Raw genomic sequence first — 68,513 nt, forward strand, 5'->3', positions numbered from 1 at the left:
TTTTTTTTCGTTGTACTGTATGTGTCTCTCTCTCTCTCTCTCTGTGTGCGTGTTTCCCTCAGTTAAGCACCGCCTCTCACGCGAGTCGCTTTGCGCTCAGGTGTGTGTACTTTCCCATCTGCGTGATGACTGCTGCTCGTCTTTTCGGTACCGCGTAATTGTTGTCTATTAGTGATTACCGCCATAATTTACCAACCAGCTCGCGATAACCGCGGAACGGAAGTTTGGCCAGGAATCGTTGGCTGGTAATCTCGTCTCCAATTTGGGTTTTCTCTGTTTTCAATTGTTTTTGCTTGTTCTTCTCTTCCCCCCCCCCCCTGCAGTGGTTTACTTCACACCGCCATTTTCCCATCTAGCGCCACTTCACACCCTACATTTTTCCCTGTAGTCGTTCTGCTAGCAAAGCGGGTTTGCGGATCGAATTGGTCAATAACAGTCATGCACGAAAGCGAAGAAACTGAGAAGGGCAGGAAAGAGTCTAGAAAGTGCTCTCAGAAGCTCAACAACCGTCTCTACTTGAAACGTCAACGTAGATCAAAGAGTGGGCGTGACGGTGCGAGCTGTCTTGCAAGCGCCGCTGCTGACACATCCTGCTGCGTTTTCTCTGTCTATTGATGATTCCCCCGTTCGATGATAGTAGTCCTTTCGAGTTCATGAAGATGCCGAGGGGCTAGCTGCAGCAGTGGTACCTGACCATCCCCACCCTCTGCATCTCTCTGTCTAGTTGGGACTAACACAGGAGATAGCCGCAGGTCGTCGACTTGCCCAGAACTGGGAGCGACTTTCCTGCGGAGGGGTCGTCACTCTGAGGGGAGCCTGCAGGTGACCACTCCCCAGCTTCCTTCTCTCGCTCATCATGTAGCCCGCTTTATCACTCCAACTTCCTTCGCTCTTTCTTACACTGCCTTTTGCCTTATCTTTTGCTCTATCCCTCTTCTTCTTTTGCCTCCTAACCGCTGCTCCGTGTATACGCGTGACACTGCACACGATCATGCATACTGCGCTCTTTATTTTCTTCTCTCTTGGCCTGTGGCATTGCTGCGCCTCAACCCCCCCTCCTTCACTCCACCTCAACTCGCACTTCCCTATCGTGCTCGCCACTTCATCTGGCGAGCGTTAACCCACCCACACACTCTTCTTTCTCACGTGGTCGTCGGGGCAACGAAAACATAAACGCGCACACACTCCTGTGAAACTGAAAACAAGAAAAGTTATTCCGCTGTCACTTTGCTCTGTTACCATCACCGGCATCGTTATTCACGATCGCTTTCCCTCGTGCTTTTCCCGTGGTTTCTTTCTTGTGTGTTTTTCTTCTTCCCTCTTTCTCCTTTTTTGTTTCTTGAAGCATCTGTGGGCATACATCTGAGAACTCACGTACCTACCGTCCATACCCACACCTTGTCCAAGGAGACACGCATTACTCGCCTCCCACAGCTGACTACTGCTGTTGCCGCTTACTGACTGAGTTGCGCGTCGTTTTTTTTTGTTTGTGTGTGTGTGTGTGCTTCCCTTGTCGTACGTCGAGCGAAAAGGGACCCAGTAGATACCAAGAACAAAGGAGACTACGGAAAGCAGACCAAGGGGACAAGCACGGATTTTCTTTCGTCGGCCACACAAGCCTCCCGTAGTTTCCCTACAGACCCCCAGGCTTCCACACTTCATCGACAGCATCGGAGCGTCTTGTGTCTTCCTGCGAAGAAAAAAAACTAGCGTACACACCCGCGTCTACGTAAAGCTCACACGTACATTTCAACTGCATTTGTTTCTGTGCTCCTTTTTTACTCGTGCCTCGACCTTGGCACTCTCTCCCTCACTCTCCTTTTTTGTCTGAGGTTGCGCTGGAGAGTGGTGCCTGGCACTGCTTTGCACAGCCGCGCACGCAGGAAACAACAACCAAAAAAGAGCATCCGTGATTTTATCAGCGTTCGCCTTTGCCCTCTCGCTTCTCTTTTCGTTCTTGCAAACATTCACACATTTCACCACCACATACTCACACTCACCCGCTGCTGTTCTCTCGATTGCTGTACGCAACTCCCCGGAGAGTTCTCCCCACCTTCTTCCAACCATTAGTCCATCACGAGAGAAACAAAGAGAGGGCGAGAGTGGCGGTAGCGAACAACGAAAGCCAGCGAAGAGGCGTGCGCTTGCTTTGTTTATGTACTCACACTACTACCTTAGCTGTTCGTGTTGTATCCTGCTTGAGATCTCTTCGAAGAGGCGTGCAGAGAAAAGAGTCACCGTTTTTTCGGCACCTTAGGACGCGGAAAGGGACGTCGTTGATCCTGCGCACGATAAGGGTGCGCACTCGGGAGTTGGCGCTGGCGCATAACTCCATCTCTCACCCCCCCTCCCACTCTCTCTGCACCGCTATCAAGACCAAGGCAGCAACAGCAGCAGCAGCGACAAAAAAGAGAAAACGACGGTCTTTTATATACACAAATTGACCCTCTTCGTTTCTTTTCTCTCCTTCGTGTTGCAGCTCTGTTTCGTGCCGCCGTCTACTCGCTCCCTTCTTTCTTTCGCACCTCATCTGACAGCCTGCCTGCTTTGGTTTTCGGCTGTCGTGTCTTTTTGCGTTGTCGTTTGCCTCCTGGCGATTATGCGTTGAGCGTTTTTCTCGTCTTGCAGCGCAACACTTTTTTTTTTAATTGCTCACCCTCCTAGTGGTTTCGCCTGTTGCCATTTTTTCTTGTACTTGGTGCTGCTGTGCTTTGTATTTTACTTTTGAGTCTTGCCCTGGTTTTGCTTTTAGACTTGCCACGCTGTTCCGCTCCACACTACCCATCTTCTCTGTCTCTCACTGCATTTTGTTTCTCTCTTTCCCTCTCTTCCGGAGCGTGTTTTATAGCATTGTACAGCTTTGCCCCCCCCCCCCTCCCTCCCTCTCTCTTTCTTGCGTCTTTCGTTCAAGTAGCTTTTTTTTTCTTCTTTTCTTTCGTTTCCCCCTCTCTGTTTTAACAGTTTTTCTTTTTTTTTTGTTCCCCTTTTCGTGTCGTCTCTCTCGTTTGTGTTATCTGCTCCTGCCAAGTCTTAACTCTTCAAGCGCTCTATCGGTTCTCCAGCTTTCTTTTTTATTTATTTTCTGCTGTTGCCCTTCCCCCACACCCTGTCCTTCTCTCATTTTCTCTTACCACGGACATCTTCGTCTTGTCGCCTATTATTCTCCGATATCGACTCCTCCCCTGCATATAGAGATATACTCGCCGGGTGAGACGCAGATACAGAACGAGCGTTCAGTCATTTCTAGCCGTCGCCACTGTCACTGCATTGCTGCCCTATTGGAGGACCCTTTTGATATCTTTTTTGTCTTCGCTTCATTGTAGCGCCTCCTCCCTTGGTGGACTTCTGCAGGTGTGTCGAGGCACTGCAGGCCTTGAGGTTCCCCAAACGGAGAACCTCTGCTGGTGTCGTTCGCGTTTTCCTTTTCCTTGCGTCTCTGTTGTGGAGGAAGCTCGTTTACGTGTATTTGCGCGTATGCGTGCGTGCCTGATCCCTCGGGGCTTCTCTTCTGTCCTTGTCCTCTGTGCGCGCGTCTTTTTTCTGCTTCTCTTTTCAGCCAAGCTTTCCTCTTTCTTTCACTTTCATCACTTGCTTTCCTGTATTTTTCTTCTCTCTCACTCGTTTTCTCGATTTACACCATGCCCAGCGCGCATCCACAGAACCGCAACTGGAGCTCCTCCAACTCGGGCGAGGTCGGGTTGCGTCAGAGTCCCGCGTCTGCCTCTGAAGGCCGCCGCAGTCCCAATGGCCGTCGCTCCTATCAAGAGCGCATCACGACGGTGCGCTTTATCCAGCCATCGACGGGCGAGACGATGTGCACAAAGCTGAACCGCGTGCAGCGGACCAAAACGAAGCCTGACAATAATGCGGAACTGTGCGAAAGTTTTCTCAAAGGCCACTGCGATTCTGGCAACGGGTGTCAGTACGTTCACGTGCCAAAGCAGTACCTGTGGCGCCTGCTGAGCCCCTGCGTAGACCCCAAGACGCTCTTCTACTACCCTGGGTTCAACGTGCGCTGCTACACCCCTGACATGAACGTGTACTACGACATCCCTAGCGAGTTCATTTATCAAACAAAGGGAAGCGACCGCTACGTGGAGCTCTTCAACGACAATGGCGACAACTTCAAGGACAAGTGCCGTCTGTGCCCAAACCTGCAGTCGCACGGCATGTGTGACGACAACGAACACTGCGACGACATTCACTGTGCTGTGGCAGATCTCGATCAGTTTCCGCACATTGCTACCCACCGCGCCACCAGGGAGGCTGTCGTCCGCTATGAGCATATGCCACAAGAGCTCATTGTGCGCGTCTATCAGCCCAACACACCAGGTGACGGCATGGACTTCAACGGCGACGACGTTCTCCGTACAGCAGGTGCCACACAGTACGAAGATGCGTACAGGCAGACTGGCGGTGTTCCGGCACTGAAGATGCAGCACTGCGCCCATTTTCAAACGAAGAAGCTGTGCCGCATGGGCGACGGCTGCCGCTTCTTACACGTTGTCTCCGTCGCGTTGGCCAGCCCCGCGCCGGACGAGGAGAGGTCGATCAACTCGTCGCCAACCCCGGCAACGACCACGGCGTTTGCCACCAGTGCACCTAACGCGGTCATCACCACCTCTACTGTGGCAAAGTCGCCAACAAGAGCGGCGCCGGCAACAACTATAACTGCGGGACGCCAGCTGTACGAGGAGGATGTTGCGATGAACGCAGCGGCTGAGATGGCGGCGATTGCGATGGCTGCCGAAGAGCCACGATACACCGGCTCCCAAGCGGATAACACCACGTTAGGGGCGCCGAGGAACGGACGCCTCCATAAGTACGGCGCTCAGGCGGCGGTGCCGCAGCAGTCGAACTCTATCTGTCCGTACGGTGGAGTGTCAATGGGACCCGTGAAGGGGCGCGTGTCGCCTGTGCAGTACCGCTCCAGTGGACGTCTATCGCCGATTAGGGTAGTCGTGACGCCGGGTCAAATGGAGGGGGCGCCGGCTCAGCGTCTCTCGCCCATCTCTCTGCAGAGTGGTGGCGCTTCAGGTATGCCCACACAACAGCCCCTCAGTCGCACTTCGCCACTCCGCCGTAACAACCCTTACTCACTCTCGCCCCCCTCCACGAGTTTCAACTGAGCAGCATTGAGGACGCACCACTATCGTCTTTCTAAAGCAGCACCACCTCCCGCCCGTATACAATACATCCACCGCCACTGTACACGCTGGGGCCCCTCATCGCTTGGTAAGGTATGCGGTGTTCACAAACTCCTTGTAGCCCCTCATTTCCTCCCTGTAGTACTATCACACACACACACACGTCTGTGCAGACGCAGTTTCGCCGATACGCATAACCAGGCCCGCTTCCTCTCTTATCAGCTTTTTTTTTTCGGCGCACTCTCTTTTTCCCCCTTACCTTTTCCTTTCCCTTCCTTTCTGTCCCTCTTCCCCCCGTCTTGGCTCTATGCGCCACCCACAATTCTCTTCCGTCACCTCCACTCCGCTTCTGATAATCATTGGATCCTCTCTTGTACACGTTCTTTTCTTTGCTGTTTGTCCCCCCCTTTTCTTTTCTGTGCTGCTTCTCGTTTTCGTGGGTTTGTGTGTTGTTACCTCAGCGGCACAATGCCGCCTTGTTTCCCCCTCTTTTCGCTTCATTATGCTCTTCATGTCGTTCTCTTTTCGCTTATTTCTTTTCGTCCATGAGCCCGTACCGCCTTGATGAGAGTAGACGATGACACAATTGCGTTCTTCACCTGCATGCTGCTCTGACGTCTTGATGAGGAAGCCTACAAGCATGATTGGGTACCTGTAAGCGTGCTGGGTGATGCTCTTGTGCCACTGCTTGTTTTTTGCGTGAGGCTTGGTTTTTTCTTTTGCCTGTGCGTGTGGGTGTGTGTATGTCTCTGCCTGACAGTCGGAACACCTGACGTGCATCGCTTTTGTTGTTGTTACTCTCCCCTTTACGCTAGTACGGTGCCCCTCCTTCCACCTCTAAAATAAAAAGTCAACGAGAGGAACCACGAGAAGAATACACAGACAATCCACAGAAAGCGAAAAAGAAAAAAAGCAAACATGTGGGGTATCGGTGATGCCTCCGATTGTCTGGCTTCGTCTTCCCTTCCTCCGGGTGTTTTCATTTCCATTCTTGGGTGATGCGCTCTCGGTGCCACAGTTTGGATTCAAAATAACTTCGACACTTTTTTTTGCTTCTCACTGCTGGCGTCTTCCCTATTTACAGCTCTCCTCCTGTTTTGAGTCACTGTTACTGTTGTGCACGTGTGGTTTGACCACTGCTCATTACATTGCGCGTCCTTCCTGTTTATTCGTTTTCTGCTCGACTGAAGCGAATTCATGGAGCGAATAAAGAAAGACAAGGGTATGCAAACAAGAGCGGTGGTAAATACTCGAGTAGCTGCACATGTGCTCTCCTTCTTTCAGGTACACCTCTCTGCAGACAAGCTCAAGGTTGCACACACGCACACGCACCCTCGTGCACTGTGCTTGAAAAGGTGCTTTTCACCTTTCTTTTCTTCAGCACGCATTGCTTTCACTGTGACTGTAGAGTGAGTAGGTAATTTATTTCTCCGAGTTCTCTTTCTCTTCTTTCCCCCTTTTCGCTTACACTTATCGAGCTACACTGATGGCTGCATCGAATTCTCTGCGTGTCTATCCGTACGAGTGAGTGACTGTGTGTGTATGTGTGTTCTTCGAATTATGGAACCGCCCCTTCTTTCTTTTTTTTTTTACTTTCGGTTTCAGCCAGTTAATGTTTTACCTCTTTTCCTACTCACTTTCCCCCCTCTGTCTTCATTTTGTTTTTTTTTCTTCTTCGCTTTATTGTTTTCTGTTCACTTTCATTTCACCTCCCTTCTCATTATGTCGATTAAAGAAGTCAATCGATGTAAACTGGAATCACTTTGCGTTCCCCTCTTCGTCTTTCATTCATTCTTCTCTTTCGCTTCTCTTCCTTCACATTTCTCTTTTTTTTTTTGGATACTTCAACCTCCTGCAAACGCGGGGTTGTGCTATCGCGCAGCACCGCAGACTGCTTCTCGACTTCATTTTTTCTCTACCTTTCGGTCTCTCTTCTTCCCTCTATTGCTTTACATTCTCTCTTTTTCGGTTTTGCCTTTCTTTTCCTGCGTTTGTATGTTGTGTCAGTTTCTCTGGGTTCTGGTTGGTTCTCCTCATTTTTTTTTTATTTGTTTTGCTTCACCTTGATCGGAGTAAATCGGGTGGGTGCCTAACATGTTTTTATACCCTCGTGTTGGCAACATTTACCCATCCCTCTATTCACCATGAATACTATGTTTTTTTTTTTCTTGGGCTCTCTTCCCTGTTTTACCTTTCCACTCTCTTTAGCCCCGACGTCTCTTTTCATTTTCGTTTTTTTTTTTGTTCTTCCTCCTCAAGAGAGTTTGTACCACCCTTTTTGTTCCTTTCTTTACTCCTCTTTTTTTCCTTCTGTTCAGCATCTTTCTCTTGTTGTGAGGCGTGTACGAGTAGAGCTGGGCCACTAGTGCTGCTCTCTCTCTCTTTCTCTCTCTCTCGCGCGCGCGCGTTTGCCCGACCTTTCCCCTCTTCTCAGTTTTGTTTACTTTTTGCTCTGCCTTTTTTTGTTTTGTGCCACTTTTGTAGACGTTTGTTCTTCTCTAGTGCACTTTATTCCCGCATCCCCACCCCTCCCCCTTTTTTACTCGTTCTCTTCCCCCTCTTCTCCTTTATGCAGCTTTTTGTTTTTTTGCTTCTCCTCCGCAGAGACACGCTGTGGGGTTTTTCTTCTCGGAGCGAGCGGCAGCACACACGCGCAAAGGAACGGAAAAGAAAAGCAAAAAAATATACCTCAGACAATGACCGTGTGACAGGGAAAGATGGTCGAAAGTGTGCCGTAATTTCAAATATACGGGCAGTGCGTTATTGTTGTCGTTGCACGCCTTTCACTTCGTTGCCTTTTTTCCTTTTTTTTTGTTTCGCCTTGTTTGTCAGTCTCTCTTTTTTTGTGCGCGGAGGTTTCTTGACGCTGTTCTCTTGTTGTGTTTGATTCCCCAACGAATTTGGTGCTCCCTTCGTTGACCTTTCGTGATTTCTGCTTCCCTCACTCTCGCGCTGCACTCTCGTTTTCTGCCCTGAGTTTATATACTGTCTTTGCGACTCTCTTTGCGCATGGCGACTCGTCGTCTCTAATCCCCCTTTTTTCTTTTCCTCTTTAGCGCTTTCGGTTTTCCCCTCTCTGTGTAATCCCACACTTTCTTCATATCATCACGTTACTGACATGCGTGTCTCCCCCCTTTTCGATGTGTGGGCTGGCTTGCTTTGCTGATTTTGATCCAGAATTTTCTCCGGGTTCTTTTTCTTGCATTGCTCCGCATGAGCTCTTCCTTCCGCATAATCAAGTGGGCTTTTTTCAATTTTTTTTTTCCTTCAAGTCGGCCGGCAGCCATTGAGACAAAAAACACACACATTGTTTCCCCGTCTCTTTCTTCCGAAGTCCATCTCACGCAGACATGTGTTCCTACGCATCCCCGAAGAGAGAAAGAGGCTGTCATGGCTGTTCATACGTATTGATGCCTCCTTGAAGCAGTGCGTACCTTGTTGGTGAGTTCCGAGGCGTGGCACCACTTCGCGCTGTGACAAACTGGTCGTACATGTGTGAAGGCAGAGCGTGAGAGGCAGGCTGGTGAACGAAGGCGCCAAAGGGAAATCGGTGTGGTAAAAGGGAGGCTTCAAGGAGGGGCGGCACGAATGGTTCCCGTGCGCGTTTCCCCTTTCTTTTTTCTTTTTTCTTGCTGGGCTTCTTCTATTCACTTCTCTCCCTTGTCTGCTGCTTCCTCTTCACCGCCGCTCTCTGTTAATGTCGCTTTCGTGCCCTTGACTATCCCCCTTTCTTTTGCCGATTGCCTCTCGCGTTGATTGTTCTTGGGCGTACTGGCCTGAGTGGGATCGCCGCCTTTCAGTGGGAAACATGACGGAGCCAAGAGGCGAAGGCGTGTGCACTCGTAATAGCCCGGGTCGGCTCTGTGGCTGTGTGGCTCTGTGGTGACTCGGGTGGATTTATGTGTCTCTGGGAGGCGTACGTGTGTATCTGCGACACTTCTTGCAGCATTTCTCATTCTTTGTTGACCTTCTCAGTTCCACGTAGCGGGTGCGCTCTCTCGCTCGCTCTCTTCGCTTCAAAACGTCAACGTGCTACTGCTCATCCCCGCATATTGCACCGTGTGTGTTGCCCTTCTGATTCTCACAGTCTTTTACCATTTTTTTTTTCTTTTTATTTATTTTGCCTCCCGTGGATCGGTTTCTCTCCGTGTATCCTTCCTGTCTAGTCAGATGCTCCTGCTGATTTTTTTTATTTCTGCCTCTCGCTTTGTGGACCCTTGTCAAGTGTGTGTCGTCCGCCTGTCTACCAACGCCTTCCCCTCCAGCTCTTCTTAGCTTCTCTCGTGGACGCTGGCGTCTCCTGAGCCAGCGAGCGAGTCGCCTGGTGGAAGGGAAGGGATTTTGCCGCCCATTCATTTTGTATAAACATGTTTTCGCTTCCTTCCTCTCGATCTCGCCCCTTCCCCACGTTCCCCTGCTTTCTTCCCGGCTCTCGTTCCTTTTTAGCTCGTGCTCGCTGCGCCACTCTGACTTTGCTTTGCTTGATGTTGCTCGTCGCTCCGGCTTTCGTGTTTCACACGTGGTGCGCTTCTCCGTCTGCTGTCCCTTTGTTCTTTTCTCTACTTTTGGGGTGTTTGCCATTCGCTCTTGCGCCCCCTTTCCTCCACTCAGTCACTCGCACCCACCCACAACAATGTTGCTGAAAGTCGATGACTGAATCGTGCCAGAGGCAGGTGGAGAAGGGTGTCGAGCAAGGGCAATATGGTGTTAAGAGAGAGAAGGACAGAGAAACGGCGCAGATAGGGGAAAGCGAAGGGCTAACTCTCACAAAAAAAAAGACGAATACAAAGCGCCTTCGACTCCACCTCATGGGCCTCATACATGCGTAGGGATGTGCCAGGAAGAGCAGCAGTGCGGGCGTGCAGACTCACGCTAAAAAGAGAAGAGCACAAGCACGATATGAATCAAAGCGCCTCTCTGTTTCCTTTTTCTCCTCTGTAGCTTTTTCCGGTGACTGGTGTGTGTGTGTGTGGAGGAGGTGAGTGACAGAGGTGCAAAAGTCGTGCAGCGACTGAAAAGACGCCATTTCATGTTGTGCTTCTCTCTTTAGAGTGTTTGCTCCGCAGGTTCCCTCCCCTTCAGTCAGCCCTACCGCTGCGCCTTCTCTTCTCCTGCCCTCTTCCCACATCTGCAGATACGTTCGTTGTAATCCCCTTTTTCTATTTTGCGCCTCTCCCTCTTTCCTGCCTCTATTGTAGTTCACCAGTGCTGATGTCGGGGCACATACAAATGCGCCACAAGTCCTGTAACAACGTTTTTTTTTTTTGCACGCCTTGTTGGGGCTCTGTTATTTTGGCTTCCCAACCTCGGCTTCTCTCTCTCTCTGCGCCGCCAGGTGTTCTTGTTGTGTGTTATCCGTCACCCCCTCCTCGTGTCCTCTTTTTCTCTTAACGTCTTCTCATGTCGGTCTTTCCTTTCCTACCTCGTTCGTTTGGGCTGGGATGTTTTTTTTTTTATTTCCTCTCCTAGATGTTCCTCTCGCTTGCCCACAGGACCTTTTCGTTGTGGTCTTTGTTCGGCCTCTGTCGTGCGTGCCTCTGCCCCATGGCGGCCCCTCGTCCTCTTTTCCTCTCTTTCGCTGCTTTCGTTTTCGTTTCACCTTTGCCCATTTGTGTGTAACCGCCTTTTTTTTTGGTAGCTTTGTGTGCGCGTGTGCTACTGTCTTCCTCCTTGTCTCGCTGCTCTCCTGTGGTACGGTTCTCTCTCTCTCTCTCTGCATGTGCGTGTGTGTGTGTGCTTGGCCAGCTCTAGCCATTTTTTTTTTCTCCCCATTCTTTCACTGCGTGTGCGTATTTCAGCCAAACAGCACCCTTTTCTCTCTTGGTCTATTTTTTCGTTGTTATTCACTGATTGGTCTGTCCCATTGACTGAAAAGGCGAAGAGAACAAGCTTGTTTGTGTTCTGCGCTGTGGCAGTTGTGTGCCTTGTTGTTTTTGATTGGTCTCTTTTTCCTTCCTCATCTCTGTGTTTTTATCTCCTTCCTTTTTTGTCTTTATGACTCTTTTTCCTTTGATTTTTTTTTCCCTTCATCTATCTGCCCTCTCCCTCCCTCTCTTCTTACCGGCCGCTCGCACATCCTTATCACGCCAATTTCATGTGCTGTTTCGCCCCCTTTTGTCTTTTCTTCTTCTGCCTTTCGCCATTCTCCTGTTTTTTTTTTCTTCTCCTGTTTCGCTTTACTTCATTCTTGCGTGCATATGGTTGCTGTTTCTCTCTCTCTCTTTCTGTTCATGTCCTGTTTTTCTTTTTTTTCTCTTTCTGACTTGTATGTGTTTTTAGATCTGACTGTGTCGTCTCGCCTTTTTTTCTTTTTTTTTTTCGCTCTTCGTGCGACTCGGGCACTCTAGCTTCAAGGTGCGCTTACAGACGTGCGTCATTTTTGCTTTAGTGGCACGGGGTATGGAGGCGGGGAAGGTGGGGGGGGGGGGCAACGACGGCGGTGTTGTGGCGAGAGAGAAGGCGATTTTGCCCTATTTTCGTGCTTGGTGTCTCCGCGTGTGTAGCTGTGAGTGGATGTGCGCGTTTTCTGCTGTTCTTTATCGGTTCCTCTCTTTGTACAACTCTCTTATTTTCATTTACCTTTTCATGTGTGCTCTCGTCGTCATCGTCGATCTTCTTTCTCCTTTTTTTTTCGTGTTTTGACTGACGGTGCCGTCGCCGCCCTGCCATGTGTCTGTGGTTGACGACGACGAGATCCCACCCGCACCCCGCCACATTGGGGAACTCTGCTCTCTCTGTGTGTGTGCGACGTACGCATGTTTACTCCTTGTGTTTTTTTTTTTCGCTCTCTGCCTCCTTTCCTTTCCCTGGTAGTCAAAGTGTATGCATTCGGCTTACCTGCGGAATGCTGGTCGAGGCCAAGACTCCGCTTTGTAGTGAGTGATAAAGCAATCTTAAGCGACTTTACTCTCGAAACATTAAACAGGAAGTAAAGCACGCTGAGGAGCCGAGGAGGGGAGAGTGAAAGCAGCGGCTGCGTACAGTAGGAACAGGACCATCTCATCTCACTCAGAACACCAGGGGGGCTGCCGTTCTATCATGACGATCCAAGCGAAATTCCGGCAGGAGAGGGCAAGGTGCGAAAAAGATGGCGACTGGCAGTGGAAATTTCAATGAAGGTATCGGTCTCAGTCTCATGTCGTTTCTTTTTGTCGCCGTTCGCTGTCTCCTCTCACATTGAACCTTTCCCCTACGCTCTACCCCCCCTCCCCCACACCTTGCCGCTCGCGAGTTGGATCGCGCACTCTGGCTGTCTTTTCTCCGCCACTCCATTTTCTGCCTCTTTCTTCATGGACACTTTGTGGTACACTTTAGACTCGGTGTTTCTGTGGCGGCGCACCTGCAGTAAAGCGAAGGACGCAGGGAAGAGCCGCGCAGGAGAGCAGCTTCTGTTCGAATGGCAGGCGCAGGCTGCTGCTTCTTGCGCGGGTCGCTGTGATCTCGGCTGTGGGAAACCGAAGGGGGGAGGCGTGAGAGACGTAATGGGGGAACGACACCCAATCCAAAGCTAGTAGTTGCGCAACGAATAAGCACTTCTACTTGGAGGGATGTTGTCTCCGATGGAAGAGCCGAGAGTTTCAGCGACTTGCTTCTCGCCCTTTTCATCCTCACTCTCCTCTGTTCTGAGGCCTCCATTGAGGACAGTGCAGCTGTGCGTGTTTACAAGAGCAGATAAAAACAAAAAGTGAGCACCCCGCGTTTGTATTTACGGCGCTTGAAGTAACTTTTCTTTTCTTTGCTCTTTTACTCTGTGCTGGCGTTGATTCACTAACTGTGATTAGAGCAGCGACAGGAACATCAGGACAGAGAAAGCCTCCTTTTTTCCCCATCGTCACCCACCTTTCTTCGTCCCTGCGGAGCAGAGAGCCGATAACTGAGGCATCCGGTTGCGCATTGTCTTACGTTAAGGGAAAAAATAAGGCGAAATAGATGGTGCGATACTCCCACACCCCTACGCTGACTTCTTTTGCTTTTACTGCCGGCGTTCTTGTTGCGTTTTTCTTCTCCGTTGCTTTCAAAGTTCTCTGTTATGTTTTATCTGTGATTACCTCTCCGGCTTCGTGTACCTCCGTGACGCACCACCAATGCAACCCCGATCACCTTGAATCCCTTTTTTTGTTCCTCTTTTTACTCTCCACTTTACCCTCCTTTTCCTCTTCCAACTACACCTCCCCCCCCCCCCACCCCCCACCCGCTAGCTCTCCGTATCCTCGACTAGAGCGACACGTAGTCCACGAAGGTGCAAGGAAAAACCGAAAAACCCTAGTAAAGAAAAAATCTGGTGAAGGCGCGTGCATGCTCATGTGCAGGTGCCTGTGTGTGTGTGTGTGTGTTCTCTTTTCTTCAGCCGCGTACTGTGTGTTCATCTAGGCATTCCTGCGTGATTGCGTGAGCGCATACGTGTGCCTCGTGTGTTTCTCATGTCTTTACTATTCTCGTGTATGTGCTCCCCTCCCTCCCTTTCTATAACCCTTTCAGGTCTTCTGCTCGTTCTCGATTTCCCCTGTTTTTCTTTCTTTCTCTCTGTCCTTTTTTTTTATTTCTCCTCTTTTCACTCTGTGCCGCCATCTCACTTCCACCACCCCTCCTTGCCGTTAACCACCGCTTCTTTCCATCATCCCTTCTTGCCCCCCTCTTTCCCTCTCTCCGTGTACGCGATTATGGAGCACAATGGTCACAGCCCCCTACACCAGCCACACCAGACACTGAGAAACTACGACACGACTAGGCAAACGGAAGTGTGTGTGAAGAGAGCACAGGAATACACTTCGCAGTGAAGGTGCAAAGACTTGTTTGTTTCCGTGTGTGTGTGTGTGTGTGTGTGTGTGTGTGTGTCAAGAAACGTACCTACACAGTGACTTGAGTCGCCTCGAGAAAGTGTGAAGAAAATTGTGCGCAGCTGGGTTCGAAGGTGCTGCACTTCGGTAGGCTTCATTGGGACTGGAAAAAAAGAGGATGAGTTCAGGAGAAGCAACATACACCCCTGTACGCGTACCTGCATCTCTTTTCCTGTGATGAGCAGGGAGGAAGTGAGAGACGGTGCTTCTCCAACCTCAAGGCCATAGCACCGGAGTAGCCTACAACGCATATTACTGGACTTTTTATCCTGATTTTTACTCTTTGCATTGCTGCTCTTCCTCTGATGTTTTCGTCCTTTGTTATCTCGTTTTTTTCCCTTGCTGTTTCCTGATAATGCCGGCCACCTCACTGTGGTGTCAGGGTCCCGTGACCGCTCTTGGTGTCGGCGGAGAGGCCTAGGGTGGGCCTGTGCCCACGAGACTTGCGGTCGTGATGACGCGTGCAGCGACTCACCGCGCCCTGTGTCGGCGACGCAGCAGGTGTGCGCGCGCTACAAGCCCGTCGCGTGCGCCTCTCGTTCCCGCGTGCCTGTGGGCATTGCGAATGGTGGAGGCGTGGCAGTGTCGACAGGCTTGCAGCGTCGGGCATGCGAGAGGGACCGGCGCTAGCGGCGGCAGGCGTCTCACACCGGAAGAGCACGGGTGTTGTGCTTACGAGACGACAGGGGGCGCCCCTCGCCCAGCTGCCGGCCCTGCGTTGTGTCCGGCATGGCACGCGAGCCTCGCGGACCGCTCGACGCTCGAGGCGAACCGTGTATCACGCAATGCAGGTGCGTGCGCCCTTGGCGCTGCGTGGGCTCGCCTGTCGGGTGCCGATGGCTGCCCCCCTCCCTCCCTCTGTGCCCCCTCCGAAGGACATGCCGCCGGCTCTTCGTGCGCCGGCGCGGTGCACCGGCGGGGATGGCCGAGGAGGGCAGTGGGGCCCCGCGCCGATCAGCCCCGCCCCGTGCGTGTGCCACCTGTGCGGCGTCTCCTCCGCGCGACCGGGTGGGCCGATGAGGCACCGATGCCGGCTGCATGACGAGGCGGCCCCGGCTTACAGCACCGAGTCCGCCAGGCCCCCATGTGTGGAGAGCCTCCAGGCCGCGTAATGGCATGCCGGCCGGGTGCCGGGTGTGGGGGAGCCCTGACCTGAGGCTGGGCCGATCCGACGGCAGAGAGACGCTTTGTCCTGGGCGAGGAGGGCTCAGCGGCATTGTTGCCGGGGTGGAGGAGTGGCGGCTGCAGGCGCCTGTTCGCTCCCTCGCTCGTGGTGTGGTGTTCACGTCGAGTCTGTTTGGTGTCACTCTTGATTTGTTTAAGGATGTTGGACTTATTCATATGAGGAGCATGTACATACCGACGAAAGCGCGCATTATTTTTTTGATGTGTTTTGCAACCTCAGGGAAGAGTTGTGGTGTATGAGATCCGAAAGGATCCTCAAGAGCGGAACGGGAAGACGCAAGGAAAGCGCAACAGACAAAGAAATTTGTAAAATAGTTTCTGTTGGAAGCACAGCCAGGCGTATATGAAATGGTTGACTGGCTGTGAAGGCAATACCTTTGCGGGAAGTACGAACTAGAAATCAACGGAGCGCTGTTGATTGGAAGCAGGGAAGGGCGTAGGAGGGAGACCTGTCTTCGTGTTTCAAGCAATCTGCATTTATGGTGGGTGTGAACAAGTGGTGCTGCGAGAGAGGGAGAAAGGTGAAAATGCCTGTACTACTACTGTGTGATTTTGCGCATCTGCATGTGCCTATGGCTATGAGCGCGTTCTGTTTTTTTTGTTGTTGTTGTAGTGGTGGTTGTGTGTGATTCTTCCATTCTCTGTCTTTTTCCGGTGAAGGGGCTACGTGTCTGAAGCGGTGAGGGTAACGTGACAACCCACAAAACAAAGAAAAAACATTAGAGGCAACAAACGAAGCAGTTGATGCTTCAAAAAGAAGAAAAGGAGTCTGATGGCGGTGATAGTGACAAGGATGTTGAGGGTGATGTTCATGGTCGATGGGCCACCTCTGTGTTGCCCTGTGTATAGCTTTTTGTCTTCTTCCTCTTTCCGCTGCCCATATTTCTCTCCTGTTGGGGATATGTCGAGCACCTTCAAGGGGGCTTTAGCGGAACATCTCTGGTTGACGCTCGCGTCATTTCCTTTTCTTACTGCGTTATGTAGAAAAGCCGAGAAGAGGAATAGGGTGGTGTTATGCAGAGGAAAAGCTCGAACAGCCTTCTCCTCTAGATGTCGCTGCTTCAAGCTCGAGATAGCGAATTTGTTTCACAACACTTCCACCTCCCACTGCGCACATACACGTGTGCGGCTTCCTCATGTTCTTCCGGACTTCATCTTTTACTCTCTTTGCCCTCGCCTTCTCCCTTGTTGTGTGCTGGCTCTTCCTTGCGCTTTCTTTTCACACCTGCTGTACCTCCGCATCTGCGGTGATGTACGCAACACACCTCTTTCTTTCCTCTTATCCATCCTCACCTCTTCACATTCTCCTCTCCTCATGTAAACGTGCACACGCCCTCTCCACACACCCACACACACCTTGAAGAGATGCAAATTGCTCCGGTGCAACTACCCCTCCCCGCCTTCTCCCCCGTTGTAAAAACTCGTTTCTATCTCTCTCTCTGTCTTCGACATACCTTTCGGTCTAGGACCAATCAAATCGTATCCAGTACAGCACACCACTTTTCTCCATTTTCCATTCTCTGGCTGTCTCAGTCAAACTGTACCACCACAACTCTCTCCCTGCGTTTCCTCCATTATCGGACTGCGTTTCAAGCTGCACACCCACCCACCCACTCACCCACACACTCCCCCACACACACACACACTCACATATATCTTCCTCCCTCCCCCCTTTTGTGTGTGTGTGTGTGTGCGTGCCACTCGCACTCCCTTTCTCATATCACTACCATCTCCAGCACCGTCGAGAAGGCTCTAAGAATAAGAGTAGCATATAGTGTTCTTTTCTTTGTGTTCTCCGCCGTCTCTCTTTCTCTCTCTCTCTCTTCCTTCGTTCCCTTCTCGTTTCATCTAGTACTGTCACTTTTTCCCCTCGCTTTCTCTTCACTTTTTATTCTGTTTTCGACTCTTTACGGTTGATCACTTTTGTGTGTGCATTTTTTTTTTCCTCGCTGACGCTCCTCGCGGAGCTTCCCTGTTGGTGTGCCGTAGTTCTCCCCTCTCCTTGACCCCCCCCTGCCATCTCCTTTTTACGGTTACAGTGCTTGGGCCTTTTTTTTCTCTCTTTTGCCATACCATCCTTTCTCTCCTTTTCCGGCCTCTTTCGTTATTTCTATCTTCTTCCTCAGTGTCGACCTGACGTCTTTCTTTGTCATTCGGCTCATTTTTTCTCACGCTCTTACTCCCTCTCTGAGCTGCGCTTTTTCACGCATACCGCCACTGCCACCATTTCTCTTTCTTCGTTTCTCGTTTTCGCAGCTCTCTTGTTTTTTTTTTTCGTCTTCCCCTTTCCGACTCTCTCATGGTATCCACAGACGCAAGACAATAGACAAAAGAAATCCTTCGTGTCCTGCGCCTTGTGAAAAGTCGTGCTTTGTTCTACTCCTTCGTTCTTTGTTTTATTCGGAAATACAGCCCTTTCTCGACTGTAGCGCGTCTACTCCTTTTTCTGTTTGAGTCGTTCTCTTCTCCTTCTCGTTCAGCATTCGCTTTAATTTTTCCCAGGTCGAGTTGCGCCTTCCTCTCTGTCCTTGTCTACCCTGCTGAGTCTCCCTTTCCCCGCCCTTTCTTCACGTTTCTGTTGTTTCTGCTTCTCAGTCCGTCTCTTTTGTTTCTCTTTTTTGTTCCCCCTCGTCGTTGTCTTTGTCGTTCTTGGTCCCTCGCCCACTCGCCGTGCTTGACACACGCTCTCCCTCTCTCTCTTGCCACACGCCGGTGTCGCCCCACTTGCTACCGCTGCACTTCCCTGTACACGATACTGCGCACGCGCGTGCATGTATGCCAGTGTGGCGGTGCCGAGAGTACTGTAGATTGTCGTAGAGGTGACTACGAAAAAGAATTAAGAAGGAACATACGATCTGAGCAGGTGCACGAGGAGTTACGGTGCTGCTCCGTTGACTTTCACGCATCCGAAAGAGAAAAGAAACGACGCGGTATCGTCCTTGAACCCTTTTTTTTCTCCTATTCCTTTTCCTTTGCGCCTCTTCCCTTTTTCTTCTCTCTCCACGCTGTTTGTGATTGGCCAAAAGGAACACAAGCGAACGGAGCCCAACCTCAAGAGGGGAAGAGACGTCTTTGCCGCTCTACATGCACGGAATACCATTCGCTACCCCAGTGACGTGATTATCATCCATTCAGGGACACGAAAACCAAAGAAGCGAACCACGCACGTTCTCGTCACACCTTCGCTTTCTTGTTTGGCTTCGTTCTCCCGTTCTTACACGTATCAAAGATTCGTTACCCCCGCCCCCCCTTTACACCGGTGTTTGCCTTATTTGCATGCAAAAGAGGAACGCGGCGGCGGAAGAGCAGACAAAAAAAAACGACGCACAAACGCACACGCGAGTACACCTATCAAAAGTAAGTCACACGGGGACACGTCGTCTCCCACATTCTGAGGCGGTGATACATTTCATCTTATTTTCAAATTTTTTGTCCTTTCTTTCTTTTGCTCACTTTATCGCTCGCGTTGCTGCGCTCCGAGGCGCTCGGGTTTCTCATTTCTGATTGTTGTCTCGCCCTCGCCATTTTTTTTTGTTTCGCTACTGTGCGACACCGCTGCAAGGATTTGCTTATTATCTCTCTTTCTCTGTGTAGCAGTGCTTTCCTTTCCCTCGGCGCCTCTTGGAAGTTTGTCTGCGAGGTTTCGTAACCGATTTGATCCTGCGAGGTGCACACGTTCCTTTACTAAGTTTGTGTGTATGTGTGTGTGTACGTCCTCACCGACTCGCCAATATCCTTCAACGTGTACTCTGAGCAGTCGCTTTTCTTCACTCGTCTGACTGTTATTTTTCGATTCCTCACCAATCACGCTGCCTGTCCGACTTTACACCCTCTTTCTTCTGTGCTTGTGTATTGGTGCTCCACTTGCGTACTACCGTACCTTTAGTGAACACTTCGCTCCCCCCTCTCCTGTTCTCCTTGAGCGCTGGTGTTACCTCTTTATTGTTCGCTCCCGCATTTGGGCTCTCTCTCTCTCCTCTCTTCTATTGCTCTTGTAGACTGGCTGGACAGCGCTGAGTTCGGTCTTTTTCTCCGTTCGTCTTTGTGGGCTCTTATTGCTCTTTTTTCTTTTTTTTACTTCGTTTTCGGCGCTCACAAATAATTCACTGTTGCCCACGGCAGTTTTACACGTTTCTCGACTTTCCACTCTTCCCTTTCTCGTCTGCAATTCTTCCGTTCCGGTATTCATGTTTTGGAGTTGTCTCCACTCGCCACCGCTGCCTTTTTTTCTTCGCCTATATCTGTATTTCGCGTGTGAGTAGTATACACCACTCTTCCACACCTCTTTCCACCGCCCTTTCTTTCCGTTACTTCCTTTGGCTTGCCACAGGGGAGAAGCACGAGAAGTAAAAGGAAGTGAGCAAACTATACCAACAGCAGAGAGACGGCGGGGTAAAGCGGGGAGAAGGCAGCAACACAGCAAGAAAAGCGAAACCCACAGAGGAGAAGTCTTACATTGCTCGTGACTGGTTGGCACACAGTGCCACTACGCCGCCGCTGCCGCCCCTGGTGTTTTCATCTCTCTTCTTCATTCGCTCTATCCAGCACGTCCTTTTTCGGTCCCCCCCTCTCTTTGTATTTCACCCTTACATTGGTCATTCGCTTCCCCTTTTCGCCTTTTCGTCTTTCTTTTCTTGTTTCTTTTTTTTTTTTGCTTTCTTTAAAGCTCACCGCTGTAGTCCCTCTTTTCCTCTCTGTCTCCATCATCTCTTTCGTTGGATATTCACTTGTTTTCACTCTCTTTGTGCGTGTCTTCCCTCTTCGACTTCCCTTACTTAGACACTCATTTTTTTTTTTCTTCACGTCCTTTCCACTACTTTTTTCTCTTCCTCCTGATCTTGTCGTTTGTATTTTCCCTTTCTAGTTGCCTCTTATACGGATTTCGCAGGACTGACCCCGACGTGTTTCTGCCGGTTGGCCGGCCTTAGGCATACCTGCTACACTGTGTATGTGTGTGGGTGTGTCTGTTGATTCACTCGGCGGAAAGAAGAGGTCTCAACCTCATCCCCCTCCGAACTCACACAATCGATTCGTTTCTCATCAACGATACTCAAAGGACCAAACGTCAAAGAAAAGCAAAACAACAAAGCACACACACACACACACATACGGGTAATCTACACAGTATCGTGGTCTCTGCAGTGCTTGGCCAGGGATAAGAAGCGTTCCCACCACCACCCCAAAAAAAACAGTTTCAATTCATTTCGAAAACCAATAAGACAATGTTCTCCATGGATATCGCCAACAGCGGGAACCAACAGATGGTGTACCGCAACAACCAACCCCCGCAACAGCGTCAGCAGCACCTTCAGCATCAGCAGCAGCAACTACCGCAGCACCAAATGTTCTCGCCCCAGTATGGATATCAGCAGCAGCAACCTTACCTGGCGTATCCGAGCATTGCAAGCCCAAACCCTGGAAAGGGGGCGATGAACTTTATACCGTCACAGCAGTACATGCCTCAGCAGCAGATGTTCCCGTACGGCTACCCTCAGCAGCACCAGGCGCCGCTGAACCAGCAGTTCTTTCCTTCGATGATGACTCCACCGACTCAGCCGCCACCGCCGCTCGTGCGGTACAACCAGCAGGGCAACAATAACAGCACCAACCAGTGCGTGGGCAGCCATGCTAGTGGCCATTCACGTTACCATGGCGGACGTGGACGCGGAGGCATTCATGGCGGATACGGTGGCCAGCTCCATCGGCAGGTGCACAACAGCTACTTTTACAATCAGCAGCACCACTACAGTAGCAACAATGCGGTGCCCGAAAAGACTCCGACCGTGCACATAATCCACCCCGAAACGAAGAAGGTCCTCAGTGTCAAGCTGAACCGCATCTACAGCACCATGGCTGACATTCGCCCTCAGCTTCAGCACCAGCAGTCGCACAGCAACAGCGCTTCTGTTAGCAACAACACTAGCGTCATGAACGAGAGCAAGTTGGAGAAGGCCCATAAGAATGAGAAGCCGAAGGAGAAGGCCGACTCTTCGGCGGTGCACAAGTTTGACCCCAAAACAACAAAGCTTGTCTTGTGCCTCAGCTTCCTCAGTCCGAAGGGGTGCATGCACGGTAGCGGGTGCGATAAGGTTCACATTGCCGGCCTCGAGTACACATGGCCACAAGTGGAGGCGAAGGAAGTGAATAAAGACGGTAAGAAAGCGTACGCCGCAGGCTTTTTCGTGCACTGCTACGATCCGACGCTGACTCGCTACTACAAGGTGCCGTCGGGGTCCGTCTACGTGACGAAGGGCAGCGCTGACTACGTGAGCATGTTCAATGACCACGGAGACAATTTCAAGATGAAGTTCAAGTTGTGTGCGCTGACGCTGGAGCGCGCCGAATGTGATAAAGCGGAGGAGTGCGAAGACATTCACTGCTCCATCGCCGACCTGGAGGTGGTGCGGGAGAACAGCGCAAACGCCACACACATTAACAACCCCGAGGCCATGGCCGATGTGCCGCGCCTGCCCTCTGACATGACGGTGCGCGTCTTTAATCAGAACAGCTTCGATACATGGCGTGACTACCCAGGTAGCAACCTACTCATTACGGAGGGAGCCAAGGCATATCAGAAACAATACGAGCAGGAGATGAACAGCGTGCCGACACGCAAGCGTATGCAGCACTGCGCGCACTTTCGGCTTAAGGACATGTGTCGCCTCGGCGAGTCCTGTAGGTTTCTTCACGTACTGCCGACGGAGCAGGAGATCAAGGAGCGCAAGGAGACTGAGGTAGCCGAGGCTGCTGTGCAGGCGGCCGCAAAGGGGAAGGAGGAAGTGGGGGACGAGGCGAACACTGAGTTGTAGGAGAACGAGTTGATGACACAGATTGAGTAGATGTACTGCGGGCCATTAATGGAAGAAGACGCGACTCTAAAGAGGAACCAAACGAAGAGCGTCTGTCGGCTCAATCCACCGTCCTCTGGCGTCAGTACGGCGCTTCACACATACACACACAGACCGACACACACGTGTACTGGTCAGCCCGTGCACGTGTGTGTGTGTGTGTGTTGGTGCACCACGTGTTTGGCGGCCTTTGGGTTTGCTGCGTTCCTCTCAGATTTCAGCACCGTCAACCCCACTTCCTCATGTCATTCACGTTGCGGTAGCAGTGTCTTGTTGTTGTTGTTGCGGTGACTGTTGCCCGCTGCGTGCTTCCTCCCTCCCTCCCCCCATTCGCCTCTCGTATGTGGTGTTTTTGTTTTCCGTGCGTAGCGCTCTTCGTGTTATTCTCCTGCTGATGTGTCGTTTTCCTTTCGTATGGACTCGTTTCTACCCATCCTCGTCGTCATTTCTCAAGGATGCCCCCCTACCCTCTCTTTTTTGTATGGTATTTACGCTGAATTTGCGGTGTATGTGTGTAGGAGGTGGGGGGGGGGGGCGGTGTTTGGTCTCTGCTTGTGGCGTGGCGCTCCTTATGCATATGTATGTGTGCTTGTACTTGCACGCTCATTCTCGGTCCCCTCTCTGCCCCGTGCTCGTTCCCTCAGCCCCTCCATTGACTTGCCTCGCTTCACCTCTCTTCTGATTTTCTGATCGTCTCTCTCTCTCTCTCTGCATGTATATGTGTTGGCTTCTTTCTCCTCGATATCTGTGTGCTCTTTTTTTCCCCTCTTTTTCTCTACCACGCTGTCGTGCTGTTTCTTCGGTACATCGTTTCCCGCTCTCTCGCCTCTTACTCGGTTCCCCAAACGACGGTGAAATAGACTGAGAAAAAAAAAAGGAACGCCGTCCATCTCGCATTGGCATATGTCTATATCGCTGTGCGACTGTGCTTGTGTGTCTCGCTCCTCCCTTTAAGCCCCTCTCCCCCTCTCTGTTGTTTTCTTGCGCCTTGCCACTATCTGCGCTCGCCTTGCGCTCTCTCTTTTTCTTGTCGTCTCTTTGTTTGCACCTATTTGTATGGTGGCTCTCGCTGTGCGTCTACCAAGCCGCTCATTTGTTTTTTCTTGACTTCAGCGCTGCAGTCATAGCGTGCTGTTATCTCATGTGAATCTGCTCTTGCATGTTCTTTTTGTGTGCGACTTTGTGCACTAATGGGCGGATGAAGGGGAACGGCACCCCATTACACTGTGGCGCTCCGGACGGACTCCTCTGTTTCTCTGTGAGTAGCAAGTGATCAACAATATGTTGTTTCTCTGTTCTCCATGTCCCCTCATTCCTGCACATCGCCCTGCACTAAGGCCCGAGGAAACACACCCACAAGTGCACACGCTCCTCCACTGTGGCATGTACACCGAACACGTAACCATGATCAAGTAGAGAAAAAGGACATCGCATGTGCACAGACGGAGGCGCCGATGCTTTTGCATGCGTGCGCGATGCGTTCGTATTTCTGTGTGTCCCTTGCTAGGCACAGTTTGCGTCGGACTCGGTCTTCGTCTAATATAGCCCTGTGGTGCTCTTTTCTCCCCCTTTCCCCTTCCCCCCTTTCATTACCCTTTCATTGTGCTTTTCGCGTTATATGTCTTGTTGCTGTTGTAGTTTCGTTTCTGGCGCCATAGGACACTCCGCGAAGTACGAGGAAAAGGACGAGGGACGAAGCAAAAAAAAAAAAGAGCCAAGGGGACCACAATACGCACACCAGGCACAGCGATGAAAGCTCTCACTCTACGCGTTTCCCCTCTCAATGGGAAGAAAGGAGAGCGTTTTTTTTTTGTTTTGCGTGTGAAGCAAGCGGCCCTCCGCATCTTCTTCCTCTCATGATACTCGTCTTTCTCCTTTTACTATCCCAATTTTTACTGTTGGAGTAGAAAAATGCGACGGGTTACTACATGGATAAAAGAAAACGAATGGGGAGTCGATTGGTGAAGGCCCAGGTTCATCAGCACGACAGTGAAACAACATCGGAGAGCTTTTTTTTACTTCGTTTTCTTTGTACGCTTTTCACCTTTCTGTCTGTGCTGGCGATACTCCGCATTCATCTTCATATGCGCCACGCACACAGGCCCCCCTCCCCCTTGGCAAACGCCCCCCTGTGTACAACTTCCTACGCTTATTCCATTGGCGGCACGACAAGGAGAAACAAGCGGATGGGAAACTCGAACAAAAACACTTCAAAATAAATTGACCTACAATAGTTGTGTGTGTGTCTCTCTCTCTCTGTGGACCTTTATTGAGCGGTTCAGTGTTCTTTTCTTTCCGTCGCTTCCATCTTTTTTTTTTCCTGCTTATGCGTTCTGACTGGTCTTTCACATGTTGTGCTTGCCGTTCGTTGAGCTGTGCGCTTGACGATGTCTTTCTGTAACTCTCAGCGTGTGCGGATGTGTCCCTCCTTGCTTATATGCAAATCGATTCTACTTCATACCCTCGTCTTGCGCGTTGTCGCCTTTCCTGTTTTGTTCTCTTTTCTTTTTTTTTTTCGTTCCTGCTGCGCCCTCCTTCCCCCTTCCTTTTTTTTCTTACAAAGCGGCCCTTCTTCCTCTTTTCCCCATTTGTTCATCCCATTGAGATAAACCCCTCTTTTTTCTTTGTTTTCGCTTCTTTCCTGTTTGTGCACACCCCCCCCTCCCCTCGCCTTTGTCCCTGTCGCCGTTTTACTCTCTCACTGTCCTTTTTCTTCGGTGTACATCTCTCTCTCTCTCTATATATATACCTGTGTGTGTATGCGTCCGTCATGTCTGCGGGACCTTTTCGCTCTTTTTGTTTTGCGTTTGATCTCTTCGTTCGCGGTTTCCAATTGTTGTCTTCTATGTGGTCTGGACTTTCGTTCTCGTCTCGTTTTTTTTTTATTCAACATCAACAGATTTTACCTTTTAGTTCTGGCACAGTTTTTCTTCGTTCTCTGTGCGTGTAGGCAGCTGAGCTCTGTACTTTAACGTGAGCCCCGGATTGGTTCCTCTTCCTCTTCGTGCGTGGATGATCTCTCTCTCTCTCTCTTTCTCTCACTTTTCTTTCTGGCGTGCCTTTTCTTTTCTATCCGTGTTTTTTTTTTTACCTCACTTTTCCCCGTCCGCATCGCTTGATGTGATGTGTCTGGCTCCCCTACACCCCCTCCGCGCTCTGAATGCGCATGCCTCCGTTTCTCTCTGTCTTTTCACTTTTACTCTACTCGCTGACTCTTGCGGACACCGTCTTGTCTGCACTTCCTTTTATTGTTGTTATTTGTCCCCTTTTATCTCCTTTCTTTTCACTGTTCCTCTCGACACCATCTCAAGCAGAAGAATGATAGGCGTGTTGCATGCGCCAAGGTCCGTGATTTATTACCGCATGCGTGCCATTGAACGGCGAATGATGAACCGATGCGCTGACTTGACCGACAGAAAGAATGAAGAAAAGAGCCACGGCGCGCACTTGTAGGCCCCTTTTCCATTGTTGTTGTTGTTTTGTTTGTTCTGGCCTTCGTAGCTCCCGTGCTCATGTGTGCAGTGCGCCTCTTTAGGTTTTGCGTTTCCCTTTGTGCCTTTATTGCGCAGTTTCAAGCGATGCTCTTCCCTCCTTCCCCCCTCTTTCTCTCTTTTTTTTCTCCCTCATGCACCGAATTTCTTTGCTGCCGTGCATGTCAGTCTCCCCTGTTGTGTTTCCGTGCAACCCTTTTCTTTCGTTTGACTTGTTTCCCCTTCTCGCCTATTCCTTTCTCAACCTCCCTTCCTTCCTCCCCACTCCACCCCGCTCCATTCCATCTTGTTAATTCTGTTCCTTTGCCTTCACCATCCTCTTGCTCCCAGTCTTTTTTTTCTCCTCTCATGCGGTTGCATTTTTCTCTTTTCCTCGTTCGCCCTTTCCCCTTCCTTCATTTTCTTGCCTTTGGTCGTTTTCTTGTTGTCCTTCTTTCCCCTGTGTGAATTCACTTACCGCTCTTTTTCTCTTTCCCATCTTTAACTCCGCCTTCCTCCTCTCGCTTTGTCTTCACTCTCTCTTATATATCCGCGCACTTACCTTCGATGTTCTGGCATCACCACTTCCCTGCACCTCGTCGCCCTCACTTTGTTTTTTTTTTTTCCTCGGTGCTGCCCCTTTAACAGAACGCTCAAACGGCGAGAGAGGGGGAAAGGACAGCGATGTGTGCAAGCAGGAGGAGGGCTAAAGGCATACAAGCAAACCACCACCAACTACGGAGCTCTTTTTTTTTTTCTTCGAAGCCCGTTACGTGGGACTGACAGAGTGTGCAGGGGTGTCTGTCTGCGCCATCACCCCTCTCCCCTTTGCGAGGAAGAAGTACAAGTGCAAATGCAGAGCCCGAAGATGAACGAAGAGTGCTGAGGCGAGGCGGAATCCCCTCTCCCAAAACACAACGAGCATTTTTGTATACGCAAAGCATTCCTGCCAAGCGCACACCAAGGGAAAAAAAAACCATAGAACCCAACGACAATAAAACACACACATACACACACACAGCCAAGCACCTGCTGAGCTGCCGTCACGAGCGTAACCGCACCCTTTTCTCTACGAAAAGGAACGAGAGAAGGTGGCCATAGGTGACAAAAGAAAGCTCGCCACCGACTCCATACCAGTCGAATGCATCATCATTCTCATCTTGTTCTCTCTCACACCCATGCACATACCCACATACATTGTTTTGAAGCTCGCAATATTCTTCGTCTTCGTGAGACCGTATAGCTGCATGTGCGTGGTGTGTTTCTCGCCTCTCTTTTTTTTTTTTCGAGTATCTCGGTGAATGTCTCGTGTGTGGCCCTCTGCTTCAGAATGTCTCTTCTCGTTTTCTTCGCTTACCGCCCTCGAGTGCTTTTCTTCTCGCCTCTATGTTGCTCACTTATCTTGCTCTTCTTGTTGACCTAAAGCTGTACTCATTTCTATAATTTTCTCTTTCGCTCTCTTCGTGTTCTTTACTCTTTCGGTTGACTTGTATCTGTTCGTTTTCTCTTTTCCCCCTCGTGTTTTCTTTGCGGCACGACTGTTCCTGTGACGCTTGTTCTCCATACGCTCTCTCTCTCCACTCTCTCCCTCATCTTTCGACCTCCTCTTCCTATCCTTTTTGTCATCGCTTTCGCTCTGCGAGAGTCGCATCGTCGAACAACTACTATCACGGAAAAGGTCAGTAGAGACATCGAGGAGGAAAGCTCCAAGGCAAGGAGAGGCGAATATACCAGAGAAGTTTTTTTTCTGCTGTTGTTGGTTGTTTTCTTCCTCTCTCTGTTGCACTTCCATGTCTTCTACCAGCAAAGGGCCTACAACCGTGCAACACGCCCGCCCTCGTACTTGCACTTATACGCGTTGTATGTATTGGGCCGTGACAAGAGGAGAGACGCCTGGTGCAAGAAGAGCAGCAATCGCTATCTAAGCGAGGGAGAGAAGGAAGTGCCAAACAGTGCAATAACGGGCAGTACTCTTACCGCTAAAGGAGAAAAAAGAGAACGGAGTATATTGATGACGTGAAGCCTTCCATTTTTTTTTTTACTTTACCTGATAAGCAGGGCTTAAACGATAAACAAATTCATGAGGGAGCGTGGGCGATCATACAGCAGCCCTTGTCCTCTTGAAAGTGGGGTGGCCTCGATGGGCCTACTCCTTCTTGTGTGTATCCACTGCCTTTTCGTCATGTTTTGCTTTTTTGTTCTTGTGCGTTCAGCCTCCTGATTTTTACTGTTACATATTTAGGTGTGCCTTCCCGCCGTTTTTTCATCTGTTTCTTCTTTTTTTTCCTTTTCTGCGCCTCTATTACCTCTGATTCCTGCCGCTCTCTCTCTCTCTCTGTGCCGTTGTCCAGTTCGTCGTTCTCAACTGCGCGTCTTTTTCTTTCGTTCTGTGTCGTTCTGCACCACTCTCAGGAAAAAAAAAACGAAAAGAAACAAAAGAATACACGAGGCAGCGAAACGAGAATGGGGATGCGTGTAGCCATTAGGAGAGGCGATGTTGTGATGGCAACCACTCCAGCCTAGTGGAGGTCTCATTGTGTGTCAGGTTACCTCTTCCCCCTCCCCCTTCCCCCTTCATGCCGTTATGGCGTACAGAAAGTGTTTGCTCATACTAGGAATGCACAATGAACACCACCACGACTTGATCAGCTCAAGCCTGCAGTTCGAACTTTACGGTATAGGAGGAAAGTAAGACCCCTCGACAGGCTTGTATTCCCTGTATGTGGAGAGGTGTCGTTGGACTTGCTATTGGCGTGCACTCTTTCGCATTTTCTCGTTCTTTTTGTGGCTGTGTTCACCTGTTGATCGGCTTGCCTTTTTTTGTTTGTTTGTTTGTTTCGCCGGCGTGCCTTTCCTGGTTGATTTCTCTCCATGTCTCCGTTTCCACCATACAAGTCCACGAGGACGGGCACGTATTTTTATTCGCGCCTCTCATGGTTAGTGTGCCCGGCGCGCAGTACTCTACGGGTGCGCATACTTGCGTGGGTGTGTCTGCTACGCTTTTTGTCTCGTGTACGTAGGCCAGTTTTCTGCCAAACAAAAAGAAAGAAAAATTGAATTGGAGGAAGAGGGAAGGAAAGGTGTACAAAGAGTGGCGGGAGGGAAGCACTATGGCCACGGAGCTCCAAGAGGGATGGATGCCTCTGGCAGACTTGCAGATTACACAATCTCATGCGTGCCTTTTCTACCTCATATCTGTACAGCTGGTTTGTTTCTCCCCTTTCATTCACCTATCACCGCCACTCCCACAATGTTCATCATCCTGTAGGCTCAATAAGGCTGCAAAGTGTAAACAGACTTCAAGAAGCCCTTCCCTCCGGCAATAAAAGAGGACATGGGGAAAAAGAGAGGTGGTGTGCCTCAGGAAGATCATCGCTTCTTGGCACCATAGGGGGTTTTCCGTCTTGTGTTTTTCTGCCCCCTTTTTGCTCCTTTTCCCCCTTTGAGCTCAATGCAAGTCATTCTTTCGTAGTCGTTGCTCGACAAATACCTCATCCCGTGTCACACGCGATTAGATCTACAGAGGCACACACGTTCGTTGGCGCGCAGACGCGTGGCTTAGAGCAGTGTAAGTATACGAGAGCACCCACATCCACACACACACACACACACATATATATATATATGTGTGTGTGTGTGTGTGTGCGCAGACGTGTGTGTCGCGTGCGCGCTGTGAGGCCGCAGGTATTTCTTTCTGAGTGTTGTCGCGCTGCTGGGTGGCGCATGACACGGACAAAAATTATAAAAGGAAAGAAAGCTGGACCATTTATTCTACTAGTACGTGCTACTGCGCTTAGTGCATCTCTGTGTACCTGTCGAGCACGTCGTCTGTCTTGACTTCGATGCACTTTCTTTCCCCGTTCATGACTGCGTATGTGGTCATTTTTCAATTTCCGTCCTACACAATATCTTTCTCTTTCCATCGTCCACTACCGGTCGGGTTGCTGAGTCGCAGCAATCCCCTTCTCTTTCACTTGATTTCCTCAGTATCGTTTCTCGTCTCCCTTCTCGCTTGTTTGCTGCTGCGTGCTGTATAACCGCCTCTCACTGCAGGCGTTTTTTTTTTTTCCGCTCTCTTGTTTCTTTATTTGCCATTGTTTCTCTCCGATTGGGACCTTTATGAGGGAAACAAAGAGGGAGAAAAGGTGAAGCGAAACAGTCGTGGGCCGGGCGCATCGTTGTCACCCATTTTCGGTCTTGAAGGAAACTCTTGTGCCGTGGGGCGGGTAGCTATTCGTTCTCTTCGTGCAGGCGTGTGCGAGTGACTTCAGTCGCTCCCTGCCGCTCTCTTTCTTGCGTTCGTGCACGTGTCTATGTGTTTGCGCTTAAATGTGACGTCGGCGCCCCCGTTACCGCAATGTTTAACGCGGCCCTTTTTTTTTGTCGTTACGAGACTTTTTTCGTGACGTTTCTTCTGTGACCCCGAGGGAGACGGTAGGATGTAAGAACGACCCTTACTAACAAGGAACCGATGGAGGAAAGTGGAGCAGAAATGGCAGTTGCGTACATGTGCAGAAGGGTGCGCCTCACACACACACACACCCCTCTCTTATTCCCGTCTCCCACTCTCCCTTCCCTCGGTTATGAATTCTATTCAAGGGAATACCACAAAACTGACGATGGCCTTATGGCAGCATCTACCCACGCATCCCCCGTATGTATTTGTCTACCTCCCCTCTTCTTCTCTCCCTTTTCTTCTCTCCCACTTCTCCTCCTCTTTGTTTGCAATCGTTTCTTGTCTTTGCCTGTGCGAAGTCGCCACACTTTTCTCTCCGTCCCTTTCACCCTCTCCCTAGTTTTTATGTGTGTCTCTCCCTTCTCTTCCATGCTCTCGTTCCTTTTCTTCTCTCTTGGTGTGTGTGCGTGTGTCTTCATCTTCGCTGCGGCACTCTGGGATTCTTTCTTTGGCTCTCCTTTCGTGTAGTCATGTTGGCTATGCGCTCCTCGTGTGTTGAGGTATCAGGTGTTTGGGTCTGTGTGTCTTTTTTTTCGACTCTTCTTGTTCATGCTGAGTTCTCCTCATTTTGCTGCTCGGCATGATGTAGATGCATGGGGACGCCTGTGTGCATGCTGGCTCATTTTGTGTTTCTTCTCCTCTTGCTTATCTCTCTTCATCGCCTCCTCGACTCTGCCCTGCGTGTACGCGTGCCCCTCTCTCTTCCGTCTGCACGGCTGAAGAGGGACAGGTGGAGGGTGGACGCGCGCAGCTGCCTCAGACATGGACTCTCACTTATGCGACAAGGAGTCTATTGTCTTCTCATGTTTGGATCTTGACCTCCTTTTTGAACTTCCCTTGATTGGCTCGGATCGGCAATCGTCTTGCACACTGGCTGCGGAGAGAAAGAGGCGGTGTATAAGCGCAGGACGGAGACACAAGGGAAGTGGTGACTGTGATATGGAGCAGCACTCTCTCGTAAACAGGGGCAACTGTGGGGCGATCAAAATTGCGAAAGTGCGCGTCAGCATAAACGGTAAGACGAGTGACGGAGCCACAATAGCCGCTTGGATGGAATCATGCTGGTGGAAGAAGTAGGCGTTTGGAGGGACAGGGTAAGTGGAGAAGGAAGTGCAACATGCATCACCTCTCACCCTCGTTCTCTCTTGCGTGCTGCGTTCTCTCTACATGGCACACCCAGAGAGAGAGAAGCGGACATGTTGTTAACTGTGTCTCCATTCTTTTTTTTTTGTGGTTGGGTGTGTTGTGATTTGGTGGCAGGTAGGTTCATTGACAGTCCCAACGAAGAAGAAGTATCCAGCGAGATAAAGAAGAAACAGCGCGATGTGAGCCAAAAGGGAGTCAACTTTCGTTCTCTCCACCTCATGTTTATCTTTTGTTGCTGCTTTCCATGTCCGTCTGTTTTTCTTCACCGCCGCTCCCTCCCCATTCTCGGCCTTCTTTCTGTCATTGTCTCTGGCGCTCTTTCTCCCCTTGTCCTCTCACTGCGATTGATGAGCCTTTTTTCCTCATTTACTATCATGTCTTCCCTCCCCCGCCGCGTGCGGGTTCGTTTTTTATGTGAATTGAGACACGTGCACACGCACAGCTTTTCGAACAAGCGCGACGTAAAAGAAAACGAAAAGAGAACAAACGAGCATCAATCGGTCTACCATTTAAATCAGGTATTACGCAAGAGTGAAGAACATTTTCCCTCTCTGTGTGTCTCTGTGTAGATTTAATTCTGTGTGTTTTGAACTCGTTTTCTAGTTTGTTCTTGTTCTTGTTCTGCTTTCCTTTCTCTTATTACGTCTCTGGTCTCTCTTTCTCTCTCTCTCTCTCTCTTTAGGCTCGCTTTCGTTCTTTATGTTTCTCTGTTTTTCTGTGCATTGCACCCCTATTGACCTTTGGACGTTGACGTCGTCGTTGCAAATTTTCTTTTCCTGGTGAAAACGTCGTCCAATGCATGCACTGCTGGCTAAACTTCCTCCCCGAGTTTTATGCCCTACTCGTTTTTCTGTGGTTGCCCTTCTTTTCTGCTTTTCCATTTTGTAATCGTTTGTTATGCTTTTATCTATTCGCCTCTCGTGTGGCGTATTCGCTACGCGTCTGTGTGTGATATCCTCTTTTTTCTTCGTCTTGCTTCGTATGTGAAGCGCTCGTTGTGTTTTTTTTTTGTTTTTCAGCCCCTCTTTTTTCTGTTACGTTCTTTTTTTTTTTGCACCTCCTTTGCCTCCGTGCTTTGCCTGCAAGGGTGTCACCTTCGTGGCGCCTCCTTTCCTTTACCGCTTCCACCCATAGATGGTATGGCAGAGGAAGAGCGATAGAAGCCCGCGGTCCGTCATGGAAGTCGAGGATCGCCCGAGCTGAGACGAAGAAGGTACAGCCCACCCATGCAGGGAGAGAACGCCTTTTTAGCCACGCACAAGCATAGGAGCAGATGGCAGTCAGGAGAAAAAAAGCCCAACAAAAAGAGCACAGAAAATGACAGAAAACATGATGCGAGTGACGTGCATGTGTATTGTTTCCTTTGTGAAGCGAGTCAACCTCGATAGCTCAGAACCCCCCCCCCCGCCCTTTTCTTTCGCCCCTATGCGACTAGCCCTCTCTTTTTCTTCCTGTGTTAATAGCGGACCCCACTCTTCTGTTTTTCTGTCTTCGTTTTTTTTTTTTTATTTCTTTCAGCTTTTCTTTCCTGTATTCTCCTTTTCTCTCGATGCGTGTGCTCCAGTGTGTACCTCAAACCTGCCCACTCTTTGCTCTTCAGCTTATTGCTGAAGAAAGCACTTTCCACTCCTCACACACACAAAAAAAAACGCACAAACAGAAGCGTAATGCACTCAAACGAGTTACCGTCTGAAAAAAAAAACACACACACAAAAAACATAATGAGCGGAACGAAAAGCGAAGCGGTGATGCACTAACGCTTCCCTTGATGACCGAAATACGAGTCAAAGAGATTGATGGGAGCACAGAGAACAGAGGGGCAGTGTGTCGTATTACAGTGCAGCATCTGCGTGGCGCTGTCGTCTTGCATAGCCAAGCACCACACCCACTCTGGCTTTCTCCAGCCTGCAGCTTTTTTTCTCTGTCTGCACCCCTGCCTCTGCCTGTCCTGTCCGACTGGAAGCGAAGAGCTGGTGAGGAGTGGTGCACAGCTGATGAAGTGAATGCACCCGCTGTGGCACACCCATCGCGCTCAGTTTTTCAAGGTAAATGTATCGCTCTCCTTCCCTTTGTGCCCGCGCCGCTTCAGTTTTACTTGGGGGGAAGAGGCGCCCTTGGCCGCTGTGGGACTGCGCCTCTCTTCGCTTTGTCTTCTCTACTTTCACGTCACCTCCTTCCCTTCTCTACTATTTCTTTCGCGCTGCTATACGGCGCTCCCATACCTGCACCCTGGCGCGAACGCATCTCCCTGTTCCTCCTCCTCCGTGCTCACTCTTGTGCGCGCAACTTATGCATGTATTGAGGTTGTTTGCTTCGGCGCCTCTCTCCGCCCCTTTAACACCTTGTAACACACCTCGGCACATGCCATTTTTTTTTTACCACATACGTCTCGCCGCACCCTTAGCTGAACTTTCTCCCCCTCTAGCTCTCTACGATTATCTCTACTGCACGATCACTTCGGCAGTTCGGTACATGCGTGTAGGTACTGCACGGCAGCATAGACATTTTCTTGCCTTGTTGCATTCACCTGACCAGCCTTGCCGTCTGGGCGCTTGTCCAAGGCACAGATATACACGGACACCCCAGGACCAGCAAAAGGCCGCGCGTAAGCACGTTGGTAGTCCGTCAGCCTCTCTTCCTCTCTTGCGGCTTTCGCATTTTTTTACGCCTCGCTCGTCCCTTTCTTGCTTCGGCACTTTTGTTTTCACTTGTCTCAGCTACTTTTTCTCACCGACTAGGAATAGCAAAACAGACAGAAAACGCAATCGAAGCGTAGAGCTGCTGCTGCTGCTCTCTATTGTTATCCCATTCTTTTCATCGGTTTTTTTCTCTCCTTTTCGCTGTGCATCTTCGCACCTTTGTGCCTTTTGTTTGTCTTCATTTTAGGTCCTCCCCATAGCTTTCTCTCTTTTCTTCGTGTCTTTCATCAAAGCTCAAGTGGGTTCTCTCTCTCTCTGTGTTGCTGGCCGAAAAGGCCATTTACCCCTCCTCTCATCAATCTACGCTACGTGATTTTTACTCATCTGTCTCTCCTTCTCTCAGTCACCTCCCAGACACGGGCGAACTGAAACATACAAGGATACGAGCGCTGACGCCGAGGTTGACTTGCACGTACACGCACCTGCGGTTACTCACCACACCAGCAGCAGCAAAGAAATACCTGCGTTTCTTCTTTTGTTTATTTGTTTTCGATTCGTTCTATTTGTGGGCTGCGTTCTCGTATTTGAGGAGTCAGAACAACCGCCGCACGCGCGCCGTGAAGGTCTGGCAACCGAAAAAGGTACGCCCGCCTCTGTGTCTGTCTTTTTTTTTCCTCGTTCTCTTTTGTGAAGTTTTTATCCCCCCACCCCCCACTCCCCACTCCCCAGCCCTCTCACCATCTCACTTTCTTCTGTTTTTGTTTTCGCTGTCTCTTTTGGGAACCTTTTCCTTCGCCCATACCCTGTGTGTGCGTGTGTGTTGTCTTTCATCTCTTGTCTTCTTCTTTCCTTCTCCCCCCTTTCAGCTTGTCCATACGCGTGCGTGTGCTCGTCTTTGTGTGGTTGGCCTGCTCCTCCATCTCCCCAGCCACCTTCCCCCACCTTTCGCTCCTTCTCTCCACCTCTTTGTCTGCTTGCTAGTTGGATGTTCTTTATTTTCTCGCTGCTTCCTCGTTAGAGTGTCATTACCTTCATCTGTTCAATTCCCTTATCATTCACTTGGACCGTTGTACTGTTTTTCTGCTCGTGTGCAGCGGCCTAGGAGAACATGTCCAGTCTTCCATCTCCTGCTGCAGCTAGTCCCGTCACACTGCGCTCCGTATCAGGCAAGAGTCTCTTACTACCGCCGCCTGTGACGCTGGCTGCGGTGTTGAAAGTCGCTACTGCACCGCCTTTCTCCTTTGCGCCGGAAAGCGTCAAGCTCTCTCTCCATGGTCGCCTTGTGCGCCTTCTTCAATACCAAAAGCAGCACGGCGAAGACTTGCTCAGGCTTCCCCTTGATGCCTCTGCGTATACGCCGTTCAGGGCAGCTACCAAGTGCAGAGAGCCTGCCGCGCCCGCGTCGCATTCCTCTTCTGGTACCGAGTTCAAGGTGGAGCCCCTCTCTGTCATTGTCTATGGTGTGCCACAGCGCATTCAAGCCCCAGGCTCGGCACCGTACCCCGGTGTGCAGAAACCTGGGGCACACTCTACTCCCTTCCTCGGGGCAGCCGAGAAGTCGCTTACAATGACTACCTTTTCTCAAATTGAACCGCTGAAGTCCTCCCCCAGCACTTGGACTAGTGTCGCTGCGACGCCCACGGCTGCGACGGCGAGCCGGCGAGCGTCGTTGACGCGGTCGCTCGCCAAAACGCCGATGACATGTGTAACCGCGATCAAGGGTCCACTGCCGTATCCACACAGCCCTGATGGTCTTCAAGAGCTTGGTACGATCTGCGCCGAGTTAGACTCGGACGATGACGACGACCTCATCACATTGCTGCAAGGCGCGCCGCAGAGCATCTACAATCACCCCACGGTGCTCTACATGTCAAACAAGGTGAAGGGGGATTTGGTCGTTCTGCAGGCGATGATGGAACAGATCGCACAAGTGTCGCCTGTCTTCTTTGACTGGATTGCCGCGAATCCGCAGAAGTTCCTGAGCGCCCTCAACCGTGGCGGTGAGCGTTCGTTGCAGCAGGTGAAGGATCAACTGCGCATGCTGGCCATGCGAGCTATGGCGGAGCAGATGAGCGGCGAAACCCCGTCCCGCCATGTAATGATGCTGGAGGTGAACACGAGGGACGGCTCTCCGGATGTGTATCAGGTGGAGGTGCAGGTAGGTGATTTCTCCGACGCATCAACCCCAAGCGACTCTCTCATAACGACCAGCGTCATGGACAACAACTCAGTCGAGGAGGAGAAGGGAGACGAGGCGGAGAGCATGCACGCGGACGAGGAGGTGGAGGACAACAACACGGCTGTGTCGAGCATCGATGCGTCAAGCGAGGCCGCTGTGGATATGGAAGAGGCGGAAGAGGAGAATGAGCTGCATCGTGGTGCTATTCTTTTGCCGAACACCGCGGGTCTCCTTCAGACACCACTCTCGTCGCAGCAGCCGCCAGACGCGGTGTCACTGGCGAATGAAGCTGCGGGGAACGTTATGCTGTCACATGGTAGCAGCGTGACGGCGGCCGAGGAAAAGACATCCACGGAGGAGGGCGGTGCGCCGTTCACCCTATCTCCCCCTGCGGATGCCGCCCCTGTCGGCATTGCTCACTCCTCGTTCCCTTTCCTTTCCCCAACCCCTTCGGCTGCCGTAAGGTCTACGTCTCTAGACGCGGCCGCGAGTCCGGCCTCGAGCGCCGTTTCTCCTCAAGACAACGACGCTGAGGACGCGCGGCTGTCGGGCCTGCGGGAGAAGCTGCAGCAGGTTAACTCCTCGATGGAGCAGTGGGCATGTCAGGCCACAAGTGATGCGGCGCAGAGAACGCACACTGCCATCACGGAGCTCCGTGGCGATCTCTTTACCGTGCTGAACGACCTCATCACATCCTCTACCACACCTGCTTCCTTCTCCGAGAGCTGCAGGGATGTGCGGCGCCTTGCCCTTTTCGGCTGTCACTTTTTTTCCTTAGCCGAGGAGTTTTATGTGCAGCTAGATGAGCAAGGTGTGCGCTCCTCCTTTTTCGGAGAGACTCCGCAGGACTCGGTGGCGGCATGGGCCTTCGTGGCCGCGCTGAGTCGCCTTCTCGTATGCGACGTGGACGCTGCAGTCGAGCAACAGCTGCAGCAACATCAGCAAGGGGCACCTGGTCCTCACCGCGAAGGTGCGCTGCGTTCGTTGCTACCCACCACTTCGAATGAGGCATGCCCTGTGGTGCGCTGGTCAACCGCCGAGGGACCAGAGAAGCTCTTGATGGCTCTCCTGCATCTGTGTCGCCAGCAGCGATCAGTGGTGCTGTGGTACAGCAGCCACTACGTCCTGAAGGAGGTGGGCAAGACAATTCAAACGATGTCTTACATCCTCGGTGGCACGGAGGAGGTCCAGCAGACGGTGTCGCTCCAGCGTTTAAAAGTGACGAGCAAAGCACACAAGCAAGACGAGGTGGCCGACTGCATTACCACTCTGTCAGATGCGCTGACGCAGACCGGCACGCTGTCGGACACCATGCGCTGGCAGTGGTTCGCTCTCATGCGCAGCCGCTATCAGCGGCTCGTGCTTCCCCTCGAGAAGGACCTTCCAGCGCCTCACATGACATCGAACCCGCTCTACGTGTGCGACACGCGGCACGTGCTGCCCCCCAAAGATGGTGATGCGCTCTCGGACGCCTCACACGGCACGATAGATAGCGCGGCTCGCTGGTGGGCTGGTTACTGCGACGATAGGCACACCTGCTGCGCCGATAAGTGGTGTCTGGCAATGACAACGCGGTTGTGGAACGTCGTCACGGCCATGCGGAACACTGCATCGATGGCGACAGCAGAGCGTGTAGCTGTTGTGCTGACAGGTGACGGGACTGAGTCAAGTGCCGCGAACTCGCTTTCACTAGAAACGTCTGTGCGTGACTGGCTAGGCCACATAACGTGGATGCCGGTCGACAGTGTCGTAGCACCATCCGCGCCAATAGCATCAGAGTTGTCCTCAAGCTCAGTCGCCCGCCACTCAGCAGTCCTTTGTGAACAGGTGATGTCCCCAGTGGAGGCGAAGGACGAGGCAGCAGTGGCCCTCAACCTTTCTAGCGTCGCTGGCGTTCATGGTATGTTACCTCTTTTCCGCGGCGACGTGCATATGGTGGATGTGGCTGCGGTGGGGGCTGGGCAGAGACCAGTGCTGAGCTTGGCTGGCGGGGTAGCGTTGCCGACGTACTTGGCAACGGTAGTGCGTAACTTTGTTTTGCCTGCCTCTGCGCGCGAGTCCATCTTCTCGCGACACTTTTTCGGACTGTTGGCAAAGCACCCACGTATCCCAGTGGCGGCGGCGGTGCGAGATGCGGCGCTCGCCAACGCACGCGCCCAGGATTCACCGTGGCTGGTCAGTGAGTACGTACTTTTCGACTACGGGGGTGCGCTATCGACCTTCGCGGACGCTTATGCCCAGGCCCACGCCGCCGCTCCCGTAGAAGTAGCCGTGGCGATAGAGGGGGTGTCATCTACCACCCCTGCAGCTCTTCCGCTACCGATGACGGCCCCGTCAGCTGAGTCCGTCAGCAGCAAGTTTGTGCGTATGCCGAGCGTGCCGCTGAGCCAGCGCTTGAGCATGCCTCGCCCACTGCCGCCAACGCAGCGTCGACCTGTTTGCGCCACCTTTCGCCCACATCTCGCGCGTGCCTCAGGCATTGATGGCGAGTTGGCAAAACGCCAGTATGCCCGAACCCATGCTGTCGATGAGCTATTCGAGATGATGCTTGGCAGCTTGGTCGAGCACCAGCCGAGCGGTGAGGCTGACGTACTGGACCACTTGGTGCAGTACGTGGAGGCGTCGCAAGACGTGATGCGGGGCTGTGTTTGCAAGAGACAAGCAGAGGTCGCTGCTGCTGTGTCGGAAAAAGGGACCCAAGGCACCACGCCTGACCATGCCGCGGTGGCCGGCGGCAGCACCCATTCGAAACCTCAACCGCCAGGCGGGAAGCGTAACTATTTCGCCCGTCGCAGACAATGATGATGTATACCACGCATTTTACGCGTCACCAAACGGTCCACAGAGACTGCCGGCACTCTCCCAAACCATTAGCTGCTCGTGATCCAGAGGCTGTTGCTCTTGTGACTGTTTTTTTTGTTTGTTTTATTACTGCGCCTGCTGTGCTTGGGCTTCTGTCCGCTGTCTCCTCCTCTCTGAACTTTATACAAGAGGGGAGCCGTGCTTTCCCCTTTCACCTCTTTTGACGTACAGTGAGACTCTCTTGTTTCTTTTCTCCTCTGTTGCTCCTATTTTGTGCGTCAGCGCGTGCTTATCCACAGGCCCCATCCGCCTGACACGCCCGCTGCCGCCACAGGCGCATGGCGGCGTTCCGCCTGTCGCGGCGCGCGCGGGCCAGCCGTCCAGACACGCCCCCGGCGCGCGGCATCGGCGGGGATGGCCGAGGAGGGCAGCGGGGCCCCGCACTGCTCAGCCCCGCCCCGTGCGTGTGCCACCTGTGCGGCGTCTCCTCCGCGCGACCGGGTGGGCCGATGAGGCACCGGTGCCGGCTGCATGACGAGGCGGCCCCGGCTTACAGCCCCGAGTCCGCCAGGCCCCCATGTGTGGAGAGCCTCCAGGCCGCGTAATGGCATGCCGGCCGGGTGTGGGAGGGTTGGGGTCTGGCCTCGGGCTGGCCGGGCGCCTCCTCAAGCACCCCCGGCAGGCGCCCAGGCTAGGCCCTGTTGCCCGCACGACAGACACCGCTACCCCCGAGGAGGGCCCTGGACGTGATCCGTGGGGATCGAGGCGTGCAGTCCATCCGTGCCCGCTGGGCGCATGGCCCGATACGACGGCAGAGAGGCCCTCTCTTAGAGGGCGAGGATGTCGTCGTGGTGCCAGAGAGGTCGAGGTGGACGGTGAGCGTAGGCGCGTGCAGTAGTGGACTCGGCTTGCGGTGAAATTTGCGTGTTACGGAACGAAGCGCTTTGTGTGTGTGTGGATTTTTTTTCGTTGCTTTCGTTGCTGCTGTTTTGATTCGGGGATGCCACCAGTGCCTCTTGTTTTGGCACTGTTTTGTGGAGTTCTTTTTCCTTCTACTAACGTTGTGCTCTCTCGCGTTCTTTTTTTTCTCTCTCTCTGCGCCTTTGACGCGCAGGCAGCTTGATGGACTACACATCGGTTTTTTTCTTTTTTATTTTGTACTTGTGTTTCAGCCTATCGCATACATTCACATGCGTGGTGGACTGTTGTGCACTGTCGGCAGGTACATTTTTTTTTTCCACCGGGGGAAGACACCCCCCTTCATCTCGTACCATTACGCTACCCTGTATGACGGTGAAACTGCGCCAGGTGTTCGTGGTACGTCGTTCTCTCTTTTTTTTTCTGCGATGTTCTCGTCGCACATCACGTTGTGGCGCTTTAACAAGTGGCTTGGCGAATCTTCCCTCTTTGCCTCACCGATTCAAAGAGTAGTTGAGGAAGTGTTCAACTGTCCTCCTGCTCTGTATCACCATCTGAGGGACTCTGCTGTCAAATTCGCTGGAGTTTGTTCTCTCACCTGCTTTGCTCTCTCGCGCTCGCAGTACAATGTGAGAGAGAGGGTGAGAGGGGCGAGCACACGGACGGCAGTGGGGTCAACGTCCGTGCTGCAAGGGGACTTGCAGAGTCAAAATATGCTCACGTGACAGGTAGCGAAAGAAAAAGGAAATGCCTGCTACGGGGGACGAAATGACATGTGCACAGGAAGCAGAAAGAGAGTGAGGATTTGGATTACGGCTGGGTCTTCTGTTCATGTGTGTGTGTGTGTGTGTCTGTTGTCTTTGTGGCTCTGGTGCGGTGTATGCGCCGATGTACTCTGTAGCTGTCTCTTTATGGTAGTTTTTCCTTCCTCCTCACTCTTCGTGAGGAGTCGATGCTGTTGGGTTTACGAGGATATATGTAGTTGTCTGTAGTTGTGCGCCAAGGTGTTTGGTGCGCCCACTACGTGTTTCGCTGCATTTTTTCTTTTTTGCGCTTTACTTGGAGTACCTCATGTCTTGTCCGCTTTGAAGTGGGGCGATCACACGTAGATGTTGAGTGAACCCGATATTTCATAAGCAACACAGGAGTAAACATACATGCAACAGCCATCACATGCTCGCGAGCATTGGGGGTGGACAAGGCGAGTGCATCGTCGCTTTGGGCATACTCAACACAGTGTGCCGGCGTGGTGTCCTCCACCAGCGTGTACAGAAGCTTGCGTGCGTGTGTATTGTTGTACTCTTGCGGCTCTGTTCATTTTTGGCGCAGCTGCGAGTTGGGGACGGGCAAATATGTCCACCACCGTCGTCTCCGCATGAAAACTGTCCTTGTGCATCCTGTCTCTCTGTCCTGCTGTTTTCTCACTGGCTCTGTTGGACGTCTGCTACGTCATTCTCCTTCCTTGTTTTCCTCTCCCTCCTCGTCCTGCTTTGCTTGGATGCTCCCGCGCTCACACACACACGCACACACCTGCTCAGGCTTCTTTCTTTTTAGTTGTTTTCGACTTGCGCACTTTTGTTTCGTCTTCCTCCCCTGCTGGAGCAGTTTGGTCTTCTCTTGTTCTTCCCCTCTTGTTTGCTGGGTTTCCTACCGTTCGACCAACGCAAGTGGGAGTCATTGACACAATACAATCACACCCCTTCCTCCCCCCCTCTACTGCTACTTGACGGCAGCTGCCCTCCCCCTCCCCCCAAACACACTCGCAGTCCCGTACAGTTTCTACGCGGAATCCATGTGCGCAGCGGTCTTTTCCAAGTTTATTGGTGTAGCTAGAAACGTTGCACCATTAAACACAGAGAGCTGGTTGCGTGTTGGCGCTGCTACAGTTTGAGAAATTCCTCTCCCGCTTTTCCACCTCCCTTTTTTTTGTTTCGAGAGAACAATGCTTGACTGCACACATACAATGACCACGCCTCACGCACGCGTTTCTTCACTTCCAGGAGGCACTCGTGTTGGCAGCGCGGACAACGGTAGCCTTCACCGCGATCTCTACGGGAGTGCACTCAGCACTCCTGCTACTTCGAGCTCTGCTACCTGCTCCGCTGCTCTAGCCGCACCGTCGCCTGACCTGTTTACGGTGGACGGCAGTGCAGGCTTTGGATGCCCCAGCGCTGCACCGCACTGTACTTACGGGCTGAGGTGTGTGCCGGGCAGCAGTCCCTTTGCGCCCAGCGCGCAATCACCGATTCGCTTGGCAATCGCCGGGGACACTATTGCACCAGCACAGACTTCCAGTCTCTTGCCAGGCGCCGCATCGACATTCTTCTTGCGTGGCATTGGCTGCGTTCCTCGACTGGGCGGGTCTACCTTGTCGCGGAGAGCGCCAGCTACGCGTGTCTCGTCCGCTTCGTCAGACTCGCACACTGCCATCATGTCCGTTCATCCACACCGGAACAACTATCTTTCCGGAAAGGCCGCCGCGACGTTCTGTAGCACTGGAACACGTATATGCCTCTCGCATCCTCCTCGATCCGCTTCTGCGCCCCGTGAGCGCCCTGCCGCAGCCCTACCCGCGTCTGGAGACAGCTTGTCAGACTCTCGTTCCACAATCGGTCTGGCAGGGAATAGGGTCAAAGAAGTCTCAGCCGCGTTTGCCAGCTCTGCGGCGTCGGAGGAAGGGGCTCCTAAAAGAGCACGCAGCGCGAGCCCGACACCGGCCTTCATTGCCTCGTCGCCAGCGACCCGCACCCCCGTTGCTCCAACCGTCCCCGTGCGCCCGTTCCTGCGGCCGCACCTTCCCTCGCACCGAGGCGATGAAGTACATGAGCGTACCCACGCGCTATCAATGAGCAGTGCAATGAAGTCGGCGACGATATACGCACGCCTCTCCACGTTCACACGACGAGCTCCTAGCGCGACTCAGAAGGCAGAGCGACACCGTCCGTCAGCGGTGCGAATGACGCAGTCCTCAACGCTGATCCGGCCGGTGCTACTTACCAAGAACACTTCTCGCGCATACCCCAGCGCTGTTGCTGACGTGTCATCTGGCGCACGCGTTGCGACGGCCATGAAGGCGCGGGCGTCTCCTTCATTATACCCAAGCCTGTCCCCCGATCACCTCTACGACACCAAAGGGGGAAGTGACGGTGAGGCCAGTATGAGTCCTGGTACAGCGACAGTTCAGTCCCCGTATCTCTCGCGACCTTCTCCACTCCCGCCGTCTTCGCAGCCAGTGGGGCACAGACGCTCTCGCAGGCTGTCTCTCATCTCACTGAACAGTAACTCATCAACGTCCTTTCTGCACCACGAGCAGCGGCGTTCCCAAGACGAGAGGGCCGCCGGGACCCTACGCGTCTTCAATGCCATGCCGGACCTGTCGCCTGCCACAAAGGAGGCGAATGGGGAGCGGTGCTGCTGCTCTGCTGACGAAGACCTCACGCTGGGCACGAGTGGCTCTGCACCAGACGGGGTCGGAAATATCCCATTCACGATGCAGGTCGGCGGCGCAGAAGCTGCCGCCACCGCTGTCTGCGGGGCACGCCAAAGGGGCACCGGCGTCAGTGGCGCAGGTGCGCATTCGCACGATGCAGTGAACTACGCTGACCCCCTTCCGAGCACGTGCGCGGGCAGTGATCTTCTTCACAAAGCTGGCCTCTCTGGGATCGTGGTGCGACTCAAGGAGCGCGGCAACACATTTCTTCTGTGCGAGGAATTCGAGCTCGCAATTGCGACCTATACCGAGGCAATTCGGCTTGCCCCCGGCCACGAAGCGTTGTGGGGCAATCGTGCGTGTGCCCTCTTGCTGAGCTTCCGCTACCTCCCTGCGGTGGCGGACTGCCTTTACCTACTGCACCTCCGCCCAGGGCACACAAAGGCATACTGGCGTGCTGCCAAGGCCTACGCGGCCACGTACCGGTTGCTGGAGGCGAAGAAGTTCTACCAGCTGGCTCAGCAGGCATGCACGAGAGGCGGCGTGTGGCGGGGGTCAGCCTCGATCAGTGGCACAGCGGCCCCCTCATCCTCGATGCGCACCAGCAAAGATGACGATGGGACCCCAGACACCGTCCCTACACGTGGCGCTGCGGAAAGCACCGCAGCCGAGGCTGTCGGTGCCTTCTGCAGACCCGGCAGCCACTTCCTGAAGGCTCAGAGGGACCGGGAAGCTATGGCGGCAGAGGCGGCGGCACTGGAGATGGTGGAGACCTACTGGCAGCATCTGCGTCACGAACGGTGGGCGGATGCATTAGGAGCTATGGACAAGGTATTGGCCTTGCCTAGCTACACAGGGCCGACAGCCGTCTCCTGGCAGGCGCTCCGTCTCGAGGCGCTTCTTCACCTCCAACCAAAAAAGGCGTTGGCCGAGGCGGAGACCCTCTATAGAGCCTACCCCAACTCTCTGGAGCTTTACCCAGTGCTGGCCAAAGCCATCTTCTATGACGCGCACGATGCCGCCGCAACCACGCGGTGTCTCAGCCTGCTGGATGAGGCGGCCGAGAAGCGCCGTGTGCAAAACTGCCTGCTGAAGGCCCATGTGAGTTATTCTGTGAAGCAGCTGCGTGGCGGGCTTCCCGCTGACACCGGCAAAACCACAGCTCTGCACATGGAGACGTGGGGCAAGCAGCACTGCCTCAGGGAGGACAGTCGCACCACGGAGCTGCGTCACACTATTGAGAAGTTTGCGCGTCACCGTGACGCTGGGAACGCGGCGTACGCTGTTGGTGACTGGGAAGCCGCGGCGTCCGCCTACACGCGCTGCCTGGAGACAGACCGCCTGAATCACGCACTCCTGGCGGCGGTGCACTGCAATCGGACGGCGGTGTACATGCAAGCGGGCCGCTGGCAAGACGCCCTAAGCGACGCAGACGCCGCCGTGTCGCTCAGCCCGGAGTACGCTACGGCGTACGCCAGACGCGGGCGGGTGCAACTGTACCTGCTTGCTCAGGAGTACGGGGGGCAACGTGCCACTCTCGCGAATCGCTACGCAGCGCCGTGGGTGGCAGCAATGAAGGAGCGTCTGCAAGGCTACGCAGACGCCGCCGTCATGGACCTGACGCGTGCGGTGGAGCTGTCCCCGACGATGGAGCACAAGGCGCAACTGCAACAGGCACTGACTCAGCGCCAGGCTATTCAAGCCTTGCTCAAGTCCCCCTCTGAGACATCAAAGGCTTCTATGCCGTCTTCATCCGCTGCTTCTTCAGAAAAGAAAAGGCACCGCGGTCAGAGCGCGCATTCGTCACCCCCACCCTCGGGTGCGCGGCACGTTGAGTCGATGGCTATACATGAGCTCGTGGAACAGTTGAAGTTGCTCGGTTTGAGCATTGTTGCGCCGTCGGCACCTGGGGAGTTTGGGAGACTTCCAGAGCCGAAGGTGATAGCCAAGGCGTACCGGGAGTTAGCGCTTCGTTGGCACCCAGACAAGTGGGTAACGGCCACTCCGCACGAGCAGCAGCGGGCAGAGCAACAGTTCAAGTCGATATGTGTCGCGTACCAGGCGTTGCGGGAGCACAGTGGTGCGTTGTTTTGAGAGAGGGTACACGAGGGGGCGGGCGTAGTGCATCAGCGCTCGCCGAGGACGTACAAAGCGTACTTGAACAGCTACACGCGCAGGTACACAGAGAAAGGGCCTCACGTATACATCCCTCCCTGTTCACCATCTTTCGTCTTGGTTTAGCTGTGAATGATGGCCGAAGAGGAGGTCGGTATGTATGCATGCGGGTTTTGCTCGCTCTTGTCCTCTTCGTGTAGAAATGCTCTTTTCCCCGCCATCGGCCAGTGTATCTGCTGTACGTTGTCTCTGCGGCTAACTCTTCGCAGCTCTGTGTGTGCATGTGCTTGCCCTCGCCCACTGTACGTTGGTCTTGGCTGTCACGCTTTCGCCTTTCTTGTCTTCATTTCCTCGTCATCATAGCGTGCTTACGCATCTCTTTCCCTTTCTGACATCATGTACCTCCAGCTCGTACCCAAATACACCTCTGTGCCCTACCACCACCTTTCTTTCCGTGTCCTCTCTCTCCGGTATCACTCCCCTCTGCCTCCTCCTCCCTGCCCCTACGTTTCTGTGGGGTTTGGCCCCTTTTTATTTTTGGCATTGGAGACTTCGCCCTCTCCCCACACCCTGCTCCCCCGCCCCATCCGGGTACGGCTGTAGTTGAGCATGGGTGCGCGTGTGATCATGTTTGTCCGTGCATCTACTACACGGCGAACCGCATAGAACAAGAGGAAAAGACAAGAGGAGCGACTACGTGTTGTCGCCCCCCCTTCTTGCCCTTTCCTCCTCCGACTTCGAGGCGTCCCATCGTTTTTTGTTTTCCTTCGCCTCCCCCCCGCCCTCGTCATCTGTTTGAACGTTCTTCTGATGAAGTTAATGGGGGACCACTTGTGGTCGCTTCTTCGACTTTTTATTTTGTTATGCTCTCACCTTTTCGCGCCCCCATTGACAGCGAAGGACGAAGAACGCAAAATACTGAGTGAGTCACTCAGCCGCGCACATTTCTGGACTGCTCACACCATTCAGTGCGCCGCGTCTGTGAGGCGATGGTAGTGGCGACGGCTGCAGTGTTGTTGCATCTCTCTCTGCTGCTGCTGTGTGACCTACAAGTTACAGCATCTCGAGTCATTTACACCCGTTTTACATCCTCCGCGAGGCTTCTGTGATGACGGTGATCCAAAAGTTGCCGTCTATTGACTGTATAGCTGAGCGCTACCTGGCTCACACCACCATTCCACCTACCACTTTCTGTTCTTGTCCTCGCTGGGAACATAGACCTTGTCTTTGTTTTTTTCTGACGTGCACGTAAGCACACACGCCGAGCGGCTATCACACGCCCCACTTTCCGAAACCCCTACGCAAACCTATTCTCCAGAATTTATCTTTATTGACTTGGAAATCAAGCAGCGTCATCATGCCTACCGACACCGATTCCTTTAGCACCTATATTGATCACCTCATTCTCCTCTTGGCGGCGCGCTTCCATGCGGCGCTGAATGCCCCCCTTGAAGACCTGCTGTCGAGCGACGTGAACTCATCAGCCGAGGATCACTGCCCGTGGGAGCTGGTTGCCCGCGCTGTACAGCAGGCGGTCTGCACCCCGCAAACCGCAGAGGAGCGTCGCCTTGTGCGCCAGCTAGACGTGCACCACTTCTCGGCGTCCGTATGCAGGGAGAGGGCTCGGTATATGCAGTGGAAGCTGCAGGAAAGCCGGTGTCGTCGTGGCGATCAGCAGCCGCTCTCGCGATCACCAGCAGTGACGCCAGTCGCCCTCGCAAAGTCGGACCCCACTGCCGCTGCGAATGCCACATCTTCTGACCAGCCCTGCAGTGTGACATGCAACTCTCTTCGCAACGACGTTATTTCTCTCTACACTCAGGTGCGCCAGTCACTACCGTCTACGCTGGATGGCTCTGAAAGCGACGACGACATGGGGGGTGCGCAGGCACCGACCCCGTCAGCGCAGCCCGTAGTGTCCGCAGGTGAGCCATCCGCACTGACAGGTATTCAGGAAGTGTTCGTGCGCACCCCGGAGGAGCAGGAGCGTGACGAGCTAGTCGCCCGCGCCCGGGATGAGTTTTTGAGCCAGGTGCAGGCACTGCAGTCTGTTTACTACGACAAGTACCGCCGCTGGATGGATGTGCCGGCAAGCGTCTTGGACCCCCCTCCTGTGTCGAGCAAGAAACCTGCAAGCACAAACGGCGCTGTTGTCGCGTCGGAGAGCACGACACAGCATGGCGACTCGGAGAGTGAGTGGGCGGCGTTGCTAAAGGACCTCGGTGCGGCAGCACCACACCCGCCACGTTCCATGGCGCAAGCGGATCGCGTCAACAGTAGCGACGTCGCTGATCACACAGAGAGGCCCCACACTGTCGCCTCCATCTTCCGTCAGGTGAAGCTGCGCCGCCCTTTGCGCCCCTCCGCCGTGTCGGATGACGTACTGGAGAGCATGTACCGCGCACGAGCTGAAGCTCTGGAAACCCCAAAGAGCTGGAGCAGCGCTAGTGGTTTGCGCAGCTCCGCCCCTGGAGCTTCCGCCTCCATGGCTCCGTCGTTCACTGGTGCTTCTGCTGATACAACAGTCGCGGAAGCTGCGGCCTTGGCGCCATTGTCATCACAGCCCTCACCATCAGTGGCCGCTATTCGCAAGGACACGGCGCCGCCAGTGAGCCGCCGCGGCCGCTGGCAGATTGTCGAGTATGATGAGGGCGATGATGCTGAAGCGTAGCGCGGTACCAATGAAAGTCTTCCGTTTTGCTTTCAGCCTTACTATGTAAGTAAGTTCGCCTCGCCCCTCGATAATGAAAAAGAGCAGAGTAATTCTTCAGCGGCACACTATACATGCATGTCGATAAGGGGAGCGTCTTTGGCGTTTATGTCTTTGTTTTCACTTCCTTTTCTGGATTCTCGTGTGCACCTCTTTCTGTTCAAAGTCTCAACGATGTATTGAATCGCATGCCGTCATCGACGTGCAAGCGTAGAAGTAAGAGATGCCCATGCATCTCTGCACTTGCCGTTGGTGCACCTCCTCGTCCCCCCCTTTCCTTGCCTGTGTGCAGTGGACGCGCCTCTCCCCTCCCTCCCTTTGTGGGCTCTCGTTTCTTTTCGTCTCTCTCCTTCTTCCCCTCGAGCCCACTGTTCTTCCTTTTGGATGTATTGACAGCGCGTGCTGATTGCGGGTGCGACGTGTGTGTGTGTGTGTGTGTGTGTGCAACATTTCAGTATTCATTATTGAGTGCGAAGGGCCCATATATATATGTGTGTGTGGGTGTGGGTGAGTGGCACCCACCAGGTTGGTGGCTGGAGCTTTCAGAGAGTGAGACCGACGCCTTCCTGCACCATAGAGAAGAGGATGGCAGAGGAAAGAGAGAAAAAAACGAAAAGAAGGACTTGTGCGGCCTACTCTCTCCGTTTTTTTTTTCGTTTTCGAGTCACCACGTAATCACAATAGACGTAAAAAAGAAAAAGTGACAGCGCAGGAGGCCTGGTATTTCTTTTCTGGCACCGTCTGTGTCGCAAGCGACACATGCTGAGGAGCTCTTTTGGTAGAGCGTACGTCATATCCACTGCGTCACCGACTGAACGAAAAGAGCCAGAGAAAATGATCTCGTCTTCGATGCGTCGTATGCGGCGACTTTCTTTTCTCTTCTTCGCCCTCACGTGAGCCGCGCATCGGTGCGTTCGTACTTGTGCACAGCGCACACTGTGGCGCAGCTTTTTCTGTTATTTGTTGCTTGCCGCCTATGTCAGGCGCGATGACTTGAGTTTCTTTGTGAATGCATGTCAGACGGCAGCGTGAGCTGACTGACCCACACACATACACCCACTGTGCATTGTTTCCGCAAGATTGATATGACACCATATACTCTTACCTTTTCGCATGTGTTGTTCTTGTTCATCTCTCCTGACCAGTGTTTATCCACTTAGGAAACACGACAAGAGGAAGGTGAGTGATAGAGCGACAAGGCTGTGCGATACTATCGGCTGATGTTTTCTTTACATCGAGCGGCGCTTTCAAAACCTTTCGCGATGCTGGGGAGGCTGGTGACGAGGCGACTTGGCTGCCCTCCCCCTCCCCCTTTTGCCTTTTTTTTTGCGGCCTGCTACTTTGTTGTACTGCATCACCCCCTTCCCTCTCATGCCTGTGCAAGCGACACAAAGGGCCCACATGCCCACCCATAGAAAACTGAGATTGCACGCCTATACGCACGTCAACAGACACGGCTGTATCGCTGGAGGCTCTCCCTCCTCACGCCAGACGCCGTTTGTATTTGGTTTGCACTATACATCCCATTTACCATTGCGCTTCTCTGCGTTGGCGTATTCCTCGACTAGGGGCTGATGATGCGTCGCCCAGGTGTGGAGTACTGTACAGCCACGAGCTCTATACACGGAACCTTGGGCACGCCTTCCTCGTCAAGCCTGCTGCCGGTGTCGCGCACCTCCGCAGCGGAAAACTATAGCTCATGCAAAAGTGGAATTTCTCTACTGACAGGGACGCTGTCACCAGCGCCGCTGCAGACGCCGCCGCCACCGTCGTCATCGTTGTTCACCTCCGGGTTCTACGACGCTGGAAACAGAGACGTGAGAGAGACCAAGCACAACATGCAGCAGCAACAAGAGGTGCTGCAACAGGAAGAGGAAGTGGCGCGTCTCGAAGCTACCTTGGCACGAGAACGCGTCGAGAGCGCCGACTCACTGAACGTCGTTCGAGCGTCCCTGCAGCGCGAACGCTTGCGGTCCACCATGGCGGAACAAGGGCAACAGGCTGCTCAGGCAGAGGCCAAGCAGCTGCGCATTGCGCTCCGGGCTCTCCTAGCTCAGCCGCCCGACAGTAGCAATATTGTATCATCGTCACCGATGGTGCCTGTCTCCCTTTACGAAGAGGCGCGCCGCCTCCTCCTGCGGTGTAAAAGGGCGTTTGCGGAGCTGAAGGCGCTCCAGCTGCGCGCAACTGACTCCGCTGGTTTTCAGCTATTTCACCAATACGACATTCCGGTACTCGACGAGATTCCGCCTGCGTGGCCGCCTGAGACACCACAGCGCTGCGGCAAAGAGGAGGAGGAGCACGCGCTCGACGTCGCGCGTGGTGACTGTAGCGCTCCTTCTACCTCTGCCTCCCGCGAGAAGGTGGCCACTGGCACTGTCTCGCTCCCGATGGAGGAGACGCCAATTGGACCTGAGGTATCTGTGCTGACCACTGTCTCCCCCGACACACCGCACAGCACGAGTACTGAAACGCAGCAGCTCAGTGCGGTCACAACTGCCAGTGATACTGCAGAAAAGTGGCAGGAGAGGGTCAACGTACTCCCTGCCCACAACCCTTCAAACGTAGTAGGCAAGCCTGACATCGGAGGCGAAACCGTCAGCGCCTACTGCGGTCGTAGGCCACGGCCTGTCCTCCTCAGTCCCCCGCTCCCATCGCCGGAACCCAGCGTCCTCAACACCTTGACGCCCTGGACAGGACCTATGCACGAGTTTGCCGAGTCGACGACCGTTCTTTCTGCCGCAGCGTCGCAGCAACTCGACGCGATGCACCCCCCGCAGCTCCGTGAGGGGGAGGAAGAGAGGGCGATCCGTGACGCAGATCGCCTTCTCCGGCAGTGGGCAGAAAAGGTAGAAACACTGGCAACGAGGCAGGGACTCCGTGCAGCGTCTGAGGTAGCCGCGCTGTGCCGCCGCCACGGGCTGCACTACATCGACGCTGCGTTTCTTCCCGTGTCGGAGACGCTTGGCCTTGACAGCGGTCGCGGTTGCCGCGGCTATGGTCCAGGCTGCGGCACTTCGTTTGTGGTGCAGTGGTGCCACCGCGACACCGTCGTGCCGCGTGATAGGAAAGCTGAGCTGCTGACATGCGCCGGTATTAACCCGAGCTCGCTGCGCTGCGGCCGACTGGGCGACGTTGGTGTAGTTGCCGCCTTGGCTGCACTCGCCGAGGCCACTGGTGCGGTGACGAGCGTGCTCGCCAGCACGACGAGTGAGGACGAGGAGAATGGCCTCTATGTGGTCTGGCTCTGCATGCATGGCTGGTGGACACGCGTCTCAGTCGACGCGTATCTGCCGTGTGTCATCGAACAAAACAGGTTTGTCGCCCTGTACGGTTGCAGCAGCACCACCACCCCCTACGACCTCTGGGCACCGGTGTGTGAGAAAGCGCTAGCCAAAGTGTTGGGTGGGTACCACTCGCTCAGCAGCCTCACGGCGGAGGCGACGATAGGCAGCTTTACGGGAGGACCAGTCGAGTGCTGGGATTGGTGGCACAGTCGTAGCGGTACGGCGCTGGAGGAGATGGAGGCGGTGCTTAATACAAACGCGCGCGGCGCAGGTGTAGTGTTGCTCTCCACTTTTTCAACGGCAGTCCTGCGCGACACGCCCGCAAAGCCGGTGACTGCGGCTGGGGCGCAAGCGGCCTACCAGCGGCTCGGGCTTCAACCTGGCACGTCGTACCGGGTGCTGGCCGTGGCTGACAATGCGGAGGGTGATCCAATGGTCCTCCTGCGCAACTGGACACGACAGTGTGAGCAACAGGAGGAGAGTCAAGTGGACCTTCTCTTTGATCGCCATGCCGAGGATAGCGGCGGCGGTGGCCGTTGCGTTATCTCGCCACCGCGGGACAGCGACGATGGGATTGCTGCCGCTGAGAGATGGTTGGCAAAGCTGCCGCCACCGTCGGGTGTGGCTCCGAGTCACGGCGACTCGTGTGTTTGGCTGAGCTATGCCAAAGAGGTGCTGCCCTACTTTGATGGCTGCCACGTGTGTTTTGACTGCCGCCGGTACCACGACCTTCGCATTCCAATTAAATTCTCTGGCTCTAGGCTGGCCATTCCAGCGCAGATCGTTCGTGTTCGTGTGCGAGAAGGCGCTGTGAGGCCTACGCACGGGTTGATGCGCTGTCCTACACGACTGTGGATTGGGTTACACCAGCCATGCACCTCCGCCGCTCACAATGTAGCTGTTCCTGGTGCCTTTCTGTGGGGACTGAAGATGACCCTGGTGGGTCAAGAGGAGGCTCTGGCACCCTTTGGAGGAGACGGCGACCGTGTGCGTCCGGCGCGCCGGTCATACGTTTTGTCCGAGTCCTTCTTGGGCGAACCAAAGGAGCTGCCAGCGGTTTGGATGTACTTGGAACTGGAGTCAGCCACCGACGCTCCGCCTGATTCTGCCACGATTCTCAAAGAGGAGGACACCGATGCACCGAGTGTGACGACCGAGTTCTTTGTTGTACCGCAGATGGAATGGATCGTGCGGAAGGACAGGGCACACGCCAGCCAAGATGATAATGGACTTGGCTCTCTGGGGGTTGGCGCACCCTGTGCTCAGTCTCGGCGCAGTGTGGAACAAGACAGTCAACTCCACCACATCAGCAAGTGTGCTGCACCGTGTGGCGACGGAGGCAAGTACGCAGATGCTGTGGCGCGTGCGCTATGTCACGACTGCAGTGAGCGCCATCTCCCCAGCCTAGCTGAACACTCATTTGGCGAAACCACGACGGCTATCGTGGCAGTCTTGGCAGAGCACAGGGAGTTGTTGCTGGTGGACGTCGTCGACGCACCGGCGGAGCTGCGCGCAGCCGTTTATCACGACGTGCTGGATCGTATCGACTTCTCTGATTGTACACTTGCAGGGGGCAGTGGCCGTCGCCATATATCCCACCTGTCGCTGCCAGGTGCCGCTACAGAGCAGGGTGAGGTGCGCTGCCAGCTGAATGGCCGCTGCATGCCAACGTTTTCATGGTGATGGTTGAACAGAGGCAGTTGGACGAGAGGACTAACCGTGAAGCGACGCAGTCCAAAGCGACGGAAGAGATGAGCGCTTATCACGAGCCTTCACGTTGTGCCTATCATCAGTTCATTCCGCTTGTCGCTGTTTACTTCTTGGTGCGGTGCTTAATCCACCAAGTGCCGTACAATGCACCGCTTTCTCCCTTTTCCCGTCGTCAATGGCTGTTGTTTGTGCGCGCGAGAGAGCTGATGGCCACCACAAAGCTGGACGCGATCAGAGCAGCCGCAACGGCAATCACACAATTTTACATACACCTCTGAAACAGACCCACGGAAAACAAATGATAAAACTACCCACCTCGCTACTGAGACAGCGATGGACACGATGGCAGATTTGACTGCAGGTAAGACGGGCTACAAAGAGGTGGAGGAGAAGTCGCTTCCCTCCGCAGTCCGCAGATTCCCACACTCTGGTGTGCCCGCTCTCTTCTTCGTGTGCACCTCTCCACCTCGTTGCTTCAGAATCGTTGTTTGCCTTTTCCTTCTGCTCTCCCGGTGACTCTTAGCTTACGATGTACTTTCTTCCATCCCCTGCCTCCCTACTGCTTCAGTGCTGGTACCTACACACACGCAGAGAGAGAGAGAGATGAGCTCTTGCATCGAAGTGAGCGAGTACGCGCGCGTGGGAAACCGCGTTATTTTGGACTACCGGCGCCTACAAACTTTGATCTTCGAAGGAGGAGACACACAGAGGCCTAAAAAGTCACACATGCCGTTTGGGACGCGGTGGCACTTTCCACAGCTACAATGCCCACGGAGACAGTCGGTGGCGGCATCTCGGGCAGTCTTTCCGTGCTGTGCAATGTGGCGCACATGCTGGTCGACGTTTCCACCTTTCTTATCTCTCTCTTTGCCGCCTAAACGCCTAGGAGTGCGATGAACGATCGCTACACCCTTGCGTGACGCCGCGCTGGGGTGATAGGTACTATGCCGTTTGCCTTTACTACCTAGGGCCTCATCGTATGGATCACGATCAGCGTCTTCCAGCGGCTGCCAGACACCCTCTTGTGTGCCATGGATGAGCGGCGAGAGGGCTACGAAGTGCCACAGACTCCGTTGATGATGAAGTCCTAGGGTGCTTCTGTTTCTTCATGAGCGTGTTTCCCATCAGCATCCTGTACTGCGGTGGCGTGCACGTACCCACTCACAACAGGCTTGCTCAAAGGCCATAACGAGGGTTGTGGCTCGCCGTCTCCATGACGGCGAGCACCATCACTGCGAGCACAGCAACGGGCATGGCCATGCACACGCAGCTCCACCAGCAGTCGTGAGTACGATCACAGTCAGGGCGGCGTAGATACGGGGCTTCTCTCCGTGCCGGGCAATCGGCACTATTTGCAGACATCCGCCTGCAGCTCAGCCAGTGGGCGTGTGAGGGGCACGTCTCAGACGCCGAGGCGCCACCGCAAGGCGCAATACACCATTGTGCCACCCTCCTTCACGTCTTCAGCCACTGCCTGCATGCAATCGGAGTGGTATTAGCGACTGGCGTTATGTGGGGATGAGGCTAGTAGAGGTACTACCCAGCCAGCGCCTCACCGCTAGCCCAGCCTGGCAGGTTTCATTCAGTTTCTCATCTCTGGTGTCATCACTATCAGCGCCACGATGCACCTTGTTGCAGGGGTGTCGTCTACCTTGATGGAGCAGGTGCTGTCGATGCTGCACCAAGAGGATTTTACGGATATTATATTCTTCGAGGACGTGGTCGACGAGGTACTCGACCTTTACGTGTGGATGGCGGGGCCTAACTTCTCTGTTCTCTATTCCACACTCAGCATCTCACGCGATCTCCACGGCGCTTCAGCACCGTGGATAATCGAACGACACATCGTAGCGATACCCGGAGATGGGGGCACGGTACTGCCCGTTTCAGCTTGAGCACGGTTAGCATGTGTGCATGGATGATGCACCGGTTGAAACGGAGTGTGCTGAGATGGCAAGCGCGTGGGGCTCAGCGGATACCCAGCTGTAGCGCTTCAGAAGGTGATACCCATTAGCATGGCGCACCATTTCTGCAGGTGGCATACTGTTTGGTGGCAGAGTGATGGACTAAGCAAGAGAAGGTGTGAGGAAATCGGCTTGGCGAAGAGCGAGCCTGACGAGGCAGAATGACCTCTCGCTTGGCGGCAGCATTTTCTTTCATGCCCCTATGGAGGAGGCTGTGCATCTCTGCTACTTGTGCCACCTTCCCCCTCGCTAGGTAACTTGCTGCCCTTCTGTGGGAATGCATGATTTGTCCCTCTCTCTATATGTTGGCCTATGCCTATCGGCGTACCGGTGAGCTGCTCAGACCCGGGCTCACGTGTCTCCCTCCACGCCCTTCCTTTGAGTGGATTACTCACCTCTTTTTTGCCTTACTGCTAGGCGCTTAGTTGCGGTTGTCCTTTCTTTTCCCACTCTCTCGTGACATGTGCTATGCTTTCCTTGGTCACGTGTCCTTGAGCACACAGACGGGCAGACGCTTAGCTGCCAGCCCACCCCCTGCGGATGGGGACACGGTCATTTTGCACTTCTTGACTGTCTCTCTCTCTTTTTTTTTCCTTTCACATTTGCTCCGCTCGTTTTTTCTCTTGCGTATTGGTGCACAGTGTTCCGTGTGCGTCTGTGTGTGTGTGTGTGCCTTGCGATGTCGTAACGTGCGCTCCCTCTCTCCTTATTTGCTTACCGTGCCTCTTGGTCAAGATGATGGCCGGAGGATGTCGCTGTGGTGGTGGTGGGGAAAGCGGGCGTACGAACTCGAAGGAAACGACGACATGGAGGAGTGGGGGCTGGCACAACCGCAAAAGAAAGGATATGTCCCTCTCGAAGGACAACTGAGCCGATGTGCGGAGCGCCAGTCGCGGTTTCCGTCATCTAAGGGTACGTAAAGCAGCGATATTGGTGAGGATTCTGTTTTACCCCTTACTTCGCTCTGCGCTCTTTGTCGCCTGGGCGGGACTAAACCAGCACCGCAGCTTGCCTGAATGTTCGCGTATGTATGTGGAGTACGCGCTACTCCTTTCTTGTCGCTTCACTACGTTTTTCATTTCCTTCGATCACTTGTTTTTCTTTTCGCGGTACATTCCTGCACCTTCCCTTCCCTACGTGTGGCACCCTGTAGTACTTCCTCAGAGACGCAGGGAGAGTAAGTCACCCTTGTGTCCATGAGGAGCATCGTGTGGTGTCGCCTCACTCACCCCCCATTAAGCCTCCCAATGAACACAGACTGCAACCAGCACATACCCACGCACACCCACACAGACATACAGACAGTCTATGAGAGATGCGCCTGAGATGAGGCGCACAGCTCAGCTGTTCCTTCCGTTTCTTCTTTTTCCCTTTTGCGTTATTTTCTGTCTTTTTCAGCTCGCATCTCTGCGCACCAGGCCGCTCAGCGTGTCTACGCATTTCTGCCTCTCTCATTCTCGAGTCGCATTGCTTTGTAGAACATAGATCCCTTTCCTCGTGATTCTTTTTCTTAGATGCATGTACACCCCCCTTCCCCCCTCACACACACACACTTTCTTTCTTCAAAACTGACGCGCAAGTACGGACGTACACACCCCACTAACGGTCACCTCACATAGTCTTGCAGTCCCTTTCGTGACGAAAAAGGGGACCCCTTCTTCCCGACGCCCCAGCCCTGCCGCCGCATGCAGCGGGAAAACTTGCCACTAGCTCTGCCTTTTGCGCGTCAGTGGACAGTACCTTCCACTGCGGGGAGCGATGCTGGTTCCACTACCCTCGACTACCCCTCGCGACACGCAGAGTCTCCTTCGCCGCTTAGCCAATCTCAGGTACCTCGGACACCATCCCCTGGCAGGGCCAGGCCGCGGCAACCGTTGAAGGGGTCCGTTACGTTAGGCTCACCATCTCCCTTGCCACCGTTGGAGCTCTCACCGTTCGCTTCGCGAGGTGCCGCGTGCTGCTCAGATGCCTCACTGCAGCTGGTGTCGTGCCCTGCACCTGTGGGTGAATTTGCGAGGAACTTTGGATCGACCACCGTACCAGAGGCGGTGTCTGACAATGGTACTGATGGCGAATCGTTCTGGCGGCACCAAGCGCAGCGCTCCGAGGCGACCTGCAGAGCGCTGGAGGAGGAGCTCATCGCTGTCTACCGCCTTCTTGCCAAAGACGCCGTCGGGGGCTTTTGCACGGGGGTGGCGAGTAGTCCTGCTTCTTTGATCGAGTTCGGAAGCACCAGCCCTCTCTACGAGACGGTGCTGCAGGAGCGCAACATGGCGCAACTGGAGCTGGCGCGAGAAAGGGAAAAGGGTTTCCTTCTGCGCTACCGCCTGCGGGAGATGGAGTCGGAGGTGCATCGACTGCAACGGGTGCATTGCCGTAGCGTGGGCAGGCAGCGCACCGGCGATGCATCAAAGCGGCCATTGACATCTGGTAATTCTGCGCCGCACTTGGAGGTGGCTTCCGTGCAGCGCCGCCGCTCTTACAGTAGCTGCTGTTCGAGCTCTCGCTCTTCTACACATTCCACGCATCACGCGCGCCGTTCGCCCACGTACCCACACTCTCGTAGTTCCACGCGACCGTACACCCCGTCGTCCGCGAGATGGGAAGAGTCGCCACGACCAACGTGTGTGCCGATGTCTATGTCCTCTACCCAACGCAGCGACGATTCCATAGTCGCTCGATCCTCGGCACCTCCAGCGTCGTTGCCGACACGTCGTGAGGGTGGCTGTCGGGCCGCCACCGCATCTGTGGAAGCTCCAGCAGCGTTTGCAAGACCCTACGGCCATGGTACAAATTTGCCCGCAAACTCGAACCGACAGGTGTCACACGTTTACAAAGCGGAATCGCGCGACTTGCTCACTTGGGTGCTAAGTGCGCGCCCTTCTTCTTCTGCGAGCCAGTGCCAACCAGCTGCCTGGCGGAAAGGTGCTGCTGCGCCCCGTAACCCAGGACCTGTGCGCCACGCTACCTTTGAGAATCCACCCCGACACGTGTTTCACAGTGACCTCTTCAGCGCCGCTGCTGCTATCAGTGAAGAAGAGGGCAGTAGTCCTCTGATGCGTGGCCCGCCATGGGACGCAGCGGAGACTCGCCGAGCTATGCATCACCGTCGACTAAGGTTGCCCTCTCCGTTGCCGCAAACGAGCGATTCCAACGATAACGACCAAACAAGGGATCACCCCTCGGACACTGTTTCCTCGTTCTGTGCGATACCTTTGATGATGCCAGCGGCACGGAACTCCGTGGATGCGGCTCACGGTGCGCTCTCCAGAAAGGGGGTCCCAACGAAGCCCGCTGATCACTGGAAGTGGGTTGTGTGGCAGCCGCCCGCCTCTGCGTCACACCAACAGTCCGGAGGTGGGTAAAAAGCGGCGACGTCTCTCTTGTTCTATGCACCGCCCCATCATCTCTTTCTTTTGCCCTGTGGCACTCGGTGAAGGACCGGGGGCGTTTGCGGCCTTCGAGCGGTGGGCCGGTGATACTTTTTCCCGAGTGTGCGTGCTGCCTGAGTCACAGCGACGAAGGCGGTGGAGGAGGGGGCGGGGGAATCGTACAGTAATAGTGCGTCGATACCATCAGCGAAAGCAACGTTACCAAAAGCTGACAGGTCAGTCGAAAATGAGCGGAGTTCTCGGTGGCGGCTAAATCTCAAGGCTTACTGCTGTGTTCACGGAGAGGTGAGGTTGTGCAAGACTGCCGCTTTTAGGCGCCCCACCAGCGCTGCTGAATGTGAGGTGCGTGCTGAAAAACCAGTAGTGATGCTCCCTCTGCAGTAAGAGTGGGAAGATGACACAGAGTGCCTGCGGTTGCTTAGGCACTTTCCCCTCCCTTTATGCCAGCTCTGCTCCTTGTGATGAGGGTGCGTGGAGCCTTGCGTCAATCCATCGTTGACCATTCAACCCTGGATGTCTCCTCTTTTACACCCTCACCTCGTCCGCCCTCCGACCCAAATGCTTCTCTTCCTTATTCCTGCACTACACGAACCAACGCAGCGCGCGAAGCAGGAGCGAAAGACATCGGAGGTCGCCTCGTCTTCACGAAGACACACTCGTACATACAGGTGTTCACATTACCTTTAGGAAAGAACACGCAGAAGCTCTCGCAGAGATCAGTCTGGCGATATGTCCTCGAGCTCGTCGGTACTAGATGTGCCGTTTATAGAAGTCATTTGCAGCCATCCCGCCCGCGAGGTGCTGTGCGCCGAGTGCCCTGCACTGCTGCTGCTCATCTACGAGCATGTCGTAGCAGAGCTGCAGGCAGGGCGACGCGCCGTGGACGTGTTCCGTGGCACCTCTCGACAGGACCACTTGAGTGAGTTGCTGGCGATGTCCTCCTTCTCGGAGCTGTTTCAACGCCTTTATCCGCCGTCTCAGTCTTGCGGCGCCGATGACGGTGCTGCGAGCACGTATTTCTGGAGGCAGGTGCGAGTGACCTTGGAGGCCGCGTGGTCGCAGCCGTGCGACGCAAAGGCGCGTGCTCTTCTCACCCAGGTGCACGGTCAGCCGCGGTTCCACTTTTGCGGGCCGCGCGATGCCGTAGTGCCCGGGGAGGGTTATCCACTGCATCCCGTCTCGCTGGAGCGGGCCTTGGCAACGAGCAAGCGCTTCCTCCGCACGGCCACAACCTGTGCGCTGGACGGGTCAGCGGATGCCCTGGGCGGGCGGCAACCGGAGCTGTGCGCGGTGCTGCAGTTAGCCCGGCTGGTGCCGCACGTTCCGCTGACGGGAGTAGCCCCGAAGAAAGAGGTTACCCCGGAGGGGATAAGCTTCTGTATGGTGTCGTTGCAGCAGCGGTGGTGGGTGCTGGTGAACGCGGCGCTAGAGCGCGTTCTGCTGCTTACGCGCGCTTCCGTGAATAGTAGCGGTAACACTAGCGGAAGCAGCAGGGTCACAAAGCCGCTACTGTGGCAGCTGCTGGCGGTGCTGTCTGTGCTAGACACGGCGCACTACATCTTCGCCTTCCCAGAGAGGCAGCAGGATTTTGCGGCTCATCTTCTTCTCGCACGACTAGCCGAGGTCGGGCTAGTGTACCCCGTGCTCAGGGACGACCGCAGGTGCTTTGTTGTGAGTCCCGATTTCCTGCACGCCATTCACTGGCACGCAAATGCGCCGCTTTCCTTTACCTTTAATCACTACCTTGTGCGCAGCGGCAGCGGCTTTAATGACTCGAGGGTAAGTGCAATACGTCGCGAGGACACCGACACAATCATAACCGAAACGAACTTCCGCCTGTATGCCTACACCGAGGACTCCGATCTACTTAACATTTTGCACCAGTTCGCTGAGTTGGAGGAGGTGGTAAACGGGAATCTCCACTGCTACCGCGTGACGCGGGACAGTTTCGCTGCCGCTATGCGCAAGGGCATCACCGCCACACAAGTGCTACGCTTTCTTTCGCTGCGAGCACACCCCAGCATGTTGCGCCGGTACGGAGATAAGGAGGAGAACGGCGATACAAAGTCGCCGTCGCCCGCTGGCGGTGCCCCGTCTTCGACTTTTTCAGCGCCGCCTCGTCGCGCGGCCGTGGCGGGCACGCGCGGAAGCACCACGTTCATTGATGCGGTGACGACGCTGGTCGTTCCGCACTCGTTCTGTGACCAATTGCGCATGTGGGAGCGTGAGTGTCGCCGAGTAGTGTTTGAACATCACGTTGTTCTGCTACGCAACGTGTCGACTGAGCAGCAGAAGGCGGTGACAGCGTATTTGGCGGATGCGGGAGAGGTCGATGCCGTTGTCCACACGGAGCGCGGCTACATGGTGATTTGGGAGGAAGTCTTCGATCGTCTTATCGCACCACTTTTGGAGTGAGCAGTGCAGCGAAGGTGACGATGGCAAAGAAGAGACTACCGTTCCTCCAGCTCTACGTATGCTACTTTCTCCTCCTTAGTGGCTACCGGTGCCGAGGGCGGCAGTGCCTCCTCCCTTCCTGCCCGCTTGTTGCCCACTTGTTTCGTCTTCTATACTGCTTTATACCTTCCTCCTCGTCTGCTGGCAGTGTCTCTCTCCTCCCCACTCACGTGCGCAGCATGCACGCATCATTCATAGGAAGCTGACGAGGGAAACACGCACGTACACACGGAAAGGTTGAGCAAGCGACGTTGCCGTTCTGTCGGTGAGTGCTTGCTGCCAGCCATGTTCTGCTATACATTCGAGATTTGCCCCAAGTTGGGGGCCGCAACGCCCGATGGCTTCCATTTGCCTCCTTTTCTTGTTTAACGTGAGGAGCTGTGCTGTACGAAGTGCTCTGTGCGTCGCATGCTACTCTTTCTGCGCCGCCTAGGCTCACTGACACCGTCTCTCTCTCTCTCTCTCCTTCTTTCCGCCCTTTTTTTTCGCTTCTCTTTGGCATCCCACACGCTGGAACACACACCCACACACCACTACTCGCACCTTCACTCTCGTATCCCCATGACCGATCCGTAGTAGAAGCGGGTAAAACCCCCAAAGGCCTGCGTTTGCGCCCGCGTCACTGTCGTGCTCAGACCCGCTGAGGCACAGACGCAGGAAGCAGGCGTGTCGCTGCTAACGTGCACAGACTCACACTCCCGTGCGTTGGCCGAGGCCATTGCGTACCGGCAGCACGGTTTGGCCTCTTTCGCAGCTGAAACGAGCAAAGCGAGGTCACACGTGGTCTCACTCGTCCCTGTTTCTGCAGAGCCGTGGGTGGCAGTGCAAGACGCTTGACTGACGGAACGGGCAGCGGAAGCACACACGAATCTTGCAGGGCACTCTGCTCCGCGCTGAGCCTTTTTCCTCTCCTCCCTTTTCGGCTCGTTGGGGAGCGCTTTTTGTTGCTGTTCGAGCAAACTTAGTAAACTTCCCGCAAGATGATGCGACGAGGAGCCCCCAAGTGGTTCACGCAGGGCAAAGGGCGTGAACGGTTTCACCGGTACTGGCCGTGGGCTGTCAGCTCCATCTGCACCAGCCTTTACCTCTACAACGGTGAACCTTTTGAGGACGCCGCTAGTGCCATCGTGACGACGATTCGGCGGCCACTTCTCAAGACGATGGAGTGGGTAGAGCTGCACGACGTGGATCCAGAGACGATGTCACTAGAGCTGCCACCAGACATGCTCTTTGGCCCACTGGAGTTCCCGAAGCAGATGCGATTCCTTCTAGCAGCGCTCAGGGCCGACAACGAGCTGGCCGACGGCTACCTGGCTCGGATAATCATTGACTACATGGATTTGTCCTTGGACCCGCCGATTCTGTCGGAGGATGACTTCCTCGCAGCAGGCGGAAAAGCACTTCTCGACTTTAGTGTGGAAGACTTTACCGGCACGGAAAGCCGCACCCAACGCAAGCACATCTTCTTTCAATCAGATCAGTTCCTTCAATTTATTAACATAATCGCTGCCTACCCGTCACTGACGGAGTACTTTGTGAACGAGAAGGATGGTGTGGAACTGGTTCTTCAGGCGTATCGACACAGCAAGAATCCCTACGCCCGCGTGATGGCGATGCGGTCTCTGACCTTGTTCTCGTTCACGCAAGCCGTCGACGGCACGGTGGAGCGGCGCATCTTGCAAAGTAATGGGATGAAGACTATCGTGGAAGCGTACCGGCAGAGCAGCGGTGACCCGACAGACACGCGCTTCCCCACCTTGCTCCTCTCCTCCATTATGCGCCACTATCCTAAGGAGGGCGGTAAGGAGTTCATCGATGCTAACGGCGTCGAGGCGGTCGTGAACAATCTCACTATTGCCCGTTACAAGGGCATTCCGCAGCACATCCGCGTGCTGCACGACGCCCAGCGCCTCCCCAAACAGTCGGTTGGCAAGAAGTCGGTGACGGCGCGACTGGAGGACGCAGATTTTTTGGGTGTTGCGATGGGTGTGTTGGATACCTTTCCTGAGTTCTACGAGGCGACGGGCGAGCTTCTAAGGCTGGTGACGGACGTGGTTCCGGCGCACGCGGATCCGCTAGACCTGCTCGAGTACCGGGCCATGCCGATCCTCTCCAAGTACTTCGTGAAGTGGCGTGAGGACCAGAGTTTTCAGACGGACGGCACTCGAACGCTGGTGGCGAAGCTCTTCGAGCTGATGCTCAACGATAAGACGTGCCAGCGGTGCTACGATCCCTCTGTGGCGTCATATGAGCTGCTCGAATGCCTCAAGACAGCCAAATTGGCCGTGAAGGATGAGCGAGAGAAGCGAGGGACACTGTGTTCAGACCAGCCGCAGCAGCCAGCAAGCGCCACTGCGTAAGGCGTGTCCACTCCAGCATGCACTTGCAGGCACATTGGCCGGCGTGCATGCGTGTGCGTGTGTGTGTTTATAGGCCCAAGAAAGAGAGAGTTGATAGGACGGCGCACATTTACAACAGGCAGCCTCTACTCAGATATTCACTCTTGGCGCCACTTTAACACTCCTGGAACTTCCTCCACTGTTCCCACCAAGTACGCGCATAGAGCTATAGGAAGGAGTCTCTGCGTATACGTGGCAGGTAGTGAGGGATGGTGTACTCCTCTCCCCCTTTTGTTGTTTTTCTTTGCACTTAGCAGTGCCGTTCTGCAGAGTGGTAGAGGGCGACACACCACAAAAGGAATGCGGGGCACGAAATCGGAGGTGATAATGCACGCGCGATATCGTCCTTGTCAATCCACGTTGCGTACTTACCGCGAGCTCCGTGTGACCTCGTCTGTCCCCTGAAGAAGAACACCTCCCATTGAGTAGAATGATGAGTGGTGTCCCGCCTCTCTTCCTACCTGCTGCGGTGCTAAGCGGGGGTGGGAGGCTCAGTGTTGCAGGTGGCCATGCGCTCGCCCAGGGTGTATGTGCTCGTATTTGCGTGTGCCCGCGGTGCTCACCACCTCCCTCTTCACTTTCCTCCTCACTGTTTTCGCCTCTGTCGACCGATGCCATGTGCCTCCACGAGCGCCTGGATCTTCACTGTGCTGTTATGTATGGATGTGTGCTTGTGTTTGTGTGTAAGTTTGTGCTCGCTCTATTTGCCTGTCTGCGTGGCCGAGTTGTGTTGCCGATTTAGAGAGAGTGTAAGCTCTCCTTAATGAGCTCCACGCACTCACAATTCACCGCTTTTCATTTCTTGCCTGCACTACCGCTACCACCCTCAAAAAGGCGGTGCGGGACGAAAGTTTTCTTGCTTTGCGCGATACCACGCCTGCGTCGTGTGCGTGTGGTCTGAAAACCTGTACAACTGTCACACAAACATACACCCATACACCCATACACACCCCTCTCCCCAACAAGAAACTCCACCCTATAGATACCTTTTCTTATGTGCGCACACTTTGAGCAATCATGTCGAATGACGACGCGTGTATTGCTTATGCTAAGCAGCACAACATCCACCATTTATTTGAGCTCATGGCAACCAAGTTGCTGCTGAACCGTCCCGAGAACCCCTTTGCGTACTTGCGCGTCCTTCTCAAGGACGTGGAGGAGTCTGAGAAGAACAAAGGCTCGCACGATCCCACCCAACTCCACTTCAACAGCAACGTTGCTGCCGCAGCCCCTGCTGCAACACAGGACTCCGCGAAGGAGAAGAGAAGCGTGACGCTAGCCGCCTTCGGTCTCGACCAGGCGGGCAAGACGTGCGTTCTTTCCGTGCTGGAGAACGGCGAAGCGGAAAAGAAGTACACCCCAACCATCGGATTTGCCCCCATCAAGTTCCCGCTGGACGACTACAACTTGTGCGTCTTCGACCTCGGCGGGGCTGCCAATTTCCGCGGCATTTGGGTGCATTACTACCACGACTGCTACGGCATTGTGTACGTCATTGACTCGGCTGCCAGCGATGAGCGGGTGAGCGAGTCGCTCATAGTGCTGTACGAGACGCTCCAGCACCCGTACGTGAAAGGGAAGCCGCTGCTGGTGCTGGCGAACAAGAAGGACTTGCCGGAAAGTCGCGGTGTAGAGGTGATTCCCCAGGGCTTTCTCGAAGAGGCGATGGGGGAGAACGGCGCGCCGTACCGTGTGCTGGCGACGTGCGCCGTCGAAGACGACCCGACCTTAGTGGAAGGTATTGAGTGGCTGCTAGAGGCTGTGTCGAAAGACTACGATGCACTGGCGGAGCGTGTGGCTCACGACAGCAACAAGGTGAAGGAGGAGAGAACTCGTCAACGGGCTGCCAGGCTGGCTGCCATTCGCGGCGAGGACGAGTGATGAAAGCCCTAGGCGGAGAATGATTCGACCAAGGTCATCCCCAGATGTGCGGCTGACCCCTTTCTCGACGTTGCTGTTGGTGATTGCTTATCTTTGCTACACCCACCATGGAAGACGCGAGCTTGGATGCATGGGTCAATGTGTGCAGGTGTGTCTGGTGTGTGTCCGTTGGTGCATTCCCCTGCTTCACAGTCAGCGGTAGTTATGTACGAGTGCGAGCGTGATGTAGCTCTGCTCACTTTTTTCCCTGTCCTGCTCTCTTCCCCGCTGCGTGGAATGAGGGTACACTGTTGTCGTTTGATTTTCATATTGCACCCGAGCGACATCAGCGGGTGTGCGTTTGTTGTTCGTGGCCAGCCCTTCTCACGGGTATTGCGTCACTTTTTTTTTTATTTTCTGCGTGAGGGTGACCTCGTGCAGTTTGTGGAAGGTGCGATTCCTGCTGCTGCAGTGACCCGATCGCAGCAGCGATGGCATGGGTGCTTCTCCCCTCAAAGAGAGGCGTAAATGCATTTGCGTTTCTGATTCGTTTTGTGCAGCAAATCAAAGGCGTTTGCGAACTCCTCTGCCACACGCAAGCGATGTTGTGGCTACACCGGAGGCATCATTTGAAAATAATGCAACGATGAAGACAGCAGAATCTCGGCAAAGCACAAGGAAGGGACGGTTATGCCGCGTTGCAACACTGAATGCCTTTCCGTGTGCACGTGTGTCTCTCTCGCTCCTCTACCTCTTGTGTCCGTGTCGTCTTCTCCGCGTGCTTTGGCAGTGACGCCGCGTCGTTTCATGCAACGAGAAGGACGAGGCGGAGACCCTCATCACGTGCCTTTTCATCCAGCACGCGATGAGCGTTCGATTTGTGTTCTCACCATTCAAACTCCCCACACAACGCGCTGCTGTCCTTCTCGCTTCCCCCGCTCTCCCTCAATTTTTTTTTCCGTGTCTCGTTCCATTCCCATCACTGCGTCCTCCCTTCCCCGCCGACAAGAGGCAGGAACGCCGCACTCCGGTTCGCTACACACATACACACATACGGCAGACCCACACGTGCATCGAAGTGCGTATAGGGGTGCATAGGGGGAAGCACATTCCTGCGCAAGAGCAATCAATCACTAAAGCTTCCTCACCCTCTTAAAACACAAGAAGCGCGTCTTTTACATAACCCCCAAAGTAGGGTCGATCGATAGCCGTCAGTGCGCATCCCTTGAAGGGCGCATTTGTGATAAGGAGGAGGGACAAGGAAAAGAGGATCAGTTGCCCGTGTTGTTCTCCACAGCGGGGAATCGAGTGCTCGACGACGGAAAGAAGGGAGAGCAGTCCAAGACCCACTCACACGCACACACGCACTCACACTCACGCACACGAGCATACGGGGCATAGCAGCGTCCACGAAGCCAAGAAAAGACCGGCGTCGAATACGGCGTCGCAAGGAGAGGAGAAGGGACGAGCACGTGAGACCGCCGCCTCATCTTTTCACTACTTACCGGACACATCGCCTTGCGCTTCCTCGTATGGTTTTCATTGCTGTAATGTGTGTGCGTGTCTGTGTATATGTGTGTGTGTGTGTGTGCTGCTTCTTGTTTCCGTTGGTTGCACCTCTCTCTCTCCACGCATCTTCCTTCCTTTGCCGCGTTATTCCCACTGCAGTCGGCACCGCAACTCCGCTCGCTGACTTCACCACCGTTGTCTTTGCTTCTCTTTCCATACCTTTTCCCCATCGTTGGACGTTGATAGAGTGAGACGTAGTCAGTTATACACCAACGCGCCTAGAAGCACCAATCCCCTCTCTTATACCACAGAAACTAAGCACAATCTCTTGAGCTCGTTGAATAATTGTCCTGAATCTCTCGCACGCTCTTCCCTTGTTCGCTTCGCTTTGCTTAAATATAGCTTCTCTCTTGCTGCGCCTCTCTCTCTGTCCACGTTTCTCCGTTGTGTCGGTGCAGTTGCCTTGCTTTGTAGTTATACACAACTGCAGCTCCGCTACCTCTGGCTACTGACCGCGCTGTCACACGCCTTTTTATCATTGAGGCCGACGCAGGGCACTGTCGTCAAGCGCAGTCTCACGTGGGGCTGCTCCACGCGCCTTGATTGTGGTCCCTCGATTTCTAGTCTTTCAAGCATTTCTGTTGTTGGACCTCAGCTCTTTCTCTTCAACAGCACAGCCTCAATCGCTTCTGTTCACGGCGGTGGCTTCATACAGGGACGCCTTCTTGTTGGTCTTTCTTCCCTTGCTCTGCTGGCACGTGCGCAAAAGGGAAGAAAGAAGAACGCCGGTGCGCATCTAAAGCCTTTGTTGTGGGTACCACCATCTCGTTTTTTTTTTTTGGATCTTCTCCCTTCGCCCCCCATCACCCATAACCGACTCCTTACCCTTCTTGTACAGGCACCCCTGACCTCCTCGCCGCCGCCCTTGTTTCCCTGCCTCCCTCCTTCTGGATTGTCCTTTAGGTTGACATGCATTGTCCCTTTGTATCTCATCCTGCTTTCTTGACTCGCGTGTGTTCTTTGTTTTCCGTGTATTTCTATACATTTTTTTCTTTGTTGTCGCTGGTGGTGTCTTCTCCCCGCCAGTCCTTCTCTCAGTTTTCTCTGTCTTTCCTCCGCGCCTTCTCTAACTGACCGCGTGGTTGCTTCGCTTCTTCGTTCTTTGTGCTCTTGGAACACTTTAAGACATGCCCATCACATCCGCGGTTTCTGGATCGCGTCGCCATCGCAGCACCGCGAGTGCGAGACCGCCACCACGCCCCTCCAGCACTGCACTTCCACTCCCAGCACGCTTCCCGAACCATCTGCAGCACCGCCTACCTAGTGCCTCGACATCTCAGGGTGGCTTAGCAATCCCTGAGCTGACGCCGACGCGACGCGACTCTTCCATTGGCGCCAACAGCACAAACCCTCGTCTCCGTTGCGTTAGTGTGATCGATGCCGCCGCGGCGCAACGGAACTCTTTGGTTCCACGGATCCCAATCGACTTTGCCTCTAAAGAGAGCCGAGAAGCAATGCGCCGACTACGCCGCCTCTTCTTGCCCGTGATTATGCGGATCATCCTGCGGCATAGGCGTCGCTCGCGCTGGAAAGACGGGCAGCCGCCTCGGCGGTACACCCCTGAGTCGGTGGTTGCCGCCATCATGAGCACCAAGTCGCGCCTTGCCGACTGCCCGCAACAAGTGGTAGAGAGCCTGGCAGTCGGCGCCACATTCAGGTCGCTCGCGCCTAAGGAGATCATTGTGTACGCCAACGAGTCCCACGTGTCGTGCGGCATTGTGGTGTTGCTGCATGGGCAGTTAGAGGAGCGGCGCCCCGAGGAGGGTGGTCGAAATTGGAAAAAGGGCGGCGGTGGCGCCACGCGTCCTATTTCCACGCAAACGCACCGACTTCACAAGGCGATGAACATACTCTGTCTGATGTCTGTCATGTGCGAGGATCGCGCCACGTCGTTCCTTGCGACTCGCGAGGGCGAGGAGGCAGACGTCGCGATTATTTCCTCTCGCTGGTTTTGGGAGGTCACCTACAGCAAGACACAGGTGCCACTGCTCACCAC

General features: G+C 53.9%; 11 protein-coding genes across 11 annotated transcripts in view, besides 1 other annotated feature; all 11 read left to right on the plus strand.

Moving 5' to 3' along the window:
* Positions 1-3,638: 3,638 nt before the first annotated feature.
* Positions 3,639-5,129, plus strand: LPMP_350760 (zinc finger protein family member, putative; the record flags this gene model as incomplete). Its single annotated transcript, XM_010704711.1, has 1 exon — positions 3,639-5,129. One exon carries the CDS (start codon positions 3,639-3,641, stop codon positions 5,127-5,129), a length of 1,491 nt encoding a protein of 496 aa, XP_010703013.1.
* Positions 5,130-20,391: 15,262 nt separating this feature from the next.
* On the plus strand, positions 20,392-21,978 carry LPMP_350770 (zinc finger protein family member, putative; the record flags this gene model as incomplete). Its single annotated transcript, XM_010704712.1, has 1 exon — positions 20,392-21,978. The coding sequence occupies one exon, from the start codon at positions 20,392-20,394 to the stop codon at positions 21,976-21,978; it is 1,587 nt and encodes a 528-aa protein (XP_010703014.1).
* A 12,858-nt stretch (positions 21,979-34,836) lies between these two features.
* On the plus strand, positions 34,837-38,709 carry LPMP_350780 (hypothetical protein; the record flags this gene model as incomplete). The annotated part of the gene is made up of 1 exon (XM_010704713.1): positions 34,837-38,709. One exon carries the CDS (start codon positions 34,837-34,839, stop codon positions 38,707-38,709), a length of 3,873 nt encoding a protein of 1,290 aa, XP_010703015.1.
* A 266-nt stretch (positions 38,710-38,975) lies between these two features.
* Positions 38,976-39,601: a repeat region.
* Positions 39,602-42,583: 2,982 nt separating this feature from the next.
* Positions 42,584-45,151, plus strand: LPMP_350790 (TPR-repeat-containing chaperone protein DNAJ, putative; the record flags this gene model as incomplete). Its single annotated transcript, XM_010704714.1, has 1 exon — positions 42,584-45,151. One exon carries the CDS (start codon positions 42,584-42,586, stop codon positions 45,149-45,151), a length of 2,568 nt encoding a protein of 855 aa, XP_010703016.1.
* A 1,651-nt stretch (positions 45,152-46,802) lies between these two features.
* LPMP_350800 (hypothetical protein) lies at positions 46,803-47,843 on the plus strand (the record flags this gene model as incomplete). Its single annotated transcript, XM_010704715.1, has 1 exon — positions 46,803-47,843. One exon carries the CDS (start codon positions 46,803-46,805, stop codon positions 47,841-47,843), a length of 1,041 nt encoding a protein of 346 aa, XP_010703017.1.
* A 1,613-nt stretch (positions 47,844-49,456) lies between these two features.
* On the plus strand, positions 49,457-52,852 carry LPMP_350810 (peptidase C2, calpain-like, putative; the record flags this gene model as incomplete). Its single annotated transcript, XM_010704716.1, has 1 exon — positions 49,457-52,852. The coding sequence occupies one exon, from the start codon at positions 49,457-49,459 to the stop codon at positions 52,850-52,852; it is 3,396 nt and encodes a 1,131-aa protein (XP_010703018.1).
* A 3,676-nt stretch (positions 52,853-56,528) lies between these two features.
* LPMP_350820 (hypothetical protein) lies at positions 56,529-58,208 on the plus strand (the record flags this gene model as incomplete). Its single annotated transcript, XM_010704717.1, has 1 exon — positions 56,529-58,208. One exon carries the CDS (start codon positions 56,529-56,531, stop codon positions 58,206-58,208), a length of 1,680 nt encoding a protein of 559 aa, XP_010703019.1.
* Positions 58,209-58,964: 756 nt separating this feature from the next.
* LPMP_350830 (TFIIH basal transcription factor subunit, putative) lies at positions 58,965-60,650 on the plus strand (the record flags this gene model as incomplete). The annotated part of the gene is made up of 1 exon (XM_010704718.1): positions 58,965-60,650. One exon carries the CDS (start codon positions 58,965-58,967, stop codon positions 60,648-60,650), a length of 1,686 nt encoding a protein of 561 aa, XP_010703020.1.
* A 1,019-nt stretch (positions 60,651-61,669) lies between these two features.
* Positions 61,670-63,049, plus strand: LPMP_350840 (hypothetical protein; the record flags this gene model as incomplete). Its single annotated transcript, XM_010704719.1, has 1 exon — positions 61,670-63,049. One exon carries the CDS (start codon positions 61,670-61,672, stop codon positions 63,047-63,049), a length of 1,380 nt encoding a protein of 459 aa, XP_010703021.1.
* A 1,056-nt stretch (positions 63,050-64,105) lies between these two features.
* Positions 64,106-64,969, plus strand: LPMP_350850 (ADP-ribosylation factor-like protein; the record flags this gene model as incomplete). The annotated part of the gene is made up of 1 exon (XM_010704720.1): positions 64,106-64,969. One exon carries the CDS (start codon positions 64,106-64,108, stop codon positions 64,967-64,969), a length of 864 nt encoding a protein of 287 aa, XP_010703022.1.
* Positions 64,970-67,971: 3,002 nt separating this feature from the next.
* LPMP_350860 (hypothetical protein) overlaps positions 67,972-68,513 on the plus strand; it is a gene marked incomplete at both ends in the record, with an annotated part of 5,457 nt that continues 4,915 nt past the window's right edge. The window contains one exon of the mRNA XM_010704721.1: positions 67,972-68,513. This exon is cut by the window's right edge and continues 4,915 nt beyond it. Coding sequence (XP_010703023.1) covers positions 67,972-68,513 — 542 coding nt within the window.

Source organism: Leishmania panamensis (assembly GCF_000755165.1).
Source record: "Leishmania panamensis strain MHOM/PA/94/PSC-1 chromosome 35 sequence".
NCBI lineage: Eukaryota > Euglenozoa > Kinetoplastea > Trypanosomatida > Trypanosomatidae > Leishmania > Leishmania panamensis.